This window comes from Protomyctophum parallelum (assembly GCF_964188405.1).
Source record: "Protomyctophum parallelum genome assembly, chromosome: 7".
In the NCBI taxonomy this organism is placed as follows: Eukaryota; Metazoa; Chordata; class Actinopteri; order Myctophiformes; family Myctophidae; genus Protomyctophum; species Protomyctophum parallelum.
Window position 1 is genome coordinate 20,590,146 of NC_139705.1, and position 64,114 is coordinate 20,654,259.

General features: G+C 43.7%; 3 protein-coding genes across 7 annotated transcripts in view; 2 read left to right on the forward strand and 1 right to left on the reverse strand.

The window, feature by feature from the left end:
* The window catches only part of fignl2 (fidgetin like 2), a 23,742-nt gene extending 8,693 nt beyond the window's left edge, over positions 1–15,049 (forward strand). For both annotated transcript variants that reach the window (XM_083769235.1, XM_083769236.1), the window contains one exon: positions 7,915–15,049. In XM_083769235.1, the coding sequence (XP_083625361.1) occupies positions 7,915–9,908 (1,994 nt within the window). In that variant the 3' untranslated portion in view covers positions 9,909–15,049. The remainder of the gene's footprint in view (positions 1–7,914) is intronic.
* A 9,019-nt stretch (positions 15,050–24,068) lies between these two features.
* Positions 24,069–52,487, forward strand: stat6 (signal transducer and activator of transcription 6, interleukin-4 induced). 4 transcript variants are annotated; one of them, XM_083768512.1, is made up of 21 exons: positions 24,069–24,337; positions 27,288–27,428; positions 28,791–28,935; positions 30,369–30,452; positions 39,769–39,949; positions 40,425–40,525; positions 41,216–41,364; positions 41,589–41,705; positions 42,262–42,438; positions 43,408–43,495; positions 43,578–43,700; positions 44,377–44,469; positions 46,535–46,738; positions 47,233–47,327; positions 48,335–48,468; positions 48,656–48,805; positions 49,674–49,737; positions 50,395–50,466; positions 51,625–51,693; positions 51,875–51,939; positions 52,036–52,487. In XM_083768512.1, the coding sequence occupies exons 2-20, from the start codon at positions 27,298–27,300 to the stop codon at positions 51,930–51,932; spliced, it is 2,235 nt and encodes a 744-aa protein (XP_083624638.1). In that variant the 5' UTR covers positions 24,069–24,337; positions 27,288–27,297; the 3' UTR covers positions 51,933–51,939; positions 52,036–52,487. The 4 variants fall into 4 exon arrangements, with proteins under 4 accessions (XP_083624638.1, XP_083624637.1, XP_083624639.1 ...); XM_083768511.1 differs by lacking the exon at positions 52,036–52,487 and having other exon boundaries at positions 51,875–52,029; XM_083768513.1 differs by lacking the exon at positions 52,036–52,487 and having other exon boundaries at positions 51,878–52,029.
* Positions 52,488–59,870: 7,383 nt separating this feature from the next.
* On the reverse strand, positions 59,871–62,079 carry mipa (major intrinsic protein of lens fiber a; the record flags this gene model as incomplete). The annotated part of the gene is made up of 4 exons (XM_083769193.1): positions 59,871–60,053; positions 60,433–60,513; positions 61,013–61,177; positions 61,720–62,079. The coding sequence occupies 4 exons, from the start codon at positions 62,077–62,079 to the stop codon at positions 59,871–59,873; spliced, it is 789 nt and encodes a 262-aa protein (XP_083625319.1).
* Between the last annotated feature and the right edge of the window lie 2,035 nt (positions 62,080–64,114).

The following is a 64,114-nucleotide window of genomic DNA, read 5'->3' on the forward strand; positions in this document are numbered from 1 at the left end:
TTCTTAAAGGGGAGGTGGGGGTGGACGGACTCCTGCCATTTGTGGATGTGCGTTAAGTCGGCATGAAGGGGTGGGGGAGTTGTTTCTAAAATTACAAGCATGAAGTGATGCATCTAGCAATTTATTCCGGAGAGTTTCTGTTTTTAGAGAATGCAGAGACTCCAGAGAGGAGAGTGACATCTCCAAGATGGGGCTTTCTTTTTTCCTTCCTTTTTTTTAACTGGGCTATCATTAGCAATTCCAAACACGTTTGTCAATTAATCAATGTTTAACAAATGCCACCAAGTAGTTTGGCTACTGATTCCCTCTGCCCCCATCTGCAAAACAACAACTTTTAACGAAGCACTGAATATTCATTAGACTGTAATATATTTATGGCTTTCCCATTAGAGTTTAATTTTGGCCAATAAACTTTGTTTTCAGTGTTTAATGGGTTTTTAATGGGTAATTTTATGAACTGTGTATTTTAATGGGAGAAGACAATGAGACGTTATTATTCCACTTGCTCGCACAGTATTTCTGCATTATACACATCAATGTATTTTCAGCACATTGTCATCAAGTCGTGTCCATTTCGATAGAGCCTTATCAGCCGTGCAGTTTTGGCAAAACAAAACTATATCAACAACTATATCAACAACTATATCAACACAAATATATCAACACAAATGAGAACACAGCGAAACAAAACAAAACAGAAGTACAGAGCTCAAAGAAAGTAAGCGAGACAGAGACAGATAGAGACAGAGAGAGCGGGAGGGGGGCAGACATCCCTCAGTGCCATTGCAGGAGATAGGCTACTCCTTCCTCCAGGGAGTAAGGTCTGTTTGAAAAGAACGGTGTCTGCTGGTGCTCTGGGCAGCAGGTGTGAAAACTCTCCAACAGGGCTCCTGCACTCTTCTGTTATTACATCTTTTTAGGGCCATGAAAGAGGGAGCAGATGACCCAGAGTGGGGGACAGAGTGTGAGTGGGGGTGGGGGGGGGGATTGTGTTTCTTTTGATTGATAGCAGCCCTGTGACTAATGCATAGATTTATAATAATTTTCCCCAGCAATGCCCAATTATGCATGGCAGATAAATTATGATGCCTGTTGTCCGGCGTTGGCTTCATCCCCCCAGCTAATGGACATTTGGGAAGGGTCTTATGAAATGACCTCACACTTGGCTTAACAGCTTTCTGGCCTTACCCTACCCCACCCCATAGAAGGGGATATACAGGCCCTCAACATGTGCGGGTGGGATAATAGCTTATCTCACAAAACATGCCATTATGTAATTAGCCGAACAAAACATTTGCTAATGCACAATCGCAACATTTATTCCACTCTATACAGGAATTAAAAGCATGTCTTTATATCCTATAAAAGGAGCTGGATGTTTATTTCTAATGAATAGCAAGAGAGAGGCTCCAGAAGAGTGAAGCCCTGATTCATACTTTTGTCGCATGATCGGGTCGCGCCGAAAATAGATCCACCAACAAGCTCACAATAATGTGTCTGGAATGTGACGCATTGTGAGCTTGTAGGTCTAGAGTTCTGCTGTTTTCAGTGCGTGACACCGTCGTGCGACAGAGCATAAATTAGGCTCGAGACACTGCAGACAATCTTGCTCCATGTCTCATCCTGCCACGCTGTGAAATGTGGTCTGCCTCTTAGATTGGTGTTTTTATGACAGCCCAGGTAGTGTGCAGCGGTAGGATGACCACATCCTAGTGAGAATGCCCTGTTTTATATTAGTGCCATAAATCATAGCGGACTGTAGAACAGAGGACTTAAGGGGCTTCGGGACTCAAAGACAAATCAAGAGATCCCCCTTTGATAACAAAATCTTAGTCTAGAGAGATACATGTTGCTATGCTCTTTTCTAAAATAGTTGTTGAGCTTTCTTTGAGTTGTCAGCTTGTGGCTTATCAACACGAGTGTCACAATCTTCCCTTCTATCTTTTTTCCTTCTGGCATTATCCCTTGTGTATGCCTGTGTGTTTTGTATCATGACTGGGCTGCATTCCTTCCATCAAGGAGAGTTTTAACATGGCTGAAATGTTTCATGTCATACCAGCTACACCACCTCGAGCAGCATCCTTAAAAGCATTTATACTTTTCATGTCTATTCAAAAACTGTTTTTTATATTCTAATGTATTTTTGACATTGGAGAGATATTCTCAACATAGATTTTTATTCATTGATTGATAACATTGACCAAAATATATTTCTCCCATTATTTTATTTTTTATTTAATTCTTGGTCATCGTTTCATGTCAAAACAGGGTAATGATGCAAGCAGTAGACCTACATTTTTGCTGGTTTTAGTTGCCCTCTCTGTAGGAGTAACATTGTTTTTTGGGGGGGACAATTAATCGTAATACCAGAGAGCACAAAAGCACACCTAGTACATAATCTTCCTTAGAATAGAAGTAATGAGTTTCTTGGTAATAATCGTTGTTGTAGACAGCCAAATACACATTCCTGTCATGAGCTGTTAATTTTTGCAATCAATTACAGCTCTGTTTTAAGAGCTGTGCAGTGCAATTTTAGAAAGGTGATGAGCGCATCAAAGTGTGAAGTAGGTCAGCTAATCGAGCCTCTTACACATCACATCAACCCTTTGATGCGCTTTTGGTTCCAAGTGTTTCATAAGAATACAGCCATAAATATACTAACATTAATAAATCTATAGTGTGGCGCTGGACCTAGAGATGGATGACAGGAATGGAAGCTGGAAATGGTTTACTGTGGTCGGTAGACGGTGGAGTAGTGCGCCACCCTGAATAGAGCCCTGATTGGATTGATCCACGCCGGCGCTTTTGTTTACAAGCGACCTCTCCACAATCGGCACAATTTAACAGTGCAGCATCCCAGTAGGCTTGTTGCATCCATGTCCGTTTTTGTTCCTCAGGGCAGGGAAAACAAAAGTGCCAGGAAGGGAGAAGGGGAGAGGATTCCCAGGGGAATTGTGAAACAGCACCGGAGTACTCCAGGCTCCTTGGCTTCCTGCCAAGCTCACATTTCAGCTCACCCAGTGCTACCCCTCACAGGAAAACACACGACCCATAGAACGGCCGGGTGATTTAATACTTAGTTAAATGCCGAAAATAGTCGAAGTACAAGCTCACAGTGCGTCGAACTGCGGCACATTGTGAGTTTGTACATCAGCTATTTTCGGCGGCCGACCCCGGTGCGCAACACAGTATAACGGGGCTCTCATGTGCGTGGGTCCGAATCTGCTGCAGTTTCACTCGGTCAACCTAAATTGACTGGGCAACTTTCGGAAGTGAGAAATATCCTGACCAGCTGATCGCCAAAACTGGCCAACAGACGTTAACACACTCCCCCCTGGGGGGCCTCCCGAAAGCAAAGCCTATTTCTGTCGAGGAGAGCCACTGTCTCCATCACGCTTTCCTACAATAGGATGCAGCTCGCACAGATCCCTCAATAAATCCCAGGCCAGCACAAAAGCTGTCAGTGGACCGCTCCTGAATAGATTAATAAGATTTCCATAATTAGGCAGGCTCCTGACAATAGGATCCTTCAGGCTTTGTCTCAGGGCCAACACGATTGTCCGAGCCGCACACGTCTGCTGGACGGCCATGCACTACAATGGCCTCACAGACAGTAAGGCGGTCAGTAGCGGAACATCTGTCTCCCGTGGGGCCAAGGGAACTCGCACACATACGCGCAAATAAGAAAATCTCATGTGCACACACACAGTCGTTTTCTTATCAACGCCCCTGCAGACTGCCACGGTCTGTATTTGGTGGTTGATGTTGCACACCATCCTCCTCGCATCTTTGCATATAGAAAGTTGATGATCACAGACAATTTGTGTTGCACTCACTGCTCGTTTAACAATACCGTTGAAATATGACATCATTAAATACTCTCAGCCATTGGATCACAATGCAGAGCTCTCCTCATAATGAGGAATAAAAAGCTTCCAAAATAATTGTCTGAACTGAGGATAGAATCCATTTCATAATGTGCGTCTGTCCTGGACCATTTCTTATTAAATGTGAGCTTTTAACCATAATAATCCTTTGTTGTTATGAATATGGTTTGGTTGATATAGTTGACTGCAATGTCTGAAAGCTACAGTACTCAGAGTGTGCAGCTAAATACTGTGAGGGAAATGTTTTCCATACGGAACTGAAACAGTTACTGCAATGTGACTTAAAGCTATAATATGGTTACACACAACTGGACAGCAAAACACATAAATCACTATCATAGCTCTCTACAGAAGAAACATCCGTTTATCAATTTCTCATGTTAACAAAGTAGTCTTTCTTTAATCTTGCCCAACAAAAAACCAACGGTTTTGATATTTTTACTTAATGTACTTAATCTTGTGACAGTATTATATAATATACAGTAATTCACAACATTATAGTGTATTACAGTCGTGTAGTATAGCCAAATATTAGTATTGAATCATAATCACAGTTAAGCTTATTGTTACAACACTACTCGCAGTACGGACACTATTTTCCGGATTGTCTGATTCTAATCTTAGCTCTCTTACTGTGCCTCAAGTAAATTAATCTGCATGGCATCTAAGCGGTGGTGTAGATTAGAGCTTGCTCAATTTATTGTGGAGCATTGATGCTCTACAAACCGCAATCCTGCAGAGATCTAATTACAGGAAAAGAGCTCAACTGCTGTGCAAACCTGCTATGTACGTGAGTACAAAACCGGAGTGTTTTTTACTGTGTTTGTTTGCATTTGTTTGTTCACACAAACACATAGATAACATCACCGTCGGGTGGAACACCATGCATGTCCAAAACGTACTATTTACATACTATGACAAATCATAAAAGATAATATATATATATATATATATATATATATATATATATATATATATATTCCATAAATTCCATCCAACAGTGATTACGTAGAGTGCAGGGTTCTGAAAACAAGGCAAATGTTTTTAAAGACTATAGTAAAATACTATTGTGTTCAGAGGAAATGACTTGATTTCTCTCTCCCTGATTTTGAGCAGGAAAACGGTGACGTGGTCCTTTAGATTTTGGCAGCTGGCCACTGCTGTGATTTGGGGATTCGTTCGGGGTAGTGGACCGTTCTGTATTGCTGCTATACTCCGATGATGAAGTGGACAGCAGTTAGCCCGCCTCGCAGAGCCCTCTAATGTCCGCCCCAGTCCGCTTAGAGAGGACGGAACGGGAGTGCCTGCTGTCCACTCTATCCCCGCCCCTCCCTCCCTCCATCCCTCCCTCCCCGCTGCCGGTTTTATGAGCTCCCCTGGGCTCCCATCCATCTCTGTCACACACAGGCCCCATTATTGGGCTCGCTCAGAAACTGGTTGGACTGCAGATGGGAAGGGCCTGCAGGACATATACGGTTTCTGCAGCCTGGACAATGACCCGCGAGTCAAACCACAAAAATATGTGGTCAGCTGGGTGTGGAGAAGAAGCCAATGTCTTCAGTGTGTTCATAAAAAATTTAGATATATATTTAAAAAAGAAAACAAGTGAGCAGAGTCCTAGAAGAATGTTGTTTTATTCCCCGTTGTGGTGGGTTTGTGTGTGGGTTAGCCAGAGCTTAGAGATCTACTTGAACTGGTTTGGCCACTGGGAACTTAAGGCAGTGGATTTGAATATGAAGGACATGATAATCCAATGGCCATCTGGTCTGCTGAGTCTCATCTGACAGAATAAATAACAGGCGTAATCTGAAAACACACATGGGGAGGTTTGTAAAGAAAGAGGACAAAGTTTAGGATAGAGCTACGGCCCACAGTGCGAGTGAAAGCAGAGCCGAATCGGTGGTAGTTGTTATCTAGATTTGATTTAAATGGCAATAACAGAAGCGGCTCCGCACAAACAGACAGAGCTATGAATAATGAATCATCAGGCATTCACCGAAGGCAAGGCAAGCAGACCAGTAATGACGGCTTTTGCTTTATTCCTTTTACCTCTCTATTTCTGCCTGGAGTAGTGCTCACCTCAGGCTACACTGTGACAGTTCAATAATGCCAAGTTATGCTTGGAATGTCAAGCTAATGCCCCAGCAAGCGGTGGCCCTAGACTTCATGAAATGGCTGATTCTGTAGTCATCATCATTTGATTTAATGCGTAGTGATTTGTATGTAAACTATGTATATTGATTTACATGTTCAAATCGTATCATGTATATTAGTTATACATGTAAGCGCCCACTCAAAGTCTCGAACAGTGTGAATTTGTTGCCTTTTTTTTTAGTACAGTCGTCTAACCTATATTAATCTAATATATAACGGCGTCACACAATATGGATTCAGAATATTTCTGTTGAAAGCTTCACTGGGGAAGAAACAACCTCTTTATGGTTATGGCTGGAATGAAAAATATGATTAATCAATTCAAATTTCCACTCTTTTCTGTACTTAGTTTTGGTGTGTGTGTGTGTGTGTGTGTGTGTGTGTGTGTGTGTGTGTGTGTGTGTGTGTGTGTGTGTGTGTGTGTGTGTGTGTGTGTGTGTGTGTGCGTGCGTGTGTGCGGGTGTGTGTGCGTGCGTGCGTGTGTGCGTGCGTGCGTGTGTGCGGGTGCGTGCGCACGCTTCGTGTGGACCGGCCATGATCAATCAGACCTCAGCCAGTGGTGGAGTCAGCCAGGGGAACAGGCATTCCACTCTCCCAATGTTCCATGGGAGACCATGCTGATGAATAGCACACTATGCTGCAATTCCCATCCCAACCCCACCCCCTTTCTCTTTCCACTCTCTCCACACCACTGTCCACACACAAACACACACACACACACACACACACACACACACACACACACACACACACACACACACACACACACACACACACACACACACACACACACACACACACACACACACACACACACACACACACACACACACACACACACACACTTCCCCTCACCGCCACCCCCCTGTCCCTCCCTCCCTCTGTCCAGCCGGACAGGGGGAGCTGGGCCTTTTTGGAGCTCTGGTGTGCGGCGGGTGGGTGGGGGGGGGGGGGTGGGGTCAGGCATTCAGAGCAACATGCACGGAGAGATAACAATAGGTCCTCTGGGAGACCTGCAGATGCTAGCAGTGCAGGGGATAGTGGGGCCTTATCACTGCTCTCCAACACAAGCTGGGAAAATACAAGACAACACATGCAATCTTCCATCTCTCTCTCTCTCTCTCTCTCTCTCTCTCTCTCTTTCTTTCCTTCTCCCTCCCTCCCTCCCTCCCCCTCATTGGGTAATTCTAGCTCCTTCTGCTACCAGGCATGACGGTAACACTAAAATACAATCTTTTCCAAACATGTGAAAGCCCCCTTTTCTTCTTTCTTTCTTTCTGACTGACTGCTGTGAGAAGAGGTGGGACATGCGATCATGTTGTCACACCGCAAAATCATCGTTTGTTCATTTTAATCTGACGGTGTGAAAATTGACCCAAATGGAGTCTTACGGGTTCATTTACCGGTACTGTGAACTCAACACAGTTCCACAGAGGAACACACACTGGTGTGAAAACATGTGCGACGAGCCCTTGTAAATGTTAAGCTATTTCCAGCATCTAAATCACTTAAGGGAAATTTCACTCTTTTAATGTCTCAGGCTTTTGGGAGCACCCCAGACAGTTTTTAAGTTGTTTGATTCAGTATTTAGATATTTGATATTCATTTGATCACACGTGTCCCTTTCCTATACAAACCCATTGTAACTTCAAATTCCATTTTTAACCACGTTGGATTAATTGAAAACACCTGTCCTCGGTTCTGGTCACTGATATGGTCCTTCCAGTGTGTTAGGAGACTTTGTTTTTTCAATTAATTTTTGCATTTAATTTTAAATTTTGGGGCGGGGGGGAGGAAAAAACAACAAAAAAAATGAATAAATTAATTCATGAATAAAATAAATGACCTGTCTCCCCTGTGTGTGTCTCTCCAGGCCTTTATAAGATGCACTGGAATCCGGAGCATGCCCAGTCCCTCAGCCAGTGGCCTGAGCAGCACCTGGACGTGTCCTCGACCACCTCCTCTCCGGCCCACAAGTCGGAGCTCTATGCCGGCCGCGGCCGCGGCTCCAACAGCTACGCCTGGGCCAATGACGACATCTCCGCCCTCACAGCCTCCAACCTGCTGAAGCGCTATGCTGAGAAGTACGCCGGCGTGCTGGACTCGCCGTACGACCGGCCGCCCACCGTGGGCGTCTACCCTGAACCGGGGCCCTTCGGCCCAAAGACCGAGCTGGAGCCCTGGCCGCTGACTCACAGCACTGATGGCTCCTATCCCTTGGGGACACCCGGGGGCCATGACAGCCTCTCGGGCCCAAAGGCTATTGTGGCCACGTCGGCAGGCCCCCCGGGGGCCAGCAGCGTGTCGGTGGTGAACAGTAACCTCTCAGACTCTGGCTACAGTGGCAGCAGCTCCTGCAGTGGATCACACTCCGGCGACTATCCCCCAACCTACAATGGCACCTACCTCTCCTCAGGGTACTGTCCCCAGCCCCCTGCAGCACTTCCCCCTGCCTCCCTCCACACTCTCCAGCCCACCCCGACCCTGGTGCCCAGCTACAGCCCCACCACACCTGTCTACAACTACCCCCCCAGCACCTACCCCCACCAAACCAGCCTTGCCCCTAGCTATACCCACCCGACAGCGGCTTATCTATCCTCTGGCCTGGCAGCCCCGACTCCCCTGCCCTCAAGACCCACGGTGGTGGGAGGAAGTTACAGCTACCAGACAGCCAACCTTGGCACCGCCGAATCCGGAGGGACATTAAAGAGAAAAGCATTTGAGATGGGTCTGGAGGAGGATGAGGGAGGGGACGTCTCTCGCTACAGGAAGTATGGCTATGACTCTATGAAGGCTGGGGGAGACTCGCCCTATAGTGTGAATGATAAAGGAGAGTGCCGGGGAAACGGTTTCAGCACAAGCAGCAAGGCCTCCTCTCAACCCCTGGTGTCTCCTCAGTACGGGGTGGCAGGAGAGTACAGCCCCCCTGCGGGCCTGACGGGGGAGAATGGACCAGGGAAGCAGGGATTCTCCCAACAACAGCAGCACCGCTCCCAGGCCCACAAGCGATGTGGCCAGACCGGGGAGACCGTGAAGAGCCCAGATCCCAGACTCCTGGACTTTGTCAATGGGGACCTGTTGGACTGCAGCCCAGCTCTGGGGTGGGGAGAGCTGGCTGGACTCACCCATGTCAAGGCAGCACTGGAGGAGGACCTGCTGTGGCCCGTGTTGAGGCCCAGCCCGGCGGTTCGGCCACCCAGAACCGTCCTGCTGTTTGGCCCCCGGGGAGGAGGTAAGACCACACTGGCTCGTTCGTTGGCATCACAGCTGGGGGCCTCCTTTTACCGGCTTAGTGGGGCCATGCTGGCCTCAAAAGGAAAGGCAGAGGCAGAGCAGATCCTGGGGGCTCTGTTGCAAGTGGCAGGGGCCCGGCAGCCATCGGTGGTGCTGCTCAGCCAGCTGGAGGCTATGGAGGAGGAAGGGCTGAGGCAGACACTCCTGGCCACCCTAGAGAAGGCCCAGGCCGGGCCGGTCATCCTGGTGTGCGCCACGGGCAGGCCTGACCTGCTGCAGGACGCCGTACATCGCAGCTTCGCCAAGCGCTACCACGTTGGCCTGCCAGACGTGGCCATGCGCAGACAAGTGCTGCTGCAGGCGCTGGCACCCCAGGGCTGGAGCCTGAGCGAAAGGGAGCTGAACGCTGTGTTGCAGCGCGCAGAGGGCTTCTCTGTGTGGGAGCTGCTGCAGCTCAGTCAGCAGGCTCTCTCCTCTGCCTCGTCCTCTACAGGGGGCATGCACGGCCTGGCCACGCCCTCCACACCCCCTGCCTTCACAGACTTTGAGGATGCCTTCTGCAAGGTGCGTCCACATGCCACCTCAAAAGAACTGGACACTTGTATAGAGTGGAGCAAGGTGTATAGCCACTAAGACAGCTGCCGGTCACTGTACTGGGACTGCCCTATGACCCTGTTTTTGCTTTGACATGACAAGCCTTGGGAATGTTTTGTTGTTGTTTTGTAATGACCTATTATGCAGCTTTTGCTGTTTTTTGTGCTGTTTTTGCTTTTGCTAATGAATATAAACAATATTTTATTTTTTCCCAAAGAGAGAGAGAGAGAGAGGGAGAGAGAGGAAAAGATGAATAGGCCTTGTTGAGTTGGGCAGTGTGTTAAATGTTTGGCCAATGGGAAAACTAGACCATTATTTGGGTGCTTTCAGCAATCCTGATTAGCCTTGGTCCAGGACACAATCAGTTATTTGTTGCTAGGTGAAGTGGTCCAAGATTATGGATAATCAGGGTTTGGGAAATCCCCCCCTTTGACTGCTACTCTCAGGATCCTATTTATTGCCAATCCACTACTGGTATCCTAGTTTGATTTGGCCATCTTCATTTATTTTTTATTTTTTTTCCCAAGATTTTGCAACAATTTTTTTCACCCAGTGTCAATTATCTAATGTAATCCTGGGTGCTACACTCCCTCTGACAACCTGGGGAGAGCAACGGACTGACCTCATGCTTCCTTCTAATCATGAGGAGTCCAAGCCGCTTCTTTTCACCTGACGGGGAGAGTTTCCCTGGTTGGACGTAGCGTGTGGCCATCATCTTGGCCATCTTTATTGTCACTGTTCATTATAAAGGGCTTGGAGCAACAAAATGTAAAATGATTTTGACCAAATACATGTATAATCAGCGGGCCAGCATTGTACGGTATTCTTCAAAGCAACAAGGTCTTCTATCATGAGTAATAGTAGACATAATCCTCATAGCTTCTCACCAAATCATAGAAGTTAGTGTATATTCAGTTGTCATTGTACTGGAAAAAACAAAGAACAAATTACTTTTTTTTCTCTGATTATATTTACCTTTATTTGAGAAAAATATATCTTTATTTTTTGGACACTTTTTACATCAAAATTTAAATGCTCAAGAAAAATTCTGTCCTCAAAATAAAAATCCTCCTCTCCACTTTCAAGCGACGCTGAATCTGGTCTCCTCTCCCCGACCGGGAAGGAATCGCATTCTGCATTATGACTCGCTTTCACTGATCGGGGATGTCCTTTACAGAGCATCTATCAAGGAGGACATTAGCCGACTTTACTTGATTCGTTTTTGAAGTCGATAAACAAACTTGTCATAATTCACCCTGTTGACAGAGCATAGTTTCAGTGATGTGGTGACACTGAGGGGTCTTTACTGTCCCCGGGGTCACAGGCTCCAAATCTGGCAACAGAAAGTTTTCGTCTGACTCTATGAAAGATAAGGTGGCGGGGAACTGCTGATTAGCGAACATGGAAGCGTTAGTGAAAGTTTTCTTTGGGCATGTCATCATAGTTTTCTTTGGGCATGGCCATTCTGAAGCTCACAAATCTGCTCTTTCCTCCTTGGTGGGGAATTGAGAAGAATTGAGTTCACAACAAAAGCCTGGACTTCCCAACAAGGTCATCTGCTCCTTCTAAACTGGACTCATTGACGGGATCAGCATTCCAGGAACAATTGGCATCATCTGTAGAGGTTGACCAATCCTATAGCTCTCCTCTCTGGTGGAGCGTTATTGTCACATCCATTCTCATAAACGGTGGAAGTGTCTGCTTTTCCATTTGAGAGCAGCACCCTTGTCTTCTCCTTCCACTGTCAACATTTTTGAATTCCTGATCTCTCTTCAGAGGAAGCACTTGGATTTAAAATGTGCAAACACCTTGGCAGGAGAGTTATGTTGTGTTGTCTGTCGCATGAATGTTTTTCTTTAGGGTGAAGGCAGTGAGGGTGGTATTCGTAAATTGGATCTCCATTTACTGTACATTGTGGGTTGTGGGTCATCCGGCTTCCCTGAAGCTGCCTGATGTCCTTGTCCGGTGTGATTGTTGAGTTCAAAGTAGAGTCTTTGTTGTCTCCACGGAGGGGGCATGGCAACGTTCATAAAAGTGGTAGATATGACAAGAAACCTTGATGTTGCTGTTGCACTCTGTGTAGCTACTTTCCTTTACACCTTCACTAGAAAATAGAGTCCTTGTTTGTCCCGAACCACAATACCTTATGAACGCATCTCACCAAAGCATTGTGAATCTTTGTTTGCACTGGATTTTTAGGGGCCCGTTCACACCTGAACGACTGGCAGTGTGTCATTAACGCATTGGGAATCGCGGGGGAGACGCCGGCCCATTTTATCATGACATTCATTTAGATCTGGTCTTGAGGGTGTTCTTTGTCAAAGCACGCAACGTCTCCTCTTTTCCAGGGCTGAAAAGTTAAATTTTTTTGCCACTTCCCATTAACTGTTCTGGGTTCACTTTGTATTTCTACTGTACTGCACACTGTTTCTGGTTAAAATACTTTATCTATCTAAATATTCTACTAATGGTACTATACTCATACACAAAACGGTACTATGCACACAAAAGATGACAGTATTATTTTGTGTTACTGTGCATAATCTCCACCAATTTAGTTTTTCTTTGTTTTTTTTGTTGTCTATCTCACATTCCTCATCGAGTGCAGTTTTCCTGAGAACTCCCAAATAGCCTACAGCCCTTACCCACCCACACGACAGGCTTCCCCAACAGTATATCTGCTTTCTCTTTCACTTACTACTTATAATTTTTTTAGTATGTAGTCTTGTTTGAAATGCTCAGGAAGAATTTCTTTACCTCAGAAATAAGAAATAAAGAATGTATGTAATCCTAGGGTCTTAGTAGAGCCATGCCGAGTGAGGCGGAAGCATGATTTATACTTCGTTGTATGCCGGCATCGTATGCTGAAAATAGCCAGTCTACCAGCTCATGAGGCGTCGCTTCGCCATGCCTTGTGAGCTTGTACAGCAGCTATTAAGGCTCTCGACACAGTCACACGATGGAGTATAAATGAAGCACGAGAGTGGCAGGAGAGACCTGACACAGTCTTGTAAGACCCACTGCAGCTGTGCTTTTACCTCGGGAGAGAAACTTGAAAATGCTACAAAGAGTAACATTGAATGTAATTCAGGTATTTCAAAGGATATTTGATGCCATAAATCCATGTTTTTATTATATATGAATATATAAATATGTTTTTCTTTTCTTTTATCCTTTATTGTTTATGTAGATTTTTGGTGGAGTGATGGATGTCTTCATGAAACGTTATGTGGAGTACAGAAAAAAATCCCCCTCCCCCTTCTTTGTTGGACAAACTGTTGATACGTCCCCATCGTATCTATTACGTGTTTACATACATACTGCCATGCATGCATGTGTTTATATTTTCACAGCAGCAAAATTGTCATTTGAAAATGTAAATAAAATACACAGAATCACACACGGTCACACAATAAATATTCAGATAGACTTAAAGTAAAACAATAATTAAAAAAAAGTTAAATAAATAAATACATAAGAATGGAACAGTGAGACATTATGCTGTATCTTCTGTAGCCGTTGTCTAAACCAGTAGTTCTCAAAGTGAGACAGGGACCCCCAGGGGTCCTTGAGGGGGTTCCAGGGGGTCCCCAGCGAAATGAGTTAATATAGTATCAATCAATTTAACCACGTTAACCCACTTTTATGCTTTGGCTATTTAAAAAAAGCCAATCTATAAGCTCAATGCATCATGAGCTTGTAGAGATTTTGACATTTTAAAACATTTTAGCAACACAAATATTCTCTTATGGGGGTCATTTCTCACATGGGAGAAATACATATCAATTTGGAGGTCCTTGACACGAGAAGGTTTGAGAACCACTGATGCAATCATACATTTAGAAAACGCTGATTGCTACTAATGCGTCCATATATTGCAGTCAAACCCAACATGTCGACAATCCAGAGAAAACCCTCTTTTTTTCCGGCCAATTTTAACAAGCTGGAAAAAACGTGGTCATTCCACTGCAGGTATACTGAGGTCATGCTTATTTGACTGTTACCATGGTCCCGAGGAGGTACACACACAAAGAGTGATGTAATATTTCCCTCTCGCCTCCCCCATGTTCCTTTTCCCTCCTCTTCCCTCTTTGTGTACCCCCGGTCGGTCTCATTAGATTGGATTGCCCCCAGCCCCTAGCTCCGGCAGCCATGTGGCCCGATCGTCCTCCCCAACACACCCAACCCCCCCCCCCCCCCCCCCCCCACACACACACACACACACACACACACCCCTTCACCGTACTCAGTCCTCCCGGAGTGGCCAAGGTCTTGATTGATGTCCGGCAACCTTATATCACCAATCAGCCTTCCCCTCTACAGCTGGTGGCTTCAGTCATGCCATAAAGCCAGATCAATCAGAGTGACCCCCGCTGTGCATATTGATCACTGTCTAAGAAACTGAACACATAATACAAATTACAGGACAACCCCCACCTGCCAAGCCTCAAGCAGCCACTCATAAGATAAGGTTCATATCATTGCTATCGGGCAGAAACCTTGTGTCCCCATATTTCTACTTTTACTGTCTCCCCCCCCCCCCCCCCGCCCACTTCGTGTTGCGCAAAAGTAGTGAAAATAGCCAAACTGCGAGCTTGTAGATCTGCTATTTTAGCTATTTTTTAAACATTTTTTGAAGTGAAAAGTTGGTAAAGTGAAAGTTAAATCCGTGGGTTTTAGAAATATGAAAAGTATTTACAAGAGCTCAAAACTAAATAATTACATCCGTTAGAACACGCTTATTTCCTGAAAAGAAACTGTTTTGGCCATACAAGGTTTCGACCCGAGCGCAACCGCTAAAGCGTTTTATTTACGTGTAATTACAGAGATGAAATAAAATATCACTTTGAGGTATGGTGTCACTTCAGATATGTCACACAACATACACATTACACACCTTTATTGATCAGTGTTATCAGAAACAAAACAGTTTGTCCAACAAATGGGCTTTCGTTAGCTCTTTTGATCTCTTATCACAGTAATTTTGTTCTTGGTTCTTGTACATTTTCTGTAACCATTTCTACCTCATTTTTGCGACATATTGTACATGAAAATATTTATTTCATGTCTTTTTTGATGTCTGTTTAAAAAAAAAGATAATGTTCTTGAACTGTAATGGTCTACCTCAGAAAAGACTGTATTTTAAGAGATGACACGATATTAAACAGAATATGTCAATACTTGATTGTGACTGTGTTTAATTGTTTTTAATTCCGCCATCATTTAAGGGACTGCAATTGGCCAGAGTGCAAAAGTGACATCCTGGAGGTGCTTGCATCACGTCACCCTAGCGTGACCTTAATGTTAAGGTCAACTAAGTCACTTAAAGTAATTACCAAATCATTTAAAGTATAAACACACTAATGAACTTTTAGTTTATTGTAACATGTGCATGGAATGATGTCACACAACAACCTACACAGTTAAAAACCAAGAGAGTTTCAAATGGATGAAATGAATACTGAGTCGGCATCAGTGTGGGGAAAAAAACAACTATTAATCACAGTTGCATGCTGAACATTTAATTTTAACTAATCATCAGCAATATTGTATTACTGCAGTCTTCGGTGTGTGTGTGTGTGTGTGTGTGTGTGTGTGTGTGTGTGTGTGTGTGTGTGTGTGTGTGTGTGTGTGTGTGTGTGTGTGAGAGAGAGAGAGAGAGAGTTGTGCAGAGAAAGACACAAAAGACAGATAGAGTGCATGTGAATGTATAGCACAGTATGTGTTTGTGGCTAGCTCCAGAACAGCAACAGAGGCAATGTGCTAGCACACCCCTGAGGCCCAGAGCCAGCCCAGCACAGGAGCACAGAGGTCCTTCATCCCTGTCAGTGTCTGTAAACAACAGCCTGTCCCAGCGGTGTGCCCCTACGCTATTCCTGGGCTTTCCTGACATCCTTCAAAATCTCAAAACTAAACCAAGAGTACAAGTAAATCAGACAAACTCTGGACAAAGTGGTGAAAGTTTAGTAGAACCCTGAAATGGGAGCCTGTCCCTCCTCTGTTATGAATAGCGGTGTCAAAGCCCAGTTTGAAACATCTGTGACTGAATCCCTGTAGAACAGTGGTGGTGCCGCTGATGACAGAGTAATTAATTGTCTAATAATGATGCATAGCTCTGTTGTGCCCACAACCTTGTGCAGTGGCTGCCCTTCATCGTTTGATGAAGGATAATTGTTCCTGCAGCTGTTTGAAATTTCTTTTCTATATTTTACTGTCATAAACACAACAACATAACGTGTAGAACAGCTTAACCTTGGAAAGGCGGTGTGAGCTGCTAATGCAGCCGGCAACTCCAAAACTGGACCTACAGTATTCCACAGTATCTACCACTATACCTTCAGGTTTAGATGTGGCAGTATTTGCATGAAAGTGACTCTGTATCAGTGCATTTAGTTGACTTTATAATTGTACATTCTACCCACTGCACACCCAGATTCTCACCCAGAAGAATCTAAACACTGTGCTCTACTCTCTGATTGATTAAATAGGCTATTCAGTAGCAATCACACAAGTTATAAACCTCTCTCCTTCACTGCAGTCAAGGAGACAATAGCCTACTGCAGTCAAGGAGAGGTGGAAACAGAGCTTCACGTCTTGACCACATGCATAAAGATAGTGCATACAAGAAAAGAGTGATACTCAGCAATCCCCTACTTGTTGGGTGAGAAAGCTGAATGTTCATGGTCAATAACAGTGATCAACTATCATGAAAAAGGTCTAAAATACTAACCAGTAAATGGTTAACTAATGTATGCAGGACCATGACCATGGGTGGCTGAATTGCAGACCGCAGCCATGTTTCCATCAGAGTTTGGAAGCACTCGTTTTCAGTAGTAAAGCAATGTCCTGCTGCCTCTTGCATTATGTGCTAATTCAAAACAGGTGGCAGTTGAGTGATATCTAAGAGCGCTTCCAAACTCCAGCACTTAGAAAAATAATCAACTGCAAGGACATAATTAAAGTAGCTCATAACATGTATACAGTGGATTTTTATGAAACAAACACTTTGAGGATAGAAAGAGGATAATTCAAGCTTTGTACAGCTGCAATGTTGGTGAGTTTGACGTTGTTTAAAACAATCAGATAGGACTTTTCTGTTTGGATGAATGGGCTGTCATTGGAAGTTGCACCTACGTAGCACCTTGACCATTAACTTATATGGTAAGATGGCCGTGGTCTGCATGGAGAATTGGCTCTCAGAGGCATGTGTACAAATGAGCTTGTCTAAAGTTGGAGATACCAGAGCCATAAACCTCCATGGCCGTTTGCCTGATTTATACTTCATTGTAGGAAGATGTTGCACACTGAAAATATCAGACATACAAGCTCACAATGCGTCACGGATATGACGTTTGTAGATGAGAAATTTTGGCAAAGCATAAATTAAGCAATACTGTTCAACTGCAGTAGGCCAACATGTTTTTGAAGCGACCATGGGAGTCTTCGCTTCTCTACCTTAAATTATGTTTATTTAACCACTTATACCCCTATACTTGAACTATGAACTAATAATTGGCATTCATGGTGCATTGTGAGTTTGCAAAGTTGCTATTATGTTCAAATGTTCCCCCCGAAGTATATAGGGATATATTAGTAGGCTTGAAGTTTTTAACATGGAATAACATAGGCAATGATTGTTCAAGCAACTGTACTGTATGTTCAACAGCAGCCAAGGTTATGTCCACCTCTGAATAAACTAGTAATAATAAACTCTGCTTACATGTTGGAAATAAAAGACCAACTTTGGATATAGCCTAACTTGTGAAACTACTAACTACTAGCAATCTTGCCAATAAAACATTATGTTCAATGTATACTTAGATAATGTATGCAAAGTTAAAGTCAATCTATACCTTCATACAGTCTTGGTATTAAATTATAGATTTACAAATTGTAGATTTAATAACACCTACCTGTAATATTTGAAATGCTTTTACCAAAAGTAAACATAGGCTACTCATCATGCAAAATGTATCATTTCACATTTATTTTCAAACATTTTCAAAATGTGTCAAAATCTTTCAAAAATAATCTCACAATGCACCATGCTACCGCGTTGCTAGTAAATAGGTGTTTTGTAACCTAAATCTGCAAAGTAACGAAGGTTTTCAAAGAATCACAGTGGAGTAAAAAGTAGGACTAGTAGTAGCAGTTTTTTCTGAGAGTGAAAGAAGTGAAAGAACCTCGAATAGTATAGTTAAGTTTGAGTAAATGTATTTTCTTTCCACCACTGTAGTGCATACATTGAGTACAGTTGTTGAATAATGATCTGCCCTTGCTGTCCAAACTGATTCCTGTCCTCCAGGAAGTCAATCATTCGCTCCTTCATGGTGATTGGAGGTAATTAGGCGAGCATAGATTTTAATTGGATAATAAAAGATGCTAATGAACTGTTGTCCTATATTTACTCATAATCTGGCGAAGAAGTGGAAGGGCACAGCTCAGCCACGACAATGACTGTGCAGATTACATAATTAAAGTATAGGCTATATATAAAGTTAGTGTCAATACTTGGATATTGTCTGGCCTGGGCTGTGGCTCAGGGGTCGAGGCACCTTGGCTGGTAATCCAGTCTGGCAGTGTGCCGCGGGTTCGACTCCCGATCCCGACAGCCTTCACTGCATGTCACCCCCCCCCATCTCTCTCCCCATTTCCTGTCAGCCTACTGTCTGTCCCTCCATAAAAAAGTATAAAATAAAGGCGAAAGTCACACAAAAAAACATTGAAAAATAAAATACTTGGATATTGTCACCTTCTTAAACTAACGGCCTAAGTAATGTTTTAGGAAAACGATGTTTTGGCCTCCATATATTGTGCCCAGGTCTCGTGACTCGTGACATCAATATGACATAGGTCTCGTGACATCACTATGACATCATCAGGGATGAAAGTAAATCAGGGATCATATCATAGTAAATGCGACCTGCTGTCGCAATTAAGCCCTGATCCCTGATCATCAATATTAGTATATGGATATACCGTATGTCAGAACCTGTTCTGACATTCCATATGTTGATCCATCCCCATCCATCCTTCCTCTTCGATGTCTCCCTTTTGACTGATCCTGTCCATTTAAAGCCTAGACGGGCCTGCACCAAAGTTATTTGTGCACCCGGCAGAGTTCAACAGGCCCCAAATTAAGGCCCGGCCCTACCTGGGCCCTCATCAAACCCTGTACACTCAAGACACTGTCACTGCTGCCACCCTTAGATCTCCATATATGGAGCTGACCTGTTCTGACATTCCATATGTTGATCTGACCTCATCAAACCCTGTACACTCAAGACACGCTCCATATGGCATATTCGCCCTTCGGGGCGAGGTTGCAAATTGTATAGTTGTTAACTGTTGCAATGTACCAAACAGTAATTCAAGCACTTTCTTAAGCTTTTGTGTGGAATACAGAGTGAACTAGTAGATGCTTCAAACATGTGACTGCTGGTACATGTCAGCATCAGTATTATTCACATCCCCAAACATCCATTTTATTACTGGAAGAGTGTGTGTGTGTGTGTGTGTGTGTGTGTGTGTGTGTGTGTGTGTGTGTGTGTGTGTGTGCGTGCGCGCGCGTGCGTGCGTGCGTGCGTGCAGGTTTGCATGCATGGTGTGTGAATGTCACTCAAAGGTGGCTTGATAAAAAATCATGAAAAGTTATTTATGATAACAACCTTCATGAAAATAAGAGGTCATTCCTTGAATCTCATCTCACGCAGTCACTTGGTGCAGCAGCCCTTCCTCCCCAGTGATGGAAAAAGTACTCAAATGTTTTACTTAAGTGAAAGTATCAATACTGAAATTAGAAATGTACTGTTACAAGTAAAAGTCCGGAATTAAAAAAGTATTGGTATCAAAATGTACCAAAAGTAGAAGCTACTCATGCAGAATGTCCCATTTCAAGTTTTCAAATGGATACAAATATTTTGAAAGTAGTCAATCTACAAGTTCACAATGCGTTGACGTGACGTAGTAACATGGTTAATGCATGTTTTGTAATAATAATCAAAATCAAGTATTGAATTTGGAAATACTCCACTAAAGTTAAAAAAAAACCTCAAATTTGTACTTGAGTACAGTACTGAAGTAAATGTACTTAGTTAATTTTTCAACACTGCTTCCTCCCCACTCACAGGCCTTCTCCACCTCAGTCTCTCTCTCTCTACCTTTCCCCAACCAGCCCTCCATTGTCCAGGCCTTGATACTGACAAGGTTGACATCAGAGGAGAGCTCTGACACTGGGTGAGTTAGGGCTGCCAGCTGTTAGCAATCAAGTCTATTTTGTAGTCAGGGACACACGGACCCCCAGGGCCAAAGCAGCAACGAGCCGAACCCCTCACCCCCCCCACCCCACCCTGCCCTACAACCTCAAAGCCCCCCGGTCCCAGAGATAGCTGGCACAGCTGTATTGGTTCCAGATGTTGCAGGCCTCCAGTGAGGATGTTTTACCTAAAAGGACCCGAGAAATTATGACAATACCAGCGTGGGGTGTATGAGTGCAGCAAACAACAATATAATAAACATGAAACTAATGACTGGCATAAATTTAAGTAAGTAAGTAAGTACATTTTATTTATAAAGCACCTTTCGAAACAAAGTTACAAGGTGCTGAACAATGTACACAGTATAAGCAATCAACAAGAAAGAAAAAAAGAAAAACAGGAAACAGCACAATAATATAAAAATACAATACAGCAAGCATTAAACGAAACCAATAAACAAATGTCTCATATGGGAACAGACAAGACTGCAATCCAAACAATGTTTGCTGTTGATTTTGTTCTCATCAGGTTCGATCTGTCAAAATAAAATAAATAAATAAAATAAATAATAAAAAACTGGCATGTTGCTTTTAAATAGTCAAAGGTAAATGGTGTAAATGTGTTGGTCATTTCAACACAATTACCGACGTAAAAAGACAAAGACAATCTAGGCTATCTTTTTGCTAGGAAGTGACCCTTTTCCTTTTAACTATTGTCACGGACATGACTACAAGAATATCACCTTGGCTTTATTAATACAGATAAGTCTATCACTGGTGGCCTACAGGTGAGGAAAGAACTGAATGAATCATGTTGTGTGTCTGCCAAACCATGCAGTTCATACACAAATGACAATTTGTGATCTCAAACTAGATGAGATATTTGGTCAGTTCAATCTCCTCAAACTATTTTAAAGGATGTGATCAAATTCCTGCCTGCTTGTAGCTGTTAGCATTATTTGGAGCAGGCCAATGTTAGACAGATCAGTCAGAGATGTACAGGAAATTGGTTTTGACAGGTGGAATGTCTTGACAAAAATAGTCCTCTCTACTACCCCCTTTCACAAACTAATGTAGGCTGTATACCTTAACAATAGTGATTCCTATAAGAAATAAGATTGCATGTAAAATGGGTTTTCCAAATCAAATGTCAGTTATGTCACCCCCCCCCCCCCCCACCCCATATTAAAAATAAGCAAAAACTATGATAGGAAAAAAGCCTACACAAAACTGTGTACCGACACTCAAAACAAATACTAAACAAAATAGCCTATAAATAGAAAGGCATTGCCCATTAGGCCTACATTGGAATATTGTGAGAACGCACAGACCGAGCATGGATTCGCTTGGAATTCCGGAGAACTTAAGTTACACATTGGACTTTTTTAATCAATATTATGATCTAGAAAATTAATCGAAAAGTCACCCTGCATGGGCCCTATAGTGTATGTATGGGACGCCACCTCTCATATGATTTCAGTGAGCCTACACCTCCCTCTTGTGGTCAGTAGGCTTTAGTCTATTAAGTTATATCCCAGTTTTCAACCACTGGCCCAATGGGCCATTATTTATTCAGCATTTGAGCCAAGTACAGACCACCATTATTTTGATGACATTCAGCTTCTCAGACCTAAAACTAAAAGATATTTTGTTGTAGTTGGATAAGATTTTGTCCACAATTCCATGCTGTAGCCTATTGGTGTTGGTACCATAGGAGAGATAACAGGCAAACGTTGATCAAAACAATTCTCAACGTTCTCTAATTGTGTAGACCTGGAACCCCCTCAAGGACCACTGGTGGTCCCTGGACCACTGGTTGAAAAACAGTGTTATATCCAATCACCTAAGCAACGCTGCATGAGGTAAGATAATATAGATTGCTTGCTTGCTTGCTTGCTTATTTATTTATTTATTTATTTATTTATTTATTTATTTATTTATTTATTTATTTATTTATTTATTTATTTATTTACAGAAGTAGTTTGAATAGTTTGACCAGTTGACCTGTACTGTACAGGTGAATTGTGCAGGCTGTATGTATGCAAGTCCTGTTATGTTATGTTATGTAACGTTATGTTATGTTTATTTATTTGATATGGACAATGCACAATCACATTGCACATTGCACTTATTGTACAATTTGTACAACCGTCTTTTTTATTAGCTTGTATTCCCCATCGATGATGTCACTGGAAGACGGTTTCTGAACTGCCCACAGCCCTCCTATGAGACACAGACCGAGTAGAAAAGAATTGCGCCATTTTTTCATGATTATTAGTGAGGACCTATTATATGAAGATAGGTTGAAAAGTGGTGAAGTGGTCCTTTAACTTTTTGGGAACAGTACAGTTATCACTTGTTGAGGCTCGTGTACTTGCTCTACCATAGACCCCGGAAGTCCATCAACCAGTCCAGAAAACAAAGGTGAAACATGACATAAATCTCTTACTGTATGTCAAAGGTTATATGAACCTTTGCCCTTTACTGTAAATTACAACCTGCAAACTCCCTATACTTACGGAAAATTTTACTTATGGAAATCATACCTGAAGTTATTTATGGCTCGTGTGATGGAATGACTCGATGAGTCATGACTGAGTCATCATGAGTCAGACTCACTCAGTCACACCAAATTCAATTCAATTCAATTCAATTCAATTCAATTCAATTCAATTCAATTCAATTCAATTCAATTCAATTCAATTCAATTCAATTCAATTAAAAAATTGTCAAATCACAACAATTGTCTCAAGACACTTTACATGTAGAGTAGAGCAAAGGACCGACAGAGATCCCAACCATAGCAAGCCATAGAGTCACACACATAAAATGATGTCTAGTAGTGAACCACTATTAAATTAAATTTGGAATTCTGACCAGGGACTTCAAAATAAGATGAATTGAAGATTGCCAGCACTCATAATGTCCTTTTCACATGATTTTATTTACCTCTGACGAGAGTGGACAACGTACACGTTTTGGCAGTATCAATGTGAAGACTCTAATTATGGTACCAAGACAGGATCAAAATCATGTGAGCACAAATAAATAAGTAAATAGTAAAATATGGATATAGCCTACATCACAATGAGCTATCATACTGAATATGGGGCCGGCCCCTAAAGTGCCTGGAAAGTTAATAGACCAAACAGACAATGATAAACTCACACGTCTAACCCAATCTATAAAGACAATAGATAAATAGAAAACATTAAATATAGATAAAGGAGGGAGACCTTTGGAATCCAGATCACTCGTATCCCCTCAAAAAAACTGGTGGAATGTAAAAATGTAATCAATACATTTACTCAAGTAGTCTACTTAAGCACAAGTAGTCTACTTAAGGTACAGTACTTTTACTTTACTTGAGTAGTTCCTTATTATAGCCTAATTATATAGGCTACTCCACTACATCTCAGAGGCAAATATTGTACCAACCTTCATCTTCTTCTTTTTCTTTTAATCTTTTTATTGTAATTTCAATAACATAAATCTCAGGAATCATAGGGCAGACATAATGAAAAGAGTACTATTATTGCGCAAATCATGCCTCTTCAAGACAAAATAAAAAATAAAAAACATTTCCTCCCCTTATTATGTCCCAATTTACCGGTAGTAATAATAATAATAATAATACATTTTATTTATAAGGCGCCTTTCAGGGCACTCAAGGTCGCCGTACAGGTTTAAAACAGTACAAAAACACAGTTAAAAGCAGAACAAAACACAGCTTGCAGCAGAAGACACTAGAGGTCACACAGAGTCATAGGCCTGCCTAAACAGGTGGGTTTTGAGGTGAGTTTGGAAAATGGTGATAGAGTAGTAGTAAAGCCAAGTGTGTGTGTGTGTGTGTGTGTGTGTGTGTGTGTGTGTGTGTGTGTGTGTGTGCGTACATGTGTGAACTTGAAGGAAGCGCAGGAAATGAAACGGAGGCGTTACGGTTGATCGTAATAGGGAAGTATTCTACTCTGCCCGTAGAGAAAGTAAACAGCAGGTCTATCTAGGTAGAGCTTTTAATCGATATATTTATGACGGTGGGTCAAGTTAATTCTAGAAAGTATCTCTGGACAATTCTTAATTACTTCATTATTGACACAGCTGGTTTCAGACTTTCTGGAGTAGCCTGCATATACTGAAGTTGGGAAGGAAGGAGATACGCGATATCATTCTTTAAATGTTTTGAAAAAGAAACTAATACGCTTATTTCCAGGAGGTAAGTGACAATTGTCGTAGTAGGCTACTTTTAACATGATTGTTTTATGTCAGTCAAGTTGAGTCAACATTATTATTGTACGAATGCACGAATGGACGTGATATCACGCAGTCAGTATCACTTTCATTTTGTAGACCTAAATAAAAATTTGTGTGCGAGTTCAGTACAGTAGGCTAGGCTATTATTTCCGCTAGTGACTACAATCAATGTGACTCATATGTTTATATAGCCCTACAAGCAGAACCCAATGCTACTGAAGTTTCTGACATTTTTTAGACCCATCCAAATTTCAGAAAAGCTTTATGGAGGGTTCCGAGAGGGGCTAATGTTTATACATAACACGTTTGGAGGTAGCCCCATATGTGCCCTCTCCCTACGCTCATTCTGTAGCTCCGAGATGAGGTCACACACTGGGCCCCTCCCACCGCGTTTCAGAAACGGCGCAAGTTTCCACAATAAGTGTTTCTTATCCTTACCACACCATTAATCCAAAACGTGTAGGGCCGATGCAGGTTTACACTAATTCAAATTTAGGATCGGCCCAGAAAATCCAACTCACCATTTGAACTGAGCCTTTATGTCCCGTCTTTTGTCAGTCGCTTCCATGTTTATCAAGGAAGTGTGCGTGTGCGCGTGCATGTCGAGTGAACTGAAGTCGGTTGGAAATTTTCGACCAGGGGAGGCGCCGGGGAGGCGCTAAAGCTTTTCAACTTCCTTGATAAACATGGAAACGACTGACAAAAGACGGGACGTAAAGGCTCAGTTCAAATGGTGAGTTGGATTTTCTGGGCCGATCCTAAATTTGAATTAGTGTAAACCTGCATCGGCCCTACACGTTTTTGATTAATGGTCTGGTAAGGATAAGAAACGATGTTTGCGGAAACTTGCGCCGTTTCTGAAACGCGGTGGGAGGGGCCCAGTGTGTGACCTCATCTCAGAGCTACAGAATGAGCGTAGGGAGAGGGCACATATGGGGCTAGTTTGGAGGTAACTCTGGTCCATAGCTCCAGACTCCAGGGCTAGTTTGGAGGATGAGCATAAAAACGGCATTTCCAAGTGTACAGCGCAATACTTAAGTTAACACACCTGGTTGTTTACTTTACGGTCTGTTGTGAAAAGCAGCCACGCCATGTCATCACCAACTGTCATAGCCCCAATACCTTGCCTCAGTCCCTACGCCAGGTCTTAAAGTTCTCAGTCCTGAGGATCTCATATGGGTCATTTAATGAGATCAGTGCAGATTTGCAAAAAAACATTTTCAGTCTTGGGATTGTTTATGGCTTTTAAGCCCTGCCCTATGCTCATTCTGTAGCTCTGAGCGCAGGGAGCGTAGGGAACTGAGGGAACGTACGGGGCTACAACTCATTGTGTTTATGAAGTTATTTTTGCTCTTACAGTAGCTCTAGCTCTGTGTTGGGCCTACAGTAGCCAGAACCCACGTTTCACTGCTGGGCGTGTCAGAAAGATATTAGGCCAACTTTGTTATGTATAATAGTAATGCACCAGGGGGCAGGCCTACATTAATATTCAAATTTAGCCTACTTGAGAGATCAGATAATATCTCTATATTATAGCTTATCTGACCTGACTGACCTATGTTTATTTCTACTCTGTCAAATGAAATAAAATAAACTAGAGTATCCTAATAATGACATGAGCAAGTGATGCGCCATCCTGTGAGAGGGTTATCTAATAGTCCAATAATCAGGCTGTACACTTAAAATTATGGATTCACAAGGTCTGGCATTTATTGATTGCCCACAATTATCCCAAATTTAATGGTCATGTGATATACATATGAACAGCAAAGACATATATGAAAGCAAATACGACCTGTTACATCACGAATTCAGATTCGATCATATCAGTCCACAGATTTGGGGGCCCCGCGAAGCGCAGGCCAGAGGGTTAGTCTGTCCTGGAGAATTCTGACGCGTCACTCTTTTCTCAGACGCTATATAGGAATCTCTCTCTCACTGAGTGACCTTGCATGCGCACAGCTCGGCTGCACACTCTTAAAAGTAATGGTAACTGCTTAAAGGGTCTACTTTCCCCCATCACAAGGCACAGAGCAAAGTTGGGCCACAGAGATACCATACAGAGCACAGGTTGGGGTAGCCCCTCTCGGCACCCCCTCGGTTGAGCTCTTTTCATCGCTTTCATGTGCTGCTACATGCCTATCTATCATCATGATGGACATGTAGCAGCACAATAAGTTCAGAACATTAGTCATGATAGTATCATCGTTCTGAACTTCTGATGCCTCTGGCATTCTGCTATATCATGTTTTGCAATGTGGTGAAGCCTCAATTTGTAAAATTAAGACACAACTAATACTGACCATAACATAATATGATTGCTGTTGAGTATCCTCAATGTGCTCCCTGACCACAAACACATCTTCGTTCTGAACCAATCTCATCCCAAGCTGCACACACAATTCTGTTTGTACAGCCCTAAGCTGCACACAAACTGACCATGTATTTATAATAATAAATGTTTCCCTTAAAAAAAACGGCACTATCCACCAGTTACTATATCAATTTTAAATCATTGAATCGAACCATATTGTATCGCCTGAATGAACCAATATCGTCCATGTATCGTATCGTCAACCATTTATCGTGATGCGTATAGTAGTATCGCTAAAATGTATCGTTACACCCCTACTGTTAAGGTATTTACGTAAAGTATGACAGACATACACTGTACTGTTAGGTAAAGTATGACACTTGTGGAAAAGGTGTAGCTTAAAACATGGAAGAGGTAGGAGGGCTCTTTGTTGTCAACAACTTGTGTCATCCTGTGAGATTCATTGGCCTTGTTGCTCGGCAACAGATTCGGCACTGTTTCACTGTTTCTAGTGCCTTTCCCATACAAAAAATATATTCCTTCTTCCTGTATAAAAATGTACTGTAGTAAATATACATGGTGTATTCTGGTTTTACAGTTCTCTCACCATGGCTCAGTGGTTGCGGATGAACCAGCTGTTTCCGTATCTGCAAACGCAGACCCTCACTGACCTCTATCCAAACTCATTTCCCATAGAGGTCAGATTCTATTTGGCCAGTTGGCTTGAAGAACAGAGATGGTATGACACACACACACACACACACACACACACAAAATGGTTTTATAATCGTCATGGGGGCCCGATCTGATCGTCGTCGTCCCCTAAACCTAAACCCAAGCGTTATTTGTAACACTTTTTAAACGTGTCGCAGTGTTTAGATTATAAACAGAAGAGCATGTTTAAATGCTATGATTGCAGGCTAGTCCTGTCCGCCTCGGCAGGTTCTGTAGAACTGTCGCTGGGACGGCGGAAGGTTTCAACAGCAGGCTGGCATCGCTGTTGCCAGCGAGGGTGTTCTTGCTGGTGGTCAGGTGGTGGTTTCATATTGTGAACAAGGAGCCTAAGCAGAGTAGCCTACAGTACTGTATTCATGCATACCCATACCTGGTAGGTGAAAACAAGCACCCAGGTTAGCATTTCAATGCCTGATCTGCATGTGTACAAGGGACAGGCAATGTGGTCCACCCCCCACCCCCCGTCCCGTCCCGGACAGTGAGGAAAAAATAGGTCTTTTAAGGTTAATGGTTAGAGCGGCGCGATTACATACAAAGTCAATGCAAGACGAGAATTGTGCGAACGGGTGCGGCGCGATTTGGTGCGGTACAAACGGGACGAACCAAGGCGAATACAGGCTACAGTGTATATATATTCAGGTCCAATTCCTCATGGGGGCCAAGATCCCTGGTCCAATTCCTCATGGGGGCCCTGGCCCCCACAGACTCTACGTCACACACACACACACACACACACACACACACACACACACACACACACACACACACACACACACACACACACACACACACACACACACAGGCACATTCATACTGTATGTAGGGCTGTAGGCTAGGCCTCTCTCAGACACAGAGAGTATGAGACACGGAGCAGCTGCGGCTCTATACATCTCCGTAAAACTGTGTTTTACCGATTTAGCTATTTAAATAACACCATAAACTGTCTGCCATTACCCTTTTCATGTCGCGCACCACAGTTTGGGAAAGCCTGGGCTACTGCATTACATAATTGCATTTGAGATGATCTCAATTATTTTTGTCATAATTGTCCGTTTCCATGTTGAAAAAATGTCACACATTCAAAACAGCTGAAATAGCAGATCTTACAAGCTTACGACGCGTCACTTCAAAACAATTTTAAGTATCAAAATAATGAATATGTATGTCAGTCATTTCTTTGTTTATTTCAGTTATTTTTTTTAACAAACTTACAGAAATTATTAGTTATATTATTAGTTATTATAATTATAGTATTCTTTATTCATATGTTCCAACACCAAAAACACAATTAAAAATGTGAGACAATTAACCGTCAAGTTAAATGTGTAATGGTGACAGCCCTCCGTGTGCTTTGTTGTGTGTGTAGGGAGGACTTTGAACTGGACAAGGTGGATCTGGAGGTCCAGGCCCAATTTCTGCTGGAGCAGATCATCCGCCATCTGCACACATTGGCCCAGCACAAAGTGGATGTGGTGGAGAAGATGAGGCTGATGCACGTCGGAGAATGCATGGTCAGGAGATCATATATTTATCGCATTGGTTCTCAAAGTGTGGGAGGGGTCCATCCCATGACCTCTTCTGTTTTTTGTATTTTCTTTTTTATTCTGTTTTTTCTGTTGATGTTTTTGTTTTTATTGTATGCCTGGTGTGTCTTTTGTGTCTCGTCTTGCATATTCAAAAAATCAAAAATTAAGAGTAGAATAAAGAGAGAAAAAGAAAGTGTGGTGAGCTTTAGCAAGCACTTCCCAGGTCAGGTCCGGTGTGTTTGTGTGTTTCCCTTAGTCTCTCTCATAGCTGTGCAATGTAAGCCTTCCCCTTTTAAGTATCATCATCATCATTTTTTCGACCGCGGTCGAGATCGTGGATTTCACAATATTACGCCAGACTTCCCGGTCCTTCATTGCCATCCCCAGTTCCTGCTTATTGATGCCTGTGTCCCTAGCGATGACACCAGGGAACGACAGTTTTCTACCTCTGGTCTGCTTTGAGGCAGGACTCCAGAGAAGAAGGGAAGATATAATCTCATTGTCACCTCTGTAGCAGTGGCCGGCAACTGTGTTCTTCTGGATCAGACTAGTGAAGAAACACGGGGAAGGTTAGATTAGTCGATGGGTGGCTCTTCCAAGACAGATTTTGAGCTCTCATTAGAAGGCGGGTGTAAGTGCCATCCAACCGTTTCTTTGAAAGTGTCCATGTCTCAGAGCCATAGAGTAGAATCGGCTCAACGGTCGTCCTAAATATTTTTACTTTTAGCATCTTACTAAGCTGGGATGACCAGTGGACATATAGCTCCACATCTCGTCTGCAGTTTGGACAACAGTAATGGGCACGAACACAAGTTGTTGGAGTTTGTTAGAGTCGAAGAGACCCCAGCATCTCTTAAGATGCTGATGTTGGGGAAGGGAATGAACCAACAGTCCCTGAAGCATGGCTCGGAGGGAATCTCCAACTGCGCCAGTGGGGCTGCTCAGTGGCTTGTAGTGGGAAGCTATACCTGATGAAGGCCCCTGAGGCCCAAATGTCTTTCCTTTCTTAGTTACTTTTTTGGATCCTGCACCCGTTGAAATTTGTGGATGTGCGACTGCGTGCACCATTGTAGTGGGAAGCTGCCACGTCTAAATGTGTGTAAAGGCAGGGCGTTGCCTAAAAATAATATTGTTGCTCAGAAAACCTAGCCTGGAAACCAGACTAATCTGCCAGTAGCCCGGTGCCAAATAAAATAGCCCTCGGCAGATTTACAGGCCTGGATGTACAGACAGGCTTTAGGTGCTGGAGCACAGGACACCACGCCAGTGAAGCGACAATTTCCCCTCCACGCTGACAAATCTGTGCAAGAGCTGCTCAGCGTCCCCCTGGAGGGCTGTACTGCCCTGTTGAGAAACACTATGCATGCATGTCATCCATCAGCCATACTGATATATTGTGTTGATGTTTTGCTCTACAGCACGTATTCAAGAAGCAGCCATTACAGTTTGGGGTGATGGTCAGGGACATCCTGAGGAAGGAGCAGGCCCTACTCAACAATGCTGTAAGAACCATTATGATCATTCAAAAAATCACAGGAACACTAGGAATACTTGTGTGCCTTCATATTGTTGGTTGCTTGTAATCTTGGTTAAATAATTATGCTTATTATCAGTCACTGCCTGGTTAACAACCACATTTTTGTCTAAAATGTGAAATGTAAGTGATAGTTAATAATAATAGCTTGGATTTATATAGCGCTTTACAAAATGTACCAACAACAATCAACAACTATATGCCATAAGCCTGAGAGAATACATAATTTTAAGATGACCATTAAGTACTATTGCAGGGTGGGTGTGGTGCAGTGTGGAAAACGAAGAGGTTTCTTTAGAAACCAAGGTTTTGTAAGTATTCGTTCACGAAATACTTCACTCTATGGGATGTTTCCCTTTGCGGAGCAAAAGGGCAGAAACTTCATTCATGAACTCCCACAGCGCATATTGCTCCTAAAATATGTGCCTGTGGGTTTAAGAGCGATGACGTAGATGCCCTGCTTCTCGAAGCATCTAGGCTGCGTCTACGTCATAGCGCGCTCATTCGAACACTTTTTCCTTCTGCCGGGCCAAGACAGAAGGGTGTTTCGAGTGAAGTATTTCGCTCACTCTACTTACAAAACCTTGGTTTCTAAAGAAACCTCTTCGTTTTGTTAAGTATTCGTTCACGAAATACTTCACTCTATGGGACCTTATGAACTCCCGTGTCTTGAAATTAGTCAAGTGTGTTCAGGGCTATATGGTAACCTAATGAGGGCTGGGCAACCTCTGGTTGATAGCCCGGTCCCGGTGGAGAATGGTAGTAGCCTCGGGCTGATATATACATTCTCAGTGTAGATGCTTCATGTAGGCCTGGTGTATCCAGGGCATCTAGACTTATGTGATTACACATGGTTTAATGGCCTAATAGGTCCATTATGGTGCGGCAGCCCCCAACACTGCGTGCGCCACCGAGGGCGCTGCCACGTCTAGGTTATAGTATGTGGCAAATGTTGAGGGAGAGGACCAGCTCGCTGCGGTACAGACCTCTTGGATTGGGACACCCTTACAGAGTGCCCAGGATGCTGCCATACCTCTTGTGGAGTGAGCTCTCAGCGCTTGTGGGGGCTCCACTCCCTGACTAGTATAAGCCAGGCGGATGGTCTGCACTATCCAATTGGAGATGCTGACCGTTGTGACAGGCTTTCCTTTGGTCCTGGTACCCCAGGATACGAATAGTTGGTTCCCTATCCTGAAGGGAGCCGTCCTGTCCACGTATGCGCGTAAAGCTCTTACTGGACAGAGACAGTTTAACCTCCTGTCTTCGTTGGAAGCAAAAGGAGGGGGGTGGAAAGCCTGTAGGTCCACTGGAACGCACACAGAGAGAGCGTTCTTGGGGATGAAGGCTGGGTTGGGTTTGATAGTGACCTTGGTTGACCTGTCATCGAACCTCATGCACTCTGGCGAGGTCGAGAGGGCGTGTACGTTGCTGACCCTTTCAGCAGTTGTCAAGGCAACTAGGAGGGCTACCTTCAGTGTCAGGTTCTTCAAACTAACTGTTGTCAGTGGTTCGAAGGGATCCCTGGTTAAGGCCTCCAGGACTAGGGTTAGATCCCAGGAGGGGACCAGGGATCTGTTGACCCTTTGTTCCCTTCGTACGCCCTTAACGAACTGTCTAACTAGAGGGTGTTTCCATACCGTCTCGTTTTCAAACCCCACATGGCAGACTGAGATTGCTGCCAAGTTATTTTTGACCGAGGAGAGACCTAGTCCCCTGTCTAGGAACTCTTGTAGGAAGGTCAAAATGTCCACTACTGACGCTTGGTAGGGGACCACTTGGGTAGGCCGTGTTGAGCACCACTGCTCAAAGACGCGCCATGCCGTATCGTAGCGGGCCCTTGTTGATGGAGCCCTTGCCCTCTGAATTGTGGCTATGACATTTGGAGGGAGGCCTACGTTGGACAACATCACCCTCTCACGGGCCAAACCCATAGGTCTAGGTCCTGGGGTGAAAAATCTCCCGACCTGCTTGAGTTAGGAGATCCACTCGTAGAGGGAGTTGCCACGGTTGGTCGTAGAGGAGGTGAGTTATTTCCGACCTCCAGACCCCCCAGGCTGGGGCTACTAAGAGCATTTTCAGACCCTGAGTCCTCACTCTGTCCAGAGTGGGGGGAATGAGGGTCAGTGGGGGAAATGCGTAGAGTAGGCCTTTGGGCCATCGGTGTGACAGGGCGTCTAGTCCCAGCGTCGATGGCCCCTCTATCGAGAAGAAGAGGGGGCACGTCGTGTTCCCTTCTGTGGCGAATAGGTCCACTTCGGGTGTCCCGTACTTGCTCCAGATCTGTGTGACTACCTGTGGGTGTAGAGACCAGTCTGAGTAGCGGAGAGGTCCTCTGGACAACAGGTCTGCTCCTGTGTTCAGAATGCCGGGGACGTGACATGCTGTGATGGACAGAAGCCGAGAGTCGCTCCATAGAATGAGCTCTCGAGCTAACTGATGAAGACGGGGGGACCTGAGACCGCCTTGTTTGTTTATGTCGTTGTGTTGTCTGTTCTCACCAGCACGTGACAACCCTGTATGAGCGGTTCGAATTGCCTCAGAGCGAGGAAAACCGCCATCAGTTCCAAATAGTTGATGTGGGAGGAGCGTAGGTGCTCTGACCACACCCCCCTGGTTGTGGCACCCTCCAGCGTGGCTCCCCAGCCTGTCATGCTTGCGTCTGTGGTGACCACTTTCCTGATCAGAGGTCTCCCCATGGGGACTCCTTCTGAAAGGATCCATCTGTTTATCCACCATTGTAGGGCTAGTATGCAGTGTGACGTCACTTCTACCCGTTGGTGGCGACGGTACATAGGTACACGCAGAGAGTTCATCCATTGCTGGAATGGTCTCATGTGTAGCCTGGCCAGGCGGATTAAATGGATTGAGGAAGCCATTAGCCCCGCCATCCTGAGACATACGTGGAAAGGAATCGAACGTCCTTTCTTGAAAGACGTTGCAGATTGTATCATTGCGTCTATTCTCTCTCGACTCAGGCGAGCTCTGTAAGAGACTGAGTCTAGTGTTATACCGATGAAGTCTATTGACTGTGTCGGCGTTAACATGCTCTTCTCGTAATTGATTTGAAATCCGAGAGAGCGGAGGTGGCTGAGCACTATGTGTGTGTGTGACAGTGCCTCTTGTTGAGAGTCTGCAGATAGGATCCAATCGTCTATGTAGGTTGCTAGACGAAGACCCTGTTGTCGCAGTGGGGCTATCGCCGCTGCTGTACATTTCACAAAGACTCTTGGACTCAGGGACATTCCGAAGGGAAGTACCGTGTATTCGTATACTTTCCCCTCGAACCCGAAGCGCAGAAATTTTCTGTGCGGTGGGTAATTTGGAACGTGAAAATATGCGTCCTGTAAGTCTATTGACGTGAACCAGTCCCCTCTGCGGATTGATCGCAGTAGGACTGGTGGCGTCAACATTTTGAAGCGGAAGGTTTTCAGATAGCGGTTGAGAGCTCTGAGATCCAAAATAGGTCGGAGCCCTCCCCCCTTCTTTTTCACCAGGAAGTAGCGGGAATAAAACCCGTTCATTGCCTGGTTGTGAGAAACCTCCGTGATGGCACCTTTTTGCAGGAGGGATCTGATTTCCTCCTGTAAAATGCCTGCTTCCTGTCCCCTCGCTTGAGAGAATAAGATCCTCTCGAAGGTGGGCGGTTTCGACACGAACTGGAGCCTGTATCCGGTCGCTATAGTGCGCATGATCCATGATGATGCTCCGCACTCCCGCCACTTTGACAGATGACGTGACAAGGGATTCCCCGTGTGTGGGGGGAGACCCGCCTGTGTGGTGACGTCTCTCTGTGGCCTGTGGGTACATTGAGACGGTTTGCCTAGGGGAAGACTCACCTTGTGTGGAATGTCTCCCTCTAGTGGATTCTTCGGGTAGTGAAGAATTCTTTGGGCGTGGAGGTCCCTGCCTGTAACAGCCTGTGCTGTTACAGTATGGGTTATTTCTCCCATGGTTGGGCTTGTGCCCTTCAGAGTTCGTTGTGTTGTTTTTTGTGTTTTTTTGTTTTTTTGAAACTTTATTGCAAGAAAAACATTTTTTACACTTTGTGAATTGCACATCACTACAACATTTTGGTACGTGTGTACACTGCTGCCCGTGGCAGTCTGTACACTCGTCCTCAAGCGCTTTGTCGGAGGCGAGGTCCGTGACCACTACCTCCGGCCTCGAAATCTGTGGGAGAAATTGGGGGGGGGGTGAGGCTAGGACCCCCCTCTGGGACCTGCCAGGCGGGTCACTTCCGCTTCCCAGCGCCTCGGCCCCTGGACGCTCCTCCTCTGGGCTTGTAGGGCGGGGGGGAGCGGCGACGGTCGGTGCGTGGACCCTGTGGTGGACGCTGCCTGTCTCCGGAGTAGTCCCTCGGGGGCCCGGGTGGGTCCTTGCTGGATGTCCTGGGCTTCCATGGGGTACGCTTGCCCCTGCCGCGGCCCGGTGGAGCCTTGGCAGCCAGTGGCTGGAGAGCCTTCATCGTCTTGGTGGAGGTCTCTGCCTGCTGGATGGAGACTGACATGTCTTCGAGAACCCCATGGAAGAGGCTCTCGTGTGATATGTTCTTCCCCACCATGTCCCTCTTAACAGCATCGGGGAGAGGGGCGAGGTTCACCCACCTCATCCGCTCCTGGAGGATGGAGGACACCAGAGCCGCTCCAGTGTGCTTGGTGACGTCGTATTGGAGCTGGGCCAGCTCATGTACCAGGCGGCGCATCTCGGCCAGGTTTTCTGGGGTGGATACGTTGCCCATTTTCAGCAGGAGAGCCTTCATGGATCCATGCAGGAGGCTTCCTGCGTTGAGTCCCCTGGCGACGAAAGTCATGTGATCATACAGCCACCTGTTGACCTTAGACCCTTCTTTGTCGGCTGCACTGGAGAAGACTAGTTCTTTGTCCTGTGGGATCACAGTTGGGGCTTGGGGGTTAGCCAGGTATGAGGCCATGGCTCTGTCCATGGAGGGCATTTTGAGCAGGTTCAGCTTTTCCATGCCCTTCATTTCAGTGGCTGCCCTTTTGCCACGGCGGTGGATGGCCTCTACCTTGACTACAGGGTTAGTCCAGGCTTTGCTGAGCAAGGTCTCAAAGCCTGAAGCCTGAGGAATGGCTTGCTTCTTTGGTACAGGAGGGGGGACGTATTCATCACTGCGTCCATCCCACTTCACCATCTCGCTGGGGATCTCCTCCCAGGCGTGGTCACAGCGGATAGCAGCCCTCTTGTAGATCTCCATCAAGGTTGAATTATCCTTGGGGAGAACAGCGCTGAGGTGGGGGTGTTACCTGACTGTCGACGGGGGGAGGAAATTCCTCTATCTCGTCGTCATCACTGTCCTGGAAAGGGCGGCGAGTGTACTCGTCTGCCCCTGACGAGTCGTTCTCTTGATAGTTGCCCTCGTCTACGACTTCATACAGCTCGTAGTTTCTCTCCTGGAAGGAGGGGAGTTCGTCGTAGTCAATTTCCCCCTCTTCAGCGTCAGCCCAGGCCTCAGTGGGGGCTTTGCTGCGTGGTGGAGAGGCTTCTAGGCGGGCTGCCATGGTAGTAGAGACCGCGGTGCGAAGACGAGGCTTTGCTATCGGCCTGGCGGAGCGCTCCTCCATAGTAGCCGGGATCTCGCGGTGAGGCCCGGTTGCTGGTGTACTCACTTGGCGAGGTATCAGAGGGCGAGTGCTGCTCTTAGGTCTGGCTCCGTCAGCTTCGTAGCGGGCTGCGGTGGCCCTGTCTGCCGCTGCCTGGGAGGAGACCGTAGCTGTAGCGCGGCTACGAGGAGCCGGTATAGGCCGCTCCTGTATAGGCCGCTCTTGAGTGGAGCCTCTGGCTGTGCGAGGCAAAGCTGGGGTGTAGTCCAACTTCTGCCTTGGTCCATAGTGCTCGTGCTCGTAGTCGTCGCGTGTGTACTTCTTGTAGAACTCATCGACGCGCCTCAGCCTACCTCATAGGTAGGTGAAGTCCATCCTTCTGCATTTTTCGCAACCATTAAGGTCGTCGAAATCGAGAAGGGCATTGCGTGCATGATCCACGCCGAGGTAGTACAGACATACTTTGTGTCTGTCGGTGCCGGACATCTTGTTGCCGCATCCCGCCACAGTGCACTTCTTCTGGGGCTCGGGAGTGATGCCTCTTCGGCGTCGTCTAGCTGCGGCGGCGGTCTCCTTCACCGGGGAATACATGCTTGTAGCTCGTAGTTTTCCGTCGAGAAGGGGACCAGGAATTAGCTAACTTTGTGAAAGGGCTTCGTGGCCGCGAACGTGAAGAAAGCTAATTTGCTACGGGCTTCTCGGCCGCGTAGTTTAGGTGAAAGCTAGACTAGCGAAAACGGGCTTATAGGCCCAGTAAAACACCAGCTAGGCTAACGTGTAGTTTTAGGTGAAAAACTAGAATAGCGAAAACGGGCTTCCCGGCCCAGTAAAACACCAGGTAGCTTATCGTATAGTCTCTAGGTGAAAAACTAGACTAGCGAAAACGGGCTTACAGGCCCAGTAAAGCACCGGCTAGCTTAACGTTGAAGGTGCTATGCTAGCGCTAAGCTAGTGAGTAACAGGCTACGAGAGCGAGCTAGCTCGCTAGAAAGGGTAGCACCTTCGTTGAGACTGAAGCTATGCTAACCGTAGCGGGCTTCTCGGCCCCGAGACGAGAAAGATGGCAAGATAGAAGGTAGCGCCTTGCTAAGCTAACCGCTAAGCGGCGCTAGCTGTAAGCTAGTTGTTTACCCTTCTATTTCTGAATTGGCGGTCTTTTCTAAATGTTCTGATAATAGAACTTACGTAACCGTTTTAGGAGCTTTGTTTCTGCAGAGTTTTTGCGAAAGATTCTGTCGGAAGAAAAGTCCAAGTATCAGGGAACCTCACGGTACTCGAGTTGTACTCTTGTCCGATTTTTAAGGTATAAATTGCCCTAAACACTTGACTTAGTAACAGAAGTCTGTCCTTTCAGCTCGGCAGAAGAAAAGCGAATGCTGGCGCTATGACGTAGACGCAGCCTAGATGCTTCGAGAAACAGGGCATCTACGTCATCGCTCTTAAACCCACAGGCACATATTTTAGGAGCAATATGCGCTGTGGGAGTTCATGAATGAAGTTTCTGCCCTTTTGCTCCGCAAAGGGAAACATCCCATAGAGTGAAGTATTTCGTGAACGAATACTTAACAAAACACATATTGGGCTCCATCGTACGCCATTCTTTATCCGCAAGTAATAGACATTTTCTGTGATTTACGCATTTAGGAGCTTCCACTGTGCGTAAACGTTATCTTGCGGCCACACAACCCAATATTCATTTTGCCGACACCTATATTTGCGGGTGGAGGTGTGTCTGCAGGCGTGTCGATGCACTTTCCCTATATTTGCTATTTTATGCACACAGGTTTAGGACAACGGAAAGTGCCTTTTCAAACCACCCGTAATGCGAATCCGTTTGATAAAAGAATACGCTCCTCAGATGGTGGTGCGACCTGAGTTGGTCAGTTGGAGCTGCCTTGGCTTGACGTATGCATGTTGCAAAACATTCACAGCTCAGAGGTCTCGTTCTGTCTTAATTCTCCACAAATATGTGATTGTAATTTCCCTCTAATCAGCAGAGTGTCAATTCCTTGTGCTCATTGTGTTTAATTGTCTAGTCAAAGAAGTGATTAGATTTGTACCAAGGCACACTGTGCGCGATTCCCTCGTTCAGTTTGATCACCCCATTACGCAGCAAATATGTAATGGATTAAAAAAAAAAAAAAATCCCCATAATCAGTAACACGTAGCTGATACTTGTGTCAACCCAATGAAAGGCAATTAAATGCTAGATGGGATGCCATAGTTCAGTGCAAGTCTATTTAATTAATCTGATTTCCCGAACTTCCGTTTTCGCTTGATACCGTTTCATAGAGAGGCAGTACCATTGCGATCTATATATACCAAATTAAAGATTGAAATTTACAGATTACACAGCACTTTGAATAGCATTTCTGTGCGGTGGAGAGAAAAGAAAAAAGAAACAACACAGGAGTGGGGGGAGCAGCACAACTTAGGTCACATTCTCACCTAATACTTCGGTAGACTCAGATCCGTATGGGCGGGGAAATGGAATTCTTGCATATTTAATTGATTGCGGTTTGCCTTCACACTGTCATTCGCAGCAATTGGAAACGCAGCAGGGGGGACCTTTATCAATGTGTTCCATTCATAAACTATAGCCTACACTGCTACACAGTGAAATCTATGGTGATAAAATTACACTCATAACGTGCATGTGTCGAGCCGTCTGGGACCCCCCCCCCTCTCTCTCTACGCAGGCAGCCGCCACACACTGTTCTTTTGGGCATGCAGCACAGCGCTGCATGAGCGCACTGATATAACTCCCCAGTCCCCACACAGTGACAGCACTCCATGTTTACGGCACGCACAGACAGACAGACAGACAGAATATTATGTAGGCTATAATACACTGCAGTGTTTTTATGTGTTTTCTTAAGCAATTGATTAATGTACACGTCCTCATTTCGATCAGGGCTTCAGTCTCCTTATTCGACCACGTCTATCCACAGTAACGGGACATCTTTGCGCTGCGTAAAATATGCCTTCTACGTCTCCAACTGTGTTCAGCTCCTCACCCGCCACATTATGTTTGCTTCATTTCCTTTATTTACTGCGGATTGCATTCACACCTGCACCGAATCGTAGTCAAGTGCGATTCGAAGCGAAGCGAAACCCACGTTTTTGGGCGGAGTAAAATGCGGTTATTTGCTGCGCATTAGGATTCGAATGAGCCTTCACACCTGCCAAACGAAGCGCACTTTCTGACAATGCGCAGCAGGATTCGTTTTAATCGCAGCAAAGCTCTCTGGTATGAATGCGACCTTAGTTGTGTTGGTCGTGGAGTGGATGGCAGAATAGTCAGATACTGGACACACAAAACAACCCTCTGTATCTAAAATAAATGTATTCCAAGGCAGCACGCGTTGCTCTTCCATAAGGCAAGATCCAGGGCATAATGGATTATGGATAATATATCTCTTAAAGGCAATGGCACCTGGCACACTGATTGGTTCAAGTTGCATAACACCCAAACCACACCTATGCATAATGTAATGGGTAGCGGAGGTGTTTTAAGGATTTAGGTGGTGGCACAAGATAGCATTTTTTACGGGGGAACGCCTCTTACACGATACTAAATCCCAAAATGAAGGAGATTGGGCTCCTGGCGCGAGATGGAGCCCACTGTATGTGTTTTTGAACCACATAGGCCTACTACAGTATATATGTAATTGGGTATTCATCAACAAAATGTATGTAATAAGTGCTGTCCCATGTCTTCAGACTGTCAACATGCCCCAGTACCTGCAGTCCTGCAGATCTGTGCAGTCCTCTACCCCAAAAATGCAGGATGTGGACCACCTAGTTCTGAAGGTGCAAGAGCTCCAGAACTGCCGAAAGAACATCCATGACAGACAAGAACAGCTCAATTTGAATGTAACAAACTTTGAGTCTGAGTTCCAAGGTGAGTCATTGTTGTTCCCGTTTGTCAGTTCTGATCTGCATTTCAGATGATGTTACTATGACATCATCCCCACTAAAACAGGTTTCTGCTTTTATTGGCCAATGTTAAGACATTGGACGTCCCTCTGACAATCAGATAACGCCAGGGCTCCACTGGGCGCGTCTGCGTCGCGTCTCCGTCAGCGTCGGGAATGTTCCCTTTTAATCTATGGAGGGTGGCTCCACTGCCCGCGTTGCGTTGCGTTGTGTTGTGCTGCGTTCGGTGACAAAAAAATTGCCCCGGTTCGTTTTTTGACGCACGCACGCGTCCAGTCATGTATAAAAGAATGTTGCTGAAGCACAGTTTTCAATCAGCGCAAAAATTATGTAGGCTTTCTGCCAATAAGAGGAAGTACCTCCATTAACTCTTTTTCACACCACTAAATCTTCTTAACTACTAATTCTAGAGATAACTTGCTTACTTACTGTCTCCTTAGAGCCTAGCAAACCGAACGGATTGGACAAACAGAACAAAGAACGCCAAAATCTTCAAAGAAATATTAAGCAGCTGGAATTACAATTGCAAACTTTGGCTGAGGTGAGCAAGCTGTCAACTACTAATTAGGGCTGTCTTTAGTTTTAACCCACTTAGACCTGAGGTAGATTCTAAAAACACCTTTTCTGAATAACTTCACATTTGTATTTAACCCATTTTGGGGCGGGGACCCCTTTTGGTGTTAGCATTATGTTATGCTTTAGCTATTGAAAAATAGCAGATCTACAAGCTCATAGCGCACCACCGAGTGGCGCGCTACGAGCTTGTAGGTCTGCTATTTTTGAAGATCCACTGACATAGAAACATGGCAAACTGCCTCCCCCTGGCCAGCCGGGGCGCCTGATGGAGGGGAAAGGAACTGGTTGGAATAATGTGTTCCTTCTACGCGCTACGTCCAACCAGGGAAACTCCTCCCTGTCAGGTGTAAAGGAGCAACTTGGACACTCAGGCATGAAGGAAGCATGTTCAGGTCCGTTGCTCTCCCCATGTCCCTCATATATGGGGACAAGGTTGGCGGAGGGTGTGTAGAGCCCAGGATCACATTAGATAATTGACACAGGGGTGAAAAATGGGTTACAAAATCGTGGGATAAAAAATTACTTAAAGAAAATAAATAAACATGGCTTTTTCAGAAAACTGTCAGGATGTAGAAGACATTTATAGAATCTGATCTCAGGTCAGAATGGGTTAAAAAAAGAAAAGTAGGCTAAAATATTCTTGTGCTGTGCATAGATACGCTCCCAGCTGCTGCAGGACGCTGTGGACAGTCTGGACCAGTGTCAGTCCAATCTCATCACCAGACTGAAGACCTGGAGGTGGGAACAGCATAAGGCCACCATTGGCCACCCCTTTGATGACAACCTCAGCCCCTTGCAGACCTGGTTAGGCACACCTCATACATACAACTAAATGTATCAAAATATGCAAACAAATGCCAGAAATATATATAGATTAAGATGTAATGGTTTGCTGGGCGGTGCCATCACTTTCTATCTGTGTCTATTTCTCAGTAACCTATTTCTCAGTATGTACATTATTGGTCTATTACCCAGTATCTTTCTGCAAGTCACTAACCTCTCATGTGTTCTGATTCTTCCTCTTTGAGGTGTGAGACACTGCTTGTGGTGAATCTGAACCTGAGACAAGAATTGGTGCTGGTGGGGCAACTGATGCCAGAGCATGAGGAAATGCTAGAGAGCCTTCTACGATCTCTGCTTCAAAGGTAATGCCATAGAAGTATACACAGTAGATTTTCATTCACACTGGCTTTGAATTGAATTTATACTTTGTGGCAGACTCTTGGTCCAATGTAAACATACAACACAAAGACACCGGTAATACTGATATAATAAATCATCAGTAAAAACTAAAACATAAAGGCAGTGTACCAGCAGTAGTGGAAAATAAGGCATGGTATAGCACATTTGAACAACAAGGCAATTCAATGTGCTATACATGAAACATTAATCAAAGGAAACACGTTATAAAAGGACTTTGAATTAATTTAAAGGAAAGAAAAGAGAAGTTAAACACATCTCCTTATATAATATAAAAGTTATTCAGAACACAACAACAATATAAAATAGTAGGCTTACTTTGTGATTGTGTTAATGTGGCTATTAAAGTTCCAGTCTGAGTCTGACTACACCAAGGTTCTTGGCTAGGCTTGGTCCCTGTCCTTTAAGTATGATATGATTCAAATCAGTTTAGTATTGTGCCAGAAGGTCCCACCCAATCTTTCTTGATGCATGATGCATATCTCCATACTTATGCTTCAGCTGTTTGATGGCAGACAAGCAGCCCCCTCAGGTCATCAAGACACAGTCTAAGTTCTCCACTACTGTGCAATTCCTCCTGGGGGACAAGGTGGCTTCAGGGAAGCCTGTGGTAGTGAAGGCACAGATTATCACTGAGACACAGGCCAGGAATCTGGGCCAACTTTGCACAGTACCGAGGTAAGTAATATGCACAATTAATCAAACTGCACTAATACAGGTCTCCACTCTCCGCCAGGCCCAATTGCCTACCCAGGGCCTGCAAAGTGCAAACTTTGGAAGGCAAATAGTCACTTGGAATGGGAAAATCAATTGTTTCCCTTAAATTCTTTGTATCATTACGGAACACTCCAAATAAGCCACGTCCATTTCCACCTGACAAGTTTTATGCCGTGTTTTGTTTTGTTTTGCATTTTTTGCTACTATGATTTTGTCCAAACCTCACCCAAATTGGTACACATTATCTACAGTATGTAGTCATGTGGTCAAGATGTATTTGTCAGATTGTTCAGATTCTATGTTCGGCAGTGACTCGGGGGTAGAGTGGCTGGTAGAGCGACCTGATGGAACCGTGAGGTTCCCAGTTAGATTCTGGGCTCCACCAGAGTTAGTGTCGAAGTGTCCTTGAGCAAGACGCTGAACCCCTTTTGCTCCTGATGTGCAGGTTGGTGCCTTGCATGGTTTCCTCCGCCATCGGTGTGCTTTGGATAAAGGCTTTCAATTTTAATTTGCTGGAGGGGCCCGTTTTGCCACGTCATACTACAAGGACCTCTGGACCGATTGGCACACACACTCCCAGTAGGCCAAGGAAACATGTCCACACAGTTATTTTTCAAATCGGCCAGTTATAGTCCAAACCTCCCATAAATTGGCGTACATTATCTCTGTAGTCATGTGATCAGGATGTATCTATGACATTTCTCATAATTCCATTCCGATTGGCTATGATAAGCTTCCAAAGTTTGTGGGGGTGGCTGTTTTGCACAAAATACCACTCATGAATGCAGTGCCTGATTGGAAACTTTGCACGCACATTCCCACTGCGCCAAGAAAGAACCTTATATTACGTGTCAGAGTTGTAGATACCTTTTTTCTACAGGCCCAGACATTAACAACAGCTGTTCATTATTTATGAATGACACGTTGCAGTGAGAATGTCGGGGAACTGATCAACAACACAGCAATCTTGGAACACAACCAATCTAACAAGAATACATGCGCCACCTTTAGGAACATGGTATGTAGTGCACTATACGGTATATACATGATATACTAAACTGTATATTGTAATTTAATTAATTTAATTTAATTCCTTCCAGTCCATAAGGAAAATCAAACGAGCAGACAGAAAGGGCTCGGAGTCTGTGACCGAGGAGAAGTTTGCACTTCTCTTCTCCACTGAGATCACCATTACTGGTCGGGGAACTCCATATAAGATACAGGTTTATTCTTCATCATTATTTTTCTATTGCTGTTTTGGATGCCTTAGTTTAGATTGCCTGTGGTTTTGATATGCTAGCTAATAAGTAGCAATGGGAACCAATGGTTCCCACTTCCCAAGCCATGTGGCCTAGATGTCCATGATGATGCCAGTATGTCGGAAGAATTTATCCTCATTCCAACCATTACTTGATGCTGAGTGCCAAGCAGGGAGGCAATGGGTTAGCCTGGCTAATAAGCCAGAATCAAATCAATCCGCCGGCAGGCCATTTTCTTTTGCCAACGGCTGATTCGTTCTGGCTTTAGCCAGGCTAGCAATGGGTACCATTTTTAGTCTTTGTTATGACTCAGCCAGGGATTGAACGCCACAGTCTCAGGGTGGACATTTCAACGTCAAGGCCACTCAGCATGGAGTTCCTGGAATTAAATAGGGCCTACATTTCATCAATCGTAGCTGTGCCTGTGATAGCTGTGTTTTTGTTTGTGCATTGGTTATTTCAAAGTCATGTTTGTAAGGAAAAACAAAAAAACAAAAAACACAAAGGACATGTTAGGAAGAATGTAACAATAGGACAGTAAACATTAAACATTATAGCATTGTAAACATTATAGCAAGTAGAAATATATCTTGATGGAAGGAACTTGGTTGTCAACCATGTTTAATTTATGTTATTACAGACTATCTCACTGCCGTTGGTTATCATCGTCCATGGTAGTCAAGACCACAACGCCCTGGCCACCATCATATGGGACTGTGCCTTTTCTGAACCAGTGAGTCTCAAATTATCTGTGTACTTTCTCCCTGGTTACTCCTCTTCTATTTTTTTTCATGTACAGTAGCTGGTATTATTTCCTTCTTTTTGTTGTTATCTCTGTCAGGCAGATATCTTTCATTCACTTCACTGTGTGTGCGTGTGCGTGTGCGCGCGCGTGTGTGTGTGTGTGTGTGCGCGCGTGTGCGTGCGAGTCTGTCTATGTGCAGCTAATCTCGCAAACTACTTGGCCGATCTGTGTCATATTTCTTGCAGGCCAAGGACCTCAATTCTCAAATATATTTGTAGAATCTGTCACTGACAGTTTGTTTTTTCTTTTTCATTTATAATCAATCACTGCACATTTGTCCCTCCAGGCTACTAGAAATTGTCCTGTCAGGCTATGCACCCCTTAAAACATCGACTGTTTCAAAACTTGAAAAAATTTAAATGGATATACTGTCTGCAACAAATAATGCTTGTTGCATCACATCTCATCATCACATGCCTCTTCCACACAGCATCCTGATGCAACACACAAGGAGAGACGAGATAGGGAGAGTGAGGGAGGAGGGGGGACACACAGTATGAGGCTGCTTTCACGAGGAAGTAGATCACACAACTTGTTCATCATTCAATTCATGTGCTTGTTGGTAATTTGCCCCATAGATATTTAAAAACAAATAGATGCCCCATGGGCCGCTGCAGTTCGTTGGAGCCATGTGTGTCAACGGGAGGGTGGAACAATTGACACTCTGGGCGGGGGAAGTGCGGAAGTCACGCTACGCCACGCTGCCACTCAAGTGACTACTGGCCAATCACAGCGCATCTTTTCCGGGACTTGTCAGCCCCGAACATCCGCTCTGTGACGTAGAAGCTTGACGTCTCTTGAGAGCATTCGCCCCAGAGCCGGAAGAACCTTTACGTCTATGATTTGCCCCAAGTGGTGTCCCCTGTAGGTAGTTAGTGGTCAGTACTACAGGGCTGTTTTGGATTAAAGTGAGGAAGAAGTTGATACCAAACCACAACTTCTTAGTCATATCCATCCATCCATCTTCAACCGCTTATCGGTAGTCTGGTTGTGGGAGTCATATCCACTCCAGTGAATTTTGTTTTGGCAAAGGGCCAAGATTGCTTATGTCAAAATTCGCTTCATTCAGAGGATTAGTCATTGGCTATTGATATATTTATTTATTAATGGAAATATATCAGTCAATGCACATGAAATGCACATGGAACAGTAAACAGAATAAACGTGATACTACAGACACAAAACAATAACATTTGTCAATGTCATAATAACTTTTATGAGTAGCAATATGAAGATTGTCATGTATAAGCTGTGTAAAAGTAGGCATGGATCACTCTTACAGTATAGTAGTAAAGTAAAATCATAATTTACCCATTAATAATTAAACCATTAGTTACAATTCTGTACACTGACATGTAAGTTATCGTAAGTGGTCACCCACCATCAAAACACCAAACAGTAGTAGGGCATTCCAAGAACATGTTCAACTGCTTTAAAGTTTCATTTAGAAATGCATACGTATAGTGTTTAGTGTAGTTCCTGTTAAATTACTTTAAAATGTATTTGCTGATGAGCTAGTATGAATGAAACAATGTTGTTGCCCTAAACTATTCCATGCATGCAGTGTTAAGAATGTTCTACCTAAGAAAGAAATCTCTTGGACATGGAATACTCCCAACTGGGGAGGGTATTGACAGAAATAGGACAAATAAGTAGGACATAAAAATGTTTTCTTTTATCAACCACTGTCCTCAAGACTGCTAAAAAGACTAAAAATAAATGAATAATTGCAGCCCTCAGAGATGGATGATCAGAGCTTCCCCAATCAGCCAAAAAGCCTCTCAGAGCTCAATAGGCCTGAATCCAGCCTCAGTCAATGTCCTTCATCTTGTCATGAGAGACATATTGACCACTTGAACCCATAGCATCCCTAGTGAAGATATTTTGTGTACAGCGGAAACGGGAGGGGGCGTAGTAGGCCTATAGAGCCCTTGGGCATACAGTCGACTAAGTATAGGGTTTACGTGGCTAACACACTTCACAATATCATCAGGACAGGATGCCGTTTGTGGTGCCGGAGCGTGTTCCCTGGAAGGAGATGTGCGTAACCCTCAACAGTAAGCTCATGTCGGAGGTGGGAACACCCCGGTGCCTAGATGAGTACAACCAACACTTTCTGGCCCAGAAGATTTTTGACAAGCCAGACATCTCAGGAGACTACAGCAACATGTTGGTGTCCTGGACCCAGTTTAATAAGGTATACACACGCATCCGCATTGTACACACACACACACACACACACACACACACACACACACACACACACACATGCTACACACATTATGAATAATACAGACATCTACTTAGAGGTGGGCGATATGGTGATAATCATCATTGAGACGATACAATGTCTCGACCGCGATGTTCGTTTTCAGAATTATTGTAGGCCTACAAGTGATACAGTGAATGCAGTGAATGCACATTCTATGGTTTGCAGTTCTATACCTTAATTTATACTTATGTAGAACAAAAGTATTTTGGTCTAAATGAGCTGTTACTCCTTTTTCTTTTAATTTTGTTACCTTGTAGGTGGTGGTTGTAGTCACTTAAGAAATAACCATAAAAGCCAACATGAAAACCGCTTGGGAAAATAATTGTGATATTATGTTTTTCCATATCGCCCACCGCTACATCTACTGTACTAATTTGCACACATTACACAAAACTGATTCAACCTCCAATGCTCTGCAGGAGGTTCTGCCTGGGCGGCCGTTCACATTCTGGCAGTGGTTCGAGGGAGTAATGGAGTTGACAAAGAGACAGCTGAAGGCCTACTGGAGTGATGGGTGAGATAACGGTGTTATCTTACTTACACAGAATAATACAGGCAATATTTGACATATTTGTTACTTGCGCAAGCAGGGCGCGCAAGTATTGTAATTGGCTGCGTATGTGGCGTCGCTCGGCCAATCGGGACCAAGAACAGCGATCGGCTGGGTATGTATGTCGGTACATTCCACCAGCCAATGAGAAACCACTGTTCTCGATGACATAACTAAACAACGTTTCAAAATTGGTATAAGGTTAATGGGGGGTATGTATCGGCTGGGTATGTGTGTATGTCGATGCACCACCAGGCACTGAGGGACCACTGACCACTGCTGTATTTCAAACCTAGACAGCAACAGAGAGCGACACTAAAACATATCGTCATTGCGTCACCATCGAAAACCAATTACACCCTGGCATTGGGTCCTTTAATCCACATCTTTATTACGTCATCATTGAGAGCTAGTTGTACCAGTTATACCCTGATGTCATATGCTGCTACGATACGTACGCATCAAACGGGGCGCAGCAGAGTAACCACAGTATACCGCTAATCAACTTACAAATTACATATACATATAGTACATAGAGGCATTTCCTTTAATCCACCCGACACTGATCGACATATACGTCACCATCGAAAGCCGTCTCTTACCATACTTAACAATACTACTTTTTTACCTCCAAAAACTAGGTACGTAGCAAATAGCTAAACCTAATAATTAAATATTTAAAACGTTCTTTCACAGAGAAGCTGAGATTTGACAGTTTGTAGCGTTCGACAGTACTTGCGCGCTCTGCTTGCGCACTTGTGTGCAACAAGCACAAGCATGGTGAATCACATCTGGGGGGACTTTTTAATTATTTCCACACAACAGCTCTAAGGTATATTTATGACATAGTAAAATGTTGAAAATGAGTGGAATGCCCCTTTAAGTACAGAACTCAACTAAATTTACCGTGTGACAATCCTCCACTGGATGTTCTTAATGAAAATTAATTTGCATAATGTTCCCTCTATTAGGTCGATATTTGGCTTCATTGGGAAACAGCACCTCCACCTGATTCTCCAAGACAGGCCCAATGGCACTTTCTTACTGCGTTTTAGTGACTCTGAGATTGGGGGCATCACAATTGCTTACGTGGCTGCCTCTGAAAGTAAGTGTTTGTGGGTTTCATAGGAGTTTTTTCAGCAGGGTTGTCATTATGGTCATAGGTTTCTTGCCTAGACTGTTGCTGACTAACTGTAGATCATTTCACCGTTACAGTACAACTCAAATGACTAAATCATTTTCTGTCTTACACACACACACACACTCACTCACCGACACACACTTCTACTTAGATGGAGGACAGAAAATCCAGAACATTCAGCCCTTCACCAAGAGAGACCTTGAGATTCGTTGCCTTGGCGATCGTATCCGAGACATTGAGAATATCACACTTCTGTACCCGGAACTTCCTAAAAATGACGTGTTCCGTAAATACTACACAGGTGACTATTCTCTATTCATACATACATACTACCATTAGACGCCTAAGGGCGAGGTTGCATTAGGGCGAGGTTGCGTGCACGCATCCGCCTCGTTGACGGGAGACTGCTGGGCGAGTGCTGATGCTTTGGCATGGGAAGGTCAGATCAACATGGCCATATAAGGAGCATGTCTTGAGTGTACAGGGTTTGATGAGATCAACATATAGAATGTCAGAACAGGTCAGAGGGTGGTAGCGAGGACATTATCTTGAGTGTACAGGGTTTGATGAGGGCCGGGCCTTAATTTTCGGGCCTGTTGAGAACTCTATTTTTCGCAGGGTGCCGGGCGCGGTTGCACTAATAACTTTGGGGCAGGCCCGTCTAGAGTGGACAGGTATCAGTCAAAAGGGAAAGAGGAAGGATGGATGGGGAAGGATCAACATATGGCATGTCAGACATATATCCATACATGGAGATCTAAGGATTTGAGATTTGAGGTCAGATGTAGAGTTGCTGCCGGCCAATATTGATGATAACTACAGGCAGCGCTCTGTGGATTAGTCTATATAGTCTAGTCTACTTGCCAGCCTCAACATTTCTAACATAATGGGTTCACAATGGGGCTCTATGGGCTGGCAAGTAGACTAATTGCGACAGCAAGTCACATTTACTATGAGATCAGGGATCTCCATCCCTGTTGATGTCACGTGATGTCACGAGACCTGGGCACCATATATGGGGGCTTTACCCATGTATGGGGATTTTGAGTGAGTACACTGACAGACAAAAACGTACGATTTCGTACGATTTCAAATGCGAACCATTGAACCCACCAACACCGTGTGTGTGTGTTTGTGTGTGTGTTTCTGCTTTCTTTATGTACATGTAGATGACCCCTTACCATCATCGAGCCGTGGCTATATTGGGGTGTCACTGCGGACTAACGTGGTCCCGTAAGAAACTACTGTCAAATTATACTCATATTTTACACTCTGCATGTAACACTCATTTCGCTATTATAAAAGTGTGTTTGTGTGTGTGTGTGTGTGTGTGTGTGTGTGTGTGTGTGTGTGTGTGTGTGTGCGTGCGTGCATTTGTGTACGCAGGGAAGCAGGTGCAGCCTCACCCACGGCTTCCAATGTGATGTCTCAGGACTCCCATCAGCATCACTACCCCATGTGAGTTACAGTTCTGATCAAACCAAGCTTATGTCTCTTCTAAGAGACATATTACATTTCCAAATGTCTCTTCAAGTATAAATAAGTGTCCTGTTCAGAAGGTTATTAGTGTTGATACATGTACAATAATTACAGTACATACTGTATACTGAAGATAATACACATTATAAATGTCATGATATTGAATATAACAGAAAAAATACATGAAATTACAAAGCACACAAAAGGACAATAAAAAGAAAATTAACAAACACTTAACACAAAAAGCACGCAGACAATGATAAATGAAAGATAGCATTTGACAGTGATTGAAAGATTACACCCCTCAGATGATCAATAAACCATGTTTTGTACAACATGGGGACATATTAAAAAGCTAATGATCAGTTGGTGTGTGTGTGTGTGCGTGTGCGTGTGCGCGTGTGCGTGCAGGGAGGCAGGTGCAGCCTCACCTGCTGCTTCCAATGTGATGTCTCAGGATTCCCATCACCATCACTACCCCATGTGAGTCCTGTCACTCATGCATTCATATTTCCAAATGACCTCTTCAAATGCAGCCTTAAAGTGTCTTGCCAGAACTAGGTTACTAGTTTTTACCTTTCCCATGAACATGAAAACACTAACATGATTAATAAAAAACAATCAATAAGTACATACCGGTATCTCAATTTGATTGAGTCACAGTACATACTGAAGAGAATCTAAATGATGCATTACATAATATTGAATATAACAGTAAAAGAGAAACAAGACATGCATGAGCCAGAAATCATTTTGTTGTTATCAAATATTTTTGTTTATTTAAGTTTCACAAATACAAACTAGAATCACGATTAAAGATGGGGCGCCATAGTTTTTGTACTTTTTCTGTTTTGTATGTGTCTATGGAGTTAACATCTTGCTACACTAATTGAAAGGGGGCCGGCCGTTTATTCGTTCGCCTTTGTTCGCCTTCTCCTACCAAACCATACTGTTTGCACATCTCTCCATGCACAACACCTGCCTCCCCAGATATAATGCACTGTGCATCCATGCAACTATCATAATTAACGTACAGTTTGCATTTGTACAGTATGGTACAGTACAGTACGACACAGTATAGTACGGTACACAGTACAGTACAGTACAGTACAGTACTAGGCATGTGACGATATATATCGTATATCGATATGGCATGACGTCATGTTGAAGTTTGGGGGGGGGGGGGCACTCCGTCTTTAAAAGTTAACGAGAATAGTACATTTCATTTTCATCAAGTGAATATGCTGATTCTGAGAGCATTTATCATTTTGTGAAGAATGGAAGCAATGGGGCATTTATTGCCAGTGACTGGAGGGGACACTTTGACTTGACCTGTTAATAGTTATTTTATTGATGTCGGAGACAGAATGACAGGTTCAGAGGCAAAGGTAGAACGCCTTGATTGGAAAACTGTAAATTGTCTTTTTATTGATTGAAATCTTTATTTCACAGTATGCAGAATGGGTACATTTCAAACGAAAGCACAAGTCATGTGCTTTCTGTCTGATATTCTGTCTGATCTGCTATGTATGCTTGATTATATGCTTGAAAATATGTACACATCATTAGCAAACCTGCATGCCTGATCTGTACCGTCTTCTGGGTTTTTATTAATGTTTTTAACTGTCTGGGTTTCTTTAGGCCCGGCTTCTTGCCTTTTAATGGGAACATGGTTGGAGGGGCAGAGTCACTTCCTGGCGACTTTAATGAGTAGGTTGCATTTTTGTATTTTTGTGCATGTGGAATGTATGATTTACATTACATACCATGACCTTACGGTCTTCTCTTACTTTGTGTGTGTGTGTGTGTGTGTGTGTGTGTGTGTGTGTGTGTGTGTGTGTGTGTGTGTGTGTGTGTGTGGTGTGTGTGTGTGTGTGTGTGTGTGTTCTAGTAGTGGTCCACCGATGGATATCGATGACATTCTGGAGACATTGGGATCAAGAGGTTAATGAACAGAAATACTACGGTATCTACAGTATAAAATACTACGGTATCTACAGTATAAAATACTACGGTATCTACAGTATAAAATACTACGGTATCTACAGTATAAAATACTACGGTATCTACAGTATAAAATACTACGGTATCTACAGTATAAAATACTACGGTATCTACAGTATAAAATACTATGATATCTACAGTATAGAAAGTCGACAATTACAGGAAATAACCTCAAACTCTTTAGTAGAACTCGGGTTTCCTCTAAAACTAGAGGAAGGATCATTCAGCATCAGCCAAAGAACAAATGCATTAAAACCAACCAATTGTTTGGTGGGGGACTTTAATTAATTTCTTCTGTCTTTATGTCAGTTTATACTGAACTTTCATTCTTGGGAAAGTTATATTTTTGGATGGTACAAGGTAGAGTTCAAGATACCATGAAGTGAGAGAATATTAGTAAGATATTTTATCATTGTGTGTTCATGCAAGTGAAATTCCTGCTGTACAGTCTATGCTAATTTATACACTACTTTACATTGATTTGAATGTTATCACTATGATGTAAAATGACTTACATTTCAATTTTTTAGGTTTTATGACCTCAATTACACCCTAAAAACCTGAACTTTGAACATTCAGTGGATTTTCTGTGTCTGTGGTTTTTGTGTGTTCTGAAGCCTTTTGAGCTGCAATGAAAACAGGCAAAACAGTGAAAACAGTGACATCTGCTGGCAAACCCCATTGACATATATGGGATCATCAATCAGAGCACTTGTTTGAGCCAGAAAACCACAGAAAATCTACTGAATGTTAAATGTTCAGGTTTTTTGGGTGCAATTGAGCCTAGAAAACCTAAACAAATTAAGACAATTTATAAAAACTTTTTTTTTAATGTCACAATCCCTTTAATATTTCATCAGGCATGGACACATGATGTGTGTTACTTAATGCTTAAGCTATAATGAGGTGCCTGCATTTTCTATGGCAGAATTCTAAGAAAAATGAGCACAAACCTCTCCGATCTATTGATTTTGGAACCCTTCTTCATTACTGTATACTCACTTTGGCTGCAAAAGCTGCAAAAGATACAAGTTAGTACGTTCTGATTATCTGTATTTGAAAATTCTTTCACATTTCACAACAGGAATAGTTAGATAGTTTCTAGGATATTCACAAATTCCAGATATAAAATTAAAGTTATAGCCATTAGAACTTTCTTATAAAACATCATTTAATCATGAACACAGATTCACAGAGATCATTCAACAAAACAATCAATGAATATGGAAAATCACACCCATGTGAAGTGAGTGGTGACAGAGTTACCGTGTGGGGGTTCCCGGGGGGTCCCCGGTGGTTCCCCGGAACATCCAGACCACCAGGAAAGTGCCCAGGGGTCTGGCCCGGTTCCGGCGAGCCGGTTCCGAAACTCCACCTTTCAGCAGGCCCAAGGGGGGAGGACATGATCACCCCCCCATTGTATATAGTTCAGTGGCCTTGTGGTTAGGGTGTCCGCCCTGTGACTGGGAGGTCGGGGTTCGATCCCCGGCCAGGTCATACCAAAGACTCTAAAAATGGGACCCAATGCCTCCCTGCTTGACACTCGGCATCAAGGGTTGGATTGGGGGTAAGTCCCTGCGACATTCTAGTGTCATGTCCAGGGGGTGTACTACAGAAACAGGAGATAGGCACCTGCACTATGGGCCTCATGGCTCAGCAAGACTACTTACTACTACCATTGTATATACAGTGTTTTTATTTTTACTGTGTCGTGTTATGGAAATAATATATAATATACGTATGTCCATCCGGAAGGTGAATGTATATCTTATAAGTTTATTCAGATGAACAGCAACAAGCAAACAGTATCTCTCAGGTGCTGTCTAGACGAGGACGTATTCTGCGTTACCCGCACAAGTATTTGAGCCGTTTCGACCGAAAAACAACCAAAAATTCCCAGTAGGTTACTTATTACGCCGATCTTATATAGCCGATTGGACCTACTGCATGTAGTCTGGAGCCTACTGGCTGCAATTGGCGTTGATAACACGTTAACCGATCTGATCGGTCTACTGGACATGCTGGGAGCCTACTGAAAATGACAAGCCTCCTCATACCCTCACCTAAACATAACCGCAAGCATGGTGCAGCGCGGTCCTAATATTAACGGATGTTCGCCAACCTTCATCCTGTAGTTTTTCGGGTTTTCGTTCTATAAATCGGCAGAGCATGCCCATACTCGTCTAAAACAATCGTACTGATCCTAAGTGATCACTGCGGTCTTGTCGATTGATAACAGTCGAAACAGGTGAGTATTTAGCCGGAATGCCCTTTCTGCCACACGGAGACCGCGTTTTAGGGGACTCTTTTTTTAAACCAGCTCCCAGTGTGGCAAGCTTCGGAGACGCTACTTTGTCGTCTCCGTGTGTACATCGAATGCCACTTATTTGCTGAAACGGTGACGCCAAAGTCCCCTCGCCCCCTCCAAACTAACTTCACGTCACCAGGCTTTCCACCTCCAAAACAACTCATGCAGGTTTATGATGAGCCTTTCATAACCGCCAGCTCACTGGTATCAATTGCTTAATTGTTATTTATTAATGCGTGTATTGTATGTGAATGAATGTAAAGGGAAGCCTTTAATATTGTTTGTGCATCTGTTCATGAAGTGCTAATGGTTTATTTCACCATAACCACTTACTTAAGTATCACAGCTATTTTATATTTGCACATAATGTCTATAAATCTCTTCTCCAAAAATAGCCGTGGGGCTTCTAGATGAGATAGATATAAATTATCGCTCGAAACTTTAATGCCAGCTACAAAACTTGTGCGGTTAACAGCACGAGCTCGTGTGGAAGGGGTCTCAGTCTAGCAAGCTTAGCCTGTATAACTCTGTATTCACTCGTCGCCGCCCTCCTGAGACATGAACTCCCTAGTGATACCTATTCAGCCCACTTATTTTACTTTTGTTTAGGACATTTCTGAGTGTCATCATTTGGGTAGGTGTGCACTATTGTCATTGAGTCGGGGAGGAGGAGCCAACTTTGAATATTGTGTGTAGAATTTGCAATCACAAAACGTATTTGTTTGTGTTTATGGAACTGGCATTAGTGTATTTTTATATTTCACTCCATGTGTTGAGGTGTATCGGTATTAACTGTGAAATAATAATGTTTTTTTTACGTTTTCTTTTTGCGGCTTTCGCCTTCATTTTATAATTTTATAGAGAGACAGACAGTAGGCTGACAGGAAATGGGGGAGTGACGTCACATGCAGTAAAGGCCGTCGGTTTCGGGAGTCGAGCCCGCGGCACACTGCCAGACTCTACCGGCCAAGGTGCCTGGACCGCTGAGCCACAGCCCAGGCCGTGAAATTATTATTTTTGAGTGGTGCACCCCTATAGACAGCTATGTTTGTCCCTGGGTCCCTGGCTGTTTCCCTGGACTGGGTCTGTCTGTCTGAGCACGAAATAGCATTTGGTTGGTTTTCACAGCCAAGTGTCACTGTTGCGCAGCCTAACACATGCACACATATTAACTGTATACCGTATGTGATGATTTGGGGTGTTACAGTACAGTAGAGGGACCCCCTGGGGACCCCCACACGGTAACACTGTCATTTCTCAACCATTTCGGATGCGGGGTGGCTCGCCGGAACTGGGCCGGCCACCCGGGGACCCCCACACGGAGTTGCACCACTCACTTCACATGGGTGTGATTTTAAAGTTTATTTAAAAAGCATTCTGCACTTAAATTAGTTAGTGTAATTTTAGCTAGTTATGACAATTTAAATCATAAATGTTCTGTTAAACATATTTTCTGGAAGTAACTGTAATAATAATATACTTTGAGTACACTCTAAAATCAGTAATACTACTTAGTATAATTACAGAGTATCCTACCGTTATTCTTTTATGGCACAATCAGGAGGATATTCTATTTAAATTTGATTCAAACCTCTTATCCCTTGTAAGGCAATCTTTGAGAAAGCTTTTAATGAAACTATTGTCACCTTTGAGAGCATCACTGAATTGGAGAGAGATTGGTGTTAGTTTTAAAGTATATTGATATTGAAGAGAAGAGTTTACCCTTTCATTTAAGTTGGCCCTTTCATATACTGCTATATGAGATAATACGAAAAAAGCAATTTATGTATTTTTACCTGGTTTCCAACGACATTTGTCTTACTAATCTGTAAATCTGTAATCTGTAAGTAGGATATTACTGTAGAATTCCACCCCTGGTCATCATAATGGCAGGATCAACTTACAATACAGACAACAGCAAAATGATAAGAAAGGAGTTGTTCAGTTACAGATTAAATAATAGTGTGTTATGATAGCCTTTGTTCACTTACACTTTTGTTTGTTAGCACTTGTCATTAGTTGGAACTTGTAACAAACTATAAACTCATTTACATCAAATTGAGTTATCTATAAAAGATCTATAGCACGATCTATATACCAATGACCAGCTTTGCATGTATAACAATTCAATTTGTTATGCATTGATTGCATGCTTGCTACAGAGACAAATTTCCTATTGTGTGTAATATGTGCATGTATTTCTTTTTATATATAAATGTGCTTATCTTGTGTATACTTTGGAAGAACTATTCCTGGTCTGTATGTTAGTTACTCTTTCCTCGATATATTCGTTATATTCTTATTAAATATGCTGACAAATGAAAATGTCTTTGTTCTTACAAAATGTGTTTCCTGTAAATGTGTGTACAAAAAAATAGTTATGTCCCTGAAGTAAAGTTGCTCACAGATATACCATAGAAATATCTTACAACGGAACATACAGTATACCGTTTTTGTCTGACTATGGTCTGACTGCCCGAACCGTCACTGTTTAATATGTTAGAATAGAATTTACTTTTTTAATGGAAAGAGAGTCACGGTACTTCATATTATATGGTTCTAGGGTTCTTTGAACCCTGGAAATGCATGTTTACAAGTACATTTTATATTTTGATCAAGCAAAAATATATTTTCCACCATTTCAGAAGATGGTCAGTGAGGAACAAACCGCTAAATTCACTGGTCAGTGCTCCTATGGACACACTAAAACATCAGTATTTCAATGGTAGACATTTAATCCAATGGATCTTATCCCTGGATTTAGTCAAAACCCCAAAGGTTATCCATGAAGAATCCTATTACAACTTTAACCCCTCACATCCCTATTCTGGGCTAAACAGTCAGAGATCATACGAGATCTACACACTAACAACCCATTGTGAGCTTGTAGAGCTTCTAATTTTGGCGAAGAGATTTGGTGTAGAGGGAAATACTAGCAGACTTTTAAAGCCCTGGGGACCCTGGTCAAATAAATATAGGGTGGTTAAAATGTATTGTGTAAAGGAATATGTCTTTTCTCTTCATTGATGTCAGGAACCATTCAAATCACATTGCTTTACACCCTTAATGAAGGCAGACAAAGAATCAAACATTCTTGATTTGTGGACTTTTTTTAACATATAAAAATAGTGAATCCATGGTAATGTGATTCTGAAGCATGTCCCATTGTATAAAGGCTGTTAAACCATAAAGGTCATATGGCATGTCTTCCAGAATCAATTGGCCACAGAGGAGACATTGTATAACTTGAATATTGTAATTTCTATCCATTCAACAATCATGGTAATTAAAAAAGCAAGAAAAAACTTTACACTGTACATCACAAAGATTTTCCATTAGAACACAAATTCTAATTTCAACATAAGTCACTAAAAATTCTACTCACAATTCTATTCAACTCCTGCAAGGAGAAATCAAACTGAAAATGCAGAGGAAAGAGGAATTCAGAATCGGTTTACATGTCTGGCTCAGTTACTATCATAACGGAACTAGAGTCTCAGCAGCATTAAGTCATATTTTATACTTTGTCGTACATGTGTTTGCCAAAAATCTGTTATTTTTGGTAAGCAACTATTGTGTGACAAAGTATAAATTGGGCTTTAGCTGTACCCTCATCAATTAGAACAAGATGGCCGCCATGTAAACAGAGGGAGGAGGTAGGGTGAATGAAGGCGGGGTGGAGGGGAGATGGGATGGGAAGCCGATATGGAGTTTCACCTTCAAGTTTCATTCCCTCTTATGTAATATTCTATGAAAACACGGGTGCCACATGTACCACCCTGTACAAACAAGCTCAAGATTCAGTTGCCTCAAGGTGACTTTCTCTTCTCCCGAAAGTCAGTCTCTCATGCCTGATTGGCACCCCATCCTCTTTGTAGAAAAGAGAAAGCCCCAGGTGTTTGCCAACACCAGAAAGAAGCCACTACATCACCACACACTTCTTAAATTCTAACCACATAAGTGAAAATAACAAAGGGTCTTAAGTCATGTCAAAGAACACAGCTAAGTAGAAAATTCTTGTTCCACATGACAGAGCCAGAGATGCTCTCTTTGTGGTAGACACAAGAAAGTAAAGGCAAACCAACTACCACACACCTGTACATGAACCTATGATAAATGCTGCCCTAAAAACAAAGCACCAAAAGACAAATGTGTTTCAACATATGGATTAAAATATAACACATACATTCAGCACAAAACTATGGACTCACCTACCCAAAATGCCATGGGAAATGAATGCTGTGACAATAATACATTTTGAAACTAGATTGAGTTCAGAAAAGACCAGATGGTTATAAGTGTTTTGTGTTTATTTTCATATAAATGTGACGGTGCGTGTGCTTCCCAAGCTGACACAAAGAATCAAGATTAAATTATGTTGTTTGAAAAGGCTTGATTTGAAGGCATAAATCATTAGGCATTGAGTATAACAAGGGGAGCACTCTAGATTTTAAATCTCTTTAACTTGTGAATCAAACTGAAACATTTGCAAACTCAGTGAGGGAAGGGAAAGGCTGTTCTTTCCTTAAAGTAAGCTTGCAAAAAAAGCATGATAGAATTAGAAACAAATTAAGGACTGAGGCAATGAAAACCCAAAAATAAAAAGAAACAACCACACACACTCGCTCGCTCACACACACAGACATGCAATCACAAGTGCACATGCTCCCATCCACATGCACACACAAGCGTGCACAGACTGCACACAAGAACACACTGTCATGCACTCAGACACGCACATGCTCCCATCCACATGCACACACAAGTGTGCACAGACGCACACAAGAACACACTGTCATGCACTCAGACACGCACATGCTCCCATCCACATGCACACGTGTGCACTCACACCCAAACACACACACACACACACACACACACACACACACACTGAACACACGTGACATCACATAGAATTCGAGTCAGCTAAATCCTGGTGAATTTTTCAAGTACATAAATGTCAGGTACCCAAAGTTCATGAAAACAAAACAAAACAAAAGGGAGAGATCAAAATGGAAAAGCATGCAGAAGTCCACTGCTCTACTGTAGCTTCACTCCTAACAGACTACAAAAGAGATAGAAGAGAGAGAGAGATAAAGAGAAAGAGAGAGAGATGCCCCTGTCCTGAGCAGTTACAGCCACCTGGTCAGCCAGGAGTGACCCAGTGGGTGCTTTCTTCAGTGGCAAGTCATCTTCTGAACCCTCCATCTTTGTCCTGCAGTCCAAGGGGGAGATGTGGGGGGGAGGTGGGGTTGGTGCAGTGGATTATCAGAGGGCTTTGGTTGCCCTAATCTGTGTGTTTAACAAATTACCATAATGACTCACTGACCATTTTGTTCTTGTCATACTCGCAATATGACACAAGAGCAAAATGGCCGCCGTGTGAATATGGTTAGAGGTGTCCTGCTACTGTGGGTGCGGGCTCAAGTATCTACTCTAAGTGCTTGGATCAGAACGAGGGAGGAGGTATGTGCGTGGAGATGAGTGTGTGCCAGTTATGTGGACTGAGGATGGATGCATGGGTAAAGAGATGGGATGGGATGGGGGGTCAGAAGGCCAATGTTTGTCCCCAGGCTTATAGGGCCTGTGTCTTGAGCTCGATAGGCTCTCCCCTGTTGTCCTGCTGGCCCTCGGCCTCTGGCCGGCTGCCCTTCAGTATGGCCATCCTCTCGGCGAGGCCGCGCATACGAGGGAACAGCATGAAGTCGTACACCAGAGCACCCATGGCACCACCAATCATGGGTCCCACCCAGTACACCTATAGCATAGGTAAAAGACAAAAGGAGAGGACACGGGGGAATTGGAGCTGGTTAGTAATGGACGTGTTGGTCATTTCAATACTGTACACCAGTGGTTCCCAGAGAGTCAGGACCCATTTGTAGGTCACAGACAATTTTCTATGGGTCCCTTTATTTTTTTCAAAGTAATTTCAAGAATAAATAAAATTAAAATGTAAGAAATTCCACAAATTGAGCTTGTAGATCTGCCATTTCAGTACTTCTTAAACGTGTTCTCTTTTGGGTCACACGCTAAAAGGTTTGGGAACCACTGCTGTACACTGTACAGCTCTTACATCATCTAAACATCTTGTAGTAAATGAGTCCTTGTGGAAATGTCGATGAACATGATTCTCTTACCCAGTGGTTGACGAAATTTCTGACCATTACTGCAGGGGCAAAAGACCTGGCTGGGTTCATTCCTGCTCCAGTGTAGTACATCTAAATCAAAGAGAGGGGGAATCGTCAACTTAAACTGTGAAACAAATATTGCAACAATAACCCAGTCATAGTAAAAAAATCTAAAAATCCCTCCATTCATTATATTTTACGGCCCTGAGGAGCCTTTATATTATTCTACTGTCCACTGCCTTCTAGTTTGGCTCTTACCCAGTGGTGGAAAAAGTATCAATACTGCAATGTAGAAATACTTGTGTGAAAGTGAAAGTCCAGAATAATAAATGTACTTGAGTACAACTACTACAAGTATTGGTATCAAAATGTACTTGAAGTACCAAAAGTACTCATTATGCAAAATACCCCAAGTTTCCAAATGTCTAAAATGTATAACAATCTTCAGAAAATAGCAGATTGTGAGCTGGTAGATCGGCTATTTTCAAACGGCGGAAATGTTATATAATATTTGCCTCTGAGATGTAGTGGAGTAGAAGTAAAAGTACTGAAAAGCGGAAGTACTCCAGTAAAGTACCACTGCTCTTACCCCTAGAAGGTGTCCCATGAGCACAGAGAATCCAATGGCCAGAGCAGCGGAGCCGAGGCGGCCGTTGCGCCTCTCATCAGTTACGGCGAATATACAGATAACCAGCTGCATGGTGAGGAAGACCTCCATGGTGCAGCCCATGCCCAGGCTGATGCCTGGCTGCAGCTGGAAGAAAGGCAAAGAGGAAGAGGTGGGATTTAATAACATACAATCAACCAACATCCTTCTGGATTACCATTTACTCAGGTACTGTCATAAACAAATTGTAGATATTGAATTGTTGAAATTATAGATTTGTTTTAGTTTCAATGTTTACGTTGACCGATATGAGAGAAAACTAAAGTCAACTTTCTTGTGCAAAGATCAGATTACGTGTATTGACATGTGTATTTATTACATATGTGTACAGACATTCACTTAGACTTCATATTTACGCCAATGTAATGGCTGAGGAATGCTTCCCCATGGTGCCCATACTTTTATATTCTACTCTATAGGCTACTTTACTTTCTCACTATAAATATGGAGTCTAAAATCAGACCATTTTCTTCTCTTAGTTGTATCAGCATGGAACTTGTGTGCACATGTAACATGAAAGAAATGTGTTCTATAGGAATCTAAATCCAGTTTAATTTCTCACAGTAACAGCAATTGGAACATACAGTATGAAGTGTTGCTCCAGGAAGCCTACTTCCAGGTTATCTTACCGTGTTGAGTGCCAGGTTGCCTCTCATGTTATTGGGTGTGACACCATAGAGCACGGCAGCACCAGCAAGTGCTCCCAGGCACTGGGCAATGATGTAGAAGAAAGCACGGAACAGGGACATCTGAGAGCCAATCAGGTAGGCGAAGGTGACGGCCGGGTTGATGTGGCCTCCGCTGATATGGCCTATGGACTGGATGAGAGTGGCAGCTGCCAGCCCAAAGCAGAAGGCTACATGGAGGACATTATGAGGCCCAGTGGTCCAGCGCAGGGCTGCCCCCAGCCCAAAGAACACAAAGAACATGGTGCCATAGAATTCAGCGAACACCGCCCGCCAAAACGACATTGACCGGAACTCCCACATGTTGGCAAAACGTCAGATGACAAACCCGGAGTAATGGAGGGATGAAGAATGACCAAAACGTTTTAAAAAGCAACTAAACCAACTAAAAGGAGTTGTTTATTCTCCTTTAGAGTTAGCTTTCTCCACCACTCAGCTCTGCAATGACTATCGGAGACCTTTGGTATGGCTGACAAAAAACTAAGTAAACAAACTACAAAAATGAGCCTCAGAACAGAAGCGGCTTCTCTAAAACTAAACGTGACAGCCTTTAAACTGCTCAACATCTAACGCTCCCTATCAGTCAGTCAGTTATCTGCTATATCACTGTCTAAATGCTGTCATAGAGAGCTCCTGTGTGGAGCACTGTGCATATATGTGCCAGCCCTTCTGATGGTTAGTAGAGGAACATGAATAGACAAACGTTGAGCATGTCCTGCAGACATTCAGCCTCTATGCCAGAGCAGAGAGCGCCCACAGGCCTTTTTATAATGCCCTAGAGCCATAGCCGCTCTGCTAAGCCCCAGGGGAGGGGCCAGGCCGGACAATACTACAAATCAAAACAAAATTAGTTAACCCTTCTCTCACCCTGACCTTGCTCTTTACTCATGACAGGGATCACCCTGAACCTTACCAATCCCACATTACTACAAAGGAGAGCTGGGCAGGTTGCAATAGTCTGGGAGACACATAAATGACCCAATTGGGCCTGTAATAGTAATCAATTCCAGATATCAAAGTAGTGTATTTAGTTGGAATTATTTTTCATATATTGTAAACTAGCTGGGACTTAGTTGTAAATGTCTAGACAAACAGGAAATAGGGGAAGGGGAATATGTGAGTGTTGAAATGTCAAGAATGATCAGAAGTGTGTGCCAAGGCCTCCAACATGGGTCTCCTGTAGCCTTTCGAGGTTTCAACTGGAATCCGCCTGTCACTGGAGGGATCAATGTCATCTGTTCCCTCCAACAGCCCTGCTTTAAGTGCTGACACAAGGAAAATACTGTATTTGACAATCCCATTCATAATACCATAGAGGCCCTACAAAGGAAACTGAAACCCTGAAAATAAGAAAAGAAAACAGAGCTTGTACTTCAAATCTCACAGTTCCTGTGAACTGGATGGCCATTTGTGATTACCTCCTGAATCACTCAACAACATGGCGGGGCAGGTGCAGTTGAACTACCGTATGTTACTGGTACAGCATGTTTATTTATTTTTGTTTGTTTGTTTTTTGTCATAATCTCATATCCACTCTCATAAAAATAAAAAATAAATAAAACAGATCGCCACAATTCAGGCAGTTTCTCCATTTATACACCTGTGTTCTGGATGGGTACATGTTAGTCTGTGCCAACAGAACTGATTAGGCAGTTTTACATTGTGTGTGTTGGCTGGGCCCGGAGGCTCAGGGCAGATAAAGCTGTGGAAAATCCATGCTTGGAGAGGAGAGGTACAGCAGGCCTGGCATTGAGCTTCTGCACTGGAGCATCGCGCTGACCAGGGCAGCCAGGGGGAGCCCGGTGAAAGGATTATGCTGCCCTCACCACTTTCCCCCTTTCAAACAAAAGGAACAAAACACTGGCAGCAACAGTTTCTGCTGTATTCTATGATCTGTTTGTCTTGCCGGCACAGTCGAATCTATAAGTTCTCCTCTCCATTGGCCAGAGTGGTCATATACTTCTTTGCCCCTTCCCTCGCAAAGCCCACTTTTGCAATGGAACGAGAGTAGAAAACATAATAAATGTTTCTCTCTCTCTCACACACACACACGCGCACGCACAATGTCACACATTACTATTTAGAGAGACAGACAGAGCTACCAATGGACGTACTTTTAAAGATTCTGTAAGCCTGATGGTTTGACTCTGTGTGTAGATCTACATACATGTAACATGATGATAGAAGGAATACATTTCTCACCAACAGTTGTGAGATAATAAACAACAGCTAGTGCATGTAATTGTAATTAAATTACAGCTGAAAAGAGGCAAAGCAGAGCTGCAAGTCCAGAGAGTCTACTAGGTGGCTGGTTGGCGTGCAGCTATTGTGATCAGTG

What these genes read in the sequence shown, in the direction of transcription:
- stat6 (XM_083768512.1), top strand. Translation starts at nt 27,298, where the DNA reads ATGGCTCAGTGGTTGCGGATGAACCAGCTGTTTCCGTATCTGCAAACG. An exon ending in TGGCTTGAAGAACAGAGATG is followed by an intron (nt 27,429 to 28,790) that starts GTATGACACACA and finishes TTGTGTGTGTAG; the next exon opens with GGAGGACTTTGAACTGGACA. An exon ending in AAGGCCTACTGGAGTGATGG is followed by an intron (nt 47,328 to 48,334) that starts GTGAGATAACGG and finishes TCCCTCTATTAG; the next exon opens with GTCGATATTTGGCTTCATTG.